Source organism: Schistocerca americana, chromosome 6 (genome assembly GCF_021461395.2).
Source record: "Schistocerca americana isolate TAMUIC-IGC-003095 chromosome 6, iqSchAmer2.1, whole genome shotgun sequence".
NCBI classification, from domain to species: Eukaryota; Metazoa; Arthropoda; class Insecta; order Orthoptera; family Acrididae; genus Schistocerca; species Schistocerca americana.
The window spans coordinates 31120223-31192311 of NC_060124.1; positions in this window are offsets into that span (position 1 = coordinate 31120223).

The following is a 72089-nucleotide window of genomic DNA, read 5'->3' on the forward strand; positions in this document are numbered from 1 at the left end:
ACTTTGACATGGCTGTTCGGAAATACATGGCCGAGATCTTCGAAAACAAGCGTACATGTCGTGGCTCACCAATACAATCGCATACTTCCTACTCAAAACTATATCAGCCGATTTTTAGTGCGCGAGGATTTTTAAAAGCTTTGGATTATTCCGCCCTGTTAGTAGTGTGGATGAAGTCCAGAAAAGCTTTGTGAACGGTTCTCATTGCATTCGGAGCATGTCTGCGGTATTTGGCATACTTGGGCCTCGATGAGGAGACTCGCCGAAACCTCACTCCACTCTAACGGCGGCCATGCCAGGAGCATCACGGGATTCTGAACCCCAAAAGAGATGCTACTGCCTTTATCATCTGGTAATAGTGATGATATAACCACTGAGGAAATGAACTGCAAACGTGCCTGAACTCCGAGGAAAATTCTGTGATTAATAATTTCAGGTACTATGCAACGGAAAACTGCAATAAAAAATGCCGTAAGAATGGGATGTTGGTGAACAGACAGATTTCATAAAGGTGTCAGATCCGTGTTTCAGAAGAACACTAGTGTTTGTCCTCAAATACACGTCTGCAGTTGCATCCTTGGAGACTCTGTTATAAGGTGTTCATATACTCACTCGCAATGCTTCGTGCTGGGGAAACCATTGGTTTCCGGACCTATGTTTATTTCCGTGTTTCATTGCCCTCTACTTGCTCCTTTCATGTATACAAAGCCCTGTATACTGAATTTGGTTGCTAAATGAGACCACCACGTTATAGACGTAATTTTTAGGCGCCGAAACCACGTCTGGCATCTAATTCATTTTCCGTAAGAGATATTTCTGGTCCACTCGCAGGCAGCGAACTTCTGTTGTGAATATATAAATCATTTTATAATTTGAGAATGAAGAACATAATGAAATTCAAATTTTGAAAATAATAATGAATGAAAAGTATAGTCAAATGGTATGGCTCTGGAGAGATTATAACTGAAAAAATTATAAAAGTTTGAGTAAAAAATTTCTTATTTTCAAAACTGATTTTTACCTGCAAGAACGTCCCAGTTTTTGGAAATCTCAGAAGGAAGGGGATGTGTAATATTTCTGACTTTACAGCCGTCATATTCAGCTAAACAAGCTCTTCTTATATCAGTTGAGAAAGCAACAATGGGGAAATGACGTAATGTGGTGTGACGTACAAATGACAGACAGTTTTTCGGTATGGGTATCTTGGCGCCTAAACTGTGGTCCTTCTTCGCTACTGACTGCTGCTCGCCAAAATGATAAATTCTGTTATTAATATTAGAAAAACTAAACAGTGAAATTGCTTGCCTTTCATACAAAAACATCTCTTAGTAGCAAGTCATCATTCCATTATTTCAAAAGTGTCTATTACCAGCAGAATAATAAACAATTGCTAAACGAAAAGCAGACGAAGCGCTGGGATCACGCCCAATTCGGATAGCGGGAGAAGTGGTTTGGCTGAAAGAATCAGGGATGGACCAGCAATCTCGGAGAACAGACATGTTATTTGCCGCAGTCGGTATCGTCTAAGAAATTAATTAGGAATCTGCTTTTATTTTCTTTCTTTCTTTATCTTTTTTTAATTTTTTCGAAATTTCATTGACCACTAGTCTGATAGTAAATACACAAACACGAAGTTCATTATTTTGTTTATTCTCTGTGAAATTATAAACAATGTAAATTATTTAAGATTCGTAAGTGGACTATAATTGTGCAGTTTCTCGTATTCTGCTAATAAAAAGCGAGTAGCATCCCGTTTAAATAAACTAGTTCAAAAGTGAATTATTTATACAAAACCAATTCCTCAGTAACAGTTTATTGCAGCCTCAACATAACGAACTCACGATCTACGTGCTGTTTTCTGCGCAGAGGACAATAACTATAGAAGACTGCAGGTTGGTGAACATAATTCAGAACTTATGCATTCCACACAGGGTGGTGGAAGCAACTAGGCAATCTTAGTACGAATAAGGATCAGTGACAGGTCATCTGTGGTAACACAGAGGAGGTATGAAGGAGGGAATATTTCGAGGCAAGGGATTTACCAGACACAAGTAAAACCTTTATCACTATCTCTATCTCTCTCTCTCTCTCTCTCTCTCTCTCTCTCTCTCTCTCACTTGCCCTACTGTACCGAACTATCAGTTTAATAAGTCACAGCTGCAAAATACTAACGCGAATTATTTACAGACGAATGGAAAAACTGGTAGAAGCCGACCTCGGGGAAGATCAGTTTGGATTCCGTAGAAATGTTAGGCAATACTCACACTACGACTTATCTTAGAAGAAAGATTAAGAAGAGGCAAACCTACGTTTCTAGCATTTGTAGTCTTAGAGAAAGCTTTTGACAATGTTTACTGCAATACTCTCTTTCAAATTCTGAAGTTTGCAGGGGTCAAACACAGGGAGCGAAAGGCTATTTACGATTTGTACAGAAACCAGATGGCAGTTGTAAGAGTCGAGGGACATGAAAGGGAAGCAGTGGTTGGGAAGGGAGTGAAACAGGGTTGTAGTCTCTCCTCGATGCTATTCAATCTGTATATTGAGCAAGCAGTAAAGGAAACAAAAGCAAAATTCGGAGTAGGTATTAAAATCCATGGAAAAGAAAAAAGCTTTGAGGTTCGCCGATGACATTGTAATTCTGTCAGAGACAGCAAAGGATTTGGAAGAGCAGTTGAACGGAATGGGCAGTGTCTTGAAAGGAGGGTATAAGATGAACATCAACAAAAGCAAAACAAGGATGATGGAATGTAGTCGAATTAAGTCGGGTGATGCTGAGGGAATTAGATGAGAAAATGAGACACTTAAAGTAGTAAAGGTGTTTTGCTATTTGGGGAGCAAAATATCTGATGATGGTCGAAGTAGAGAGGATATAAAATGTAGACTGGCAATGGCAAGGAAAGCTTTTCTGAAGAAGAGAAATTTGTTAACATCAAGTAAGTGTTAGGAAGTCGTTTCTGAAAGTATTTGTATGGAGTGTAGCCATGTATGGAAGTGAAACGTGGACTATAAATAATTTAGACAAGAAGAGAATAGAAGCTTTCGAAATGCGGTGCTACAGAAGAATGCTGAAGATTAGATGGGTAGGTCACATAAGAAATGAGGAGGTATTGGATAGAATTGGGGAGAAGAGGAGTTTGTGGCAGAACTTGACTAGAAGAAGGGATCGGTTGGTAGGACATGTTCTGAGGCATCAAGGGATCGCCAATTTATTACTGGAGGGCAGCTTGGAGCGTAAAAATCGTAGAGGGAGACCAAGATATGAATACACTAAACAGACACAGAAGGATGTAGGCTGCAATAGGTACTGGGAGATGATGAAGCTAGCACAGGTTAGAGTAGCATGGAGAGCTGCATCAAAACAGTCTCAGGACTGAAGACCACAACAACAACAACACTGTGCCGTAGACAAACATCAGTGGAGGATGGATTTTCCTACGTTGGTTTGTGAGTGTAGTTTGACCTACCAGGCTAGTCGAGAGCACTAATGCGTTGCTTTCTGGACTCGGGTAGGCGCGCCGGCCCCGGATCGAATCCGCCCGGTGGATGACCGACGTTGGCCTGTGTGCCGGTCAGCCTGGATGTGGTTTTTAGGCGGTTTTTCACATCCCATTAGGTGAATACCGGGGTGGTCGCCACGTTCTGCCTCAGTTACACGACTCGCAGACATCTGAACACGTTCGCACGATTTCATGTATTACACTAGATGCAAACAGGTGGGGTACACTAATTCCGTCCTGGGGGGTATGGGGTGGCGGCAGGAAGGGCATCCAGCTACCTCTTAAAATTAACCTTGCCAAATCCGATTCTAATCATGCCGACCCTGCGAAACCGCGGGAAAAAGCATCAGCAAAAGAAAGGTATGTGACTGTAGTTTGATCTGCGGAAAGGTGTTCTTAGTGAAAGAAATGACAGATTGTGAAAGTAAAAATAAGATGTGTTGAAAGAATGGAAAGCTGTTTTTTTTTTTCACTTTTTATTCCATCACTAATGCACTTTTAACTACTGTCACGAGACTTCACCTTCTGAATATCTGAGGATGTTGCGAGAAACCGCTACAGTTGTAGCAGGGACGGCTTGTAGCGGAGGATGGCATTTTAACGGTAAGATCGGGAGTGAGTGTCAAGGTTTCTGGCATGTATTAACAGGGCTCTACCAGCAGTGTCAGTAGCTATGACAAGCAACTCTGATTCGTGGGTCATGGAGATACAGGTGAAGAATGGTAATACAGCTCTACATGTGTGAGGAAACAGAAATCAGCCACACTCCGCCGATAAAAGGCTCCCTTTATAGTTCGTGGTGTAATTGCGAGGCCAAGTCATAAGGTAAGGGAGATTATTTTCAAAAAGAAAACTGCAGTGCAAGTAACATCATTTCTCAACAGATTCTTCTTTAGCCTTATGCACGTAACCTGTCTCTTGAACAGCTTCCTAATTTCGACCTGGAAGACGGTTTGTTGCATCGTGTACATGCAGTGTCGCACACCCTCCATAACCTTTTCATATGGATTAAAGTTAGATTCATGCAGGTGTTGCTTCATTGCATCAGAAAGTTCAAAATCATTTGGAGCTTTCTCAGGACAGTATTTCAGCAGGTAAAAACCAATATTCTGAACGCACTGGATTGTTTTTCGAGCTGTGTGAGAATGGATATTGTCCAGAATTAAAAACCGACGTTTGCAACGTTTTCTGCTCTTCGTTTTGATTTTGGGTTTGAGATCGCTGTTTCACCATTCGGAATGTATTTAATTAACAGTATCCCAAGAAACTCTTACCAACGTTCCTCAAAAAGTTTTCTGATGAGACCTCCCGAGTGATGGACCAAGGTATTTATTGATTGGCACAACTGGGGGAACGCTCTTTGTTCATTGAGCTAACAAGGGAATGATTCAATTTGACAAGTCGAAACGTGTCCAGGAATTATTCATACAGTACGAATATGCCGAAAGAAATGCACTGTCGGAATTTTAGCTACCAAAGGGCGCTGCAAGTGTGTTTAAAAAAATGATGAAGTTACTCATTTTTGCCACACAAAGAACCGCTTGTAACAACGATTTCTACAGCCATTCGTGCCGGACGTGCGAATCGGCGAATAAGCAGAGTGGTGCATACATGTGAATTTTAAGCTCTTAAACCTTGTCAAAAAGTCTAAAAACATCATTCTTTTGTATAACATAAAGTTCATACCGTTGGCTTCACTGTTTCAAATGTAATTCATACACAACTGACTAGCATAGGAAAGAAAATCAATGAGTGTATTATGTTACAGTTAAGTCGAATTCTACCAAACGGGACTTCAAAATGTTGACACACAATATTTTACAAAAATTTTTAGGGCATGGCTCCTATGATAGTTTCCGAATAACGTATGTTTTAATAACTACGAAACAGTTTCTTGGTTATTTCCAGTAGTTGCACAAAAATGCGAAGTCTGTACTGGAAAACGAAAACGAACATTTTTATTATACCAGATACACCAGAGAAAACAAAAATTAATGCATTTCGGCACGTCACAGTAATTACTAGTTTTCTTTAGAAAGAAATGAGAGAGTAAGAAATGGTGGTGGCCGTTGTTCTGCATATTCAGCTGCATACCAGGCATCCTTAATCAAATTTATAAAACCTTGTGATGAAGACTGAAGTTTAACATTACTACTCCGCTGATAAAACTAAAATGACATAGAGCTATCAGCAATTATATTGTCCGACAATTTCCTGAAAACTACTTTACAGTGTTTAAAACTTTCTGTATGAAAAGGCAGATTTTGGATTTTACGTCTAGGCCAAGAGTCTAACAAAAGCAATGAACTGTTTGCTGCAACTGGTAAGAAGATGTTTCGGGCGTAATATTGAAAATTATTCTGTTCCATTTTTACAGGTTTGCTACATCGATTACAAGATTTTTGCAGCCAAACAATCCCTTTTTTAAATTTCTTTGAGGTTTATCAAGGTGGGTGTAAAGCTTGTTAGAGGTATTGTTGTATTTGACTGCACAAGCTACTTTTTCTTTCAGTAGAAGTGATTAATTTTTGTTTACACGCAGTTCTTGAACAAACCTGACTCGTTGGTTTTATACACATTAATAACAAGAAGCTTCGTCTTTGTCAGCTAAGAACTTCTCTATATTATTGTACTTACTAATGACATCTCTTCTACACGTTTACTTGAAGTAAACTTCGTAATTTTGCGACTTCCTTTTCTGTACAAATCCCTGAATCTGTTTAACCAGGTCGACGAAACCTGTAAATCAACTATGTTAATCTCACTTGCAACTCAACGGACCCGGTCACGTGTGTGTACCTCGGTAACTGTGCACCGACTCCCGCGAGCACTTTTATGTCTTTCGCATAGGTTTTGTTTCACAATGCTGCGCGTTTCACTTTGTCATGTATTTCGTATTTCGCTTAAATCTCTGTTCCATTTATACAATTCACGTTCAGATTTTACTAAATGATGCAGGCTTTGCGCACTGCTTAACTTTCAGTGTTTTCTCCCTCTTTCGTTAACCAAAAAAATTACAGTTTTTTCTGTGACACTGAAAACTATTACCCTACATGCTTTCTTCGAGCTAAGAATGTTCTATGTTTTTGTTCTAGAAATTAACTAGCACTAGTTCAAAACACAATTCATAGACACTTCAGATATTTCCTGTTTTTTTTTTTTTTTAATGTTGCTTTCTAACGAAATGCCGACATTAAGTAATAAATAACTGGGTCTTCGGGAGAAGTAGATGATTTCCGTTGCATACCACGTTCTTCATATTTCATCTTTGCAAAGCTGAAAACATCAGTTGGATTGCATATTACTACGAACGTCTGGAACTTGTGCAAAGACAAACACTATTAGCGAGCATATACGAAGAAAAACCGAAGAAAATTAACTCTGTTTTATCTATATTGTTAACAGCAATACCGCGAAGGCAACTGCTGATTGCTTTATAAAATCGAAAGTGTTGTGCCATGTTATCTGTCTACCGTTGTATCGTCAATCAAGGCTGTACACCCGCCTATTTGCGCGTGCGCTGTCGACCGCAATTACGGCAGGGGTGTACAATCCTCCATCCACCTGGCGAGCCACGAATTTGACAGTTTTCAAAATTTTTTAAATACTTGCGGTGAGCCTTAGCAGCTAAAATTTTGACACTGTGTTTCTTTCAGTGTATTCTTCAGATGTAAAAAATTACAGTGCGGGTTTCTGCGTGTATGTTCCCTTGTGAGTTAGTAGAGTTCGAGGATGGAAGTCCACACTTGAAATAAACTCAAAATATCCTTCTGTGACTATTAAAGAACATAGTAGAATGACCTTATGAAGGCGATACGTAGCCGGTGTCTACGAGAAGGACTTCCTCATTGTCGCAGGCGAGGAACTGTGGAAGCGAGGTCTTCCGGAGCAATGGTCTCTCAACAGCTCCTGGGAGACTGGTCAACCCGCGTGATGACACTGTCGGTTGGGTTGCAGGACTGCAGGCGTCGTCGTCTGTAGTATAGTCTCACGGCGTCGCTGGCGATCCGTCTGGATGCCGCAGTGCAAATGGCCGTCGACGGGCTCGGCGACGAATTGGCTACTCGCGGGAAGGTCAGGTCGCCCGCGACTGCAGCGCACTTTACCGCGATCTGAACTATTTTTTCCTCGGACATAGTTGCATATTCCCATAACATGCCCGGCCGCTTACTCTACGGTTTGTAGTAATGGTCACGTCTCATCAATGGTTGCTAACCGCTTCACAATATCTCCTCCTTCTTTGAAACACCTGAAATTTGATTTCAACATTTCCAAACGTTGGTATTCCAGTTTGTTGATCAGTTCACTTGAGACACAGCAAGCACAAACCTCGCGATGGTTTAATTCATGCACAGCTGTGAATGAAATGCTGATACTGACTTCTGTCCACTTACGCACAATATCAGTTCTGGCACGACGGTCACCGCGAAACACTGGCTCAAGTGACTCTATGATTCTGTTCGTTTTCCATGGCATAGCCTATCCGAACGCCCTCAGTCGTAAACTTCCACCTTTAAAGCGATATTTCCATCTTTTAACTTTTACATTACTTTTACAGTACTTTAATATTGTACTAGACACTCCATCATAACCATGAGAGTCCTTAGTCTTCAGTAATTTAATTATTGACTCAATCTCCCTCTTGTCTGTATCACAGAGGAGTATTGTACAGAAAAGGAAGTCGCAAAATTACGAAGTTTACTTCAAGTAAACGTGTAGAAGAGATGTCATTAGTAAGTACAATAATATAGAGAAATGCTGAGGGAATTAGATTAAGAAATGAGACACTTAAAGTAGTAAAGGAGTTTTGCTATTTGGGGAGCAAAATAACTGATGATGGTCGAAGTAGAGAGGATATAAAATGTAGACTGGCAATGGCAAGGAAAGCGTTTCTGAAGAAAAGAAATTTGTTAACATCGAGTATAGATTTAAGTGTCAGGAAGTCGTTTCTGAAAGTATTTGTATGGAGTGTAGCCATGTATGGAAGTGAAACAAGGACGATAAATAGTTTGAACAAGAAGAGAATACAAGCTTTTGAAATGTGGTGCTACAGACGAATGCTGAAGATTAGATGGGTAGATCACATAACTAATGAGGAGGTATTGAATAGGATTGGGGAGAAGAGAAATATGTGGCACAACGTGACTAGAAGAAGGGATCGGTTGGTAGGACATGTTCTGAGGCATCAAGGGATCACCAATTTAGTACTGGAGGGCAGCGTGGAGGGTAAAAATCATAGAGGGAGACCAAGAGATGAATTCACTAAGCAGATTCAGAAGGATGTAGGTTGCAGTAGTTACTGGGAGATGAAGAAACTTGCACAGGATAGAGTAGCATGGAGAGCTGCATCAAACCAGTCTCAGGACTGAAAACCACAACAACAACATGACAGCAGTCACAATACTGCAGCGACCTTCTGTGGTTATTCGCCGCAGCTTCAGTCTCTTCAGACTACATTACTCGTATCACTCCCCTAGTTTCTTCTGTGACGGATAGTGAGGGCACTCACAATAAAATGCTCTGAAATCACTACTACTTGAACTAGTCGCTTGCACTCAAAGGCCACATTTATTTATTTGATGTCTACTGTATTCCAGTCTCTGTCTTCCTCTACGGGTTTTATCCTCTATAGTTCCCTCGTGTATGCTGTAGCTATATTGTCACATCTTAACACGTAGCATCATCCAATCCTTTCTTCTTCTTAATGTTTCCCACGTGTTCCTCTCCTCGACAGTTCTACGGAGAACCTAATTTCTTATTAGTCCAAAACCCTTCTACACTGAAGAGCCAAAGAAATTGATACACCCGTCTAATATCGTATAGGGCACACGCGAGAATGCAGAAGCGCTGCAACACGACGTGGCATGGACTCGACTAATGTCTGAAGTAGTTCTGGAGAGAATTGACACCATAAATCCTCTAAGGCTGTCCATAAATCAGTAAGAGTAGGAGGGGGGTGGATATCTCTTCTGAACAGCACGTTGCAAGACATCCCTGATGTACTCAATAATGTTCATGTCTGAGGAGTTTGGTAGCCAGAGGAAGTGTTTAAACTCAGCAGAGCGTTCCTGGAGCCACTCTGAACCAACTCTGGACGTGTGGGTTGTCGCATTGTCCTGTTGGAATTGCCCAAATCCGTCGGAATGCAAAATGGACATGCATAGATGCTGATGATCAGAAAGTATCCTTACTTACGTGTCACCTAGAATGAAATTTTCACTCTACAGCGGAGTGTGCGCTGATATGAAACTTCCTGGCAGATTAAAACTGTGTGCCAGAGCGAGACTTGAACTCGGGACCTTTGCCTTCCGCGAGCAAGTGCTCTACCAACTGAGCTATTTATTTATTTATTTATTTACATGTCAAGTTCCGTAGGACAAAATTGAGGAGCAAATCTCCAAGGTCATGGAACGTGTCCGTACATGAACTTACAACGTAAAAGTAATAACAGATAAAAATAAATGTTCATGAACATGAAAGAAAATCAGTCCATAAGCTTAAGCAAACGCTATCAGCAGTACACTGAGAATCAGCTTAATTTTTCAAGGAACTCCCCGACAGAATAGATGGAATGACCCATGAGGAAACTCTACAGTTTCGATTTGAAAGCGCGTGGCTTACTGCTAAGATTTTTGAATTCGAATGGCAGCTTATTGAAAATGGATGCAGCAGTATACTGCACACCTTTTTGCACAAGAGTTAAGGAAGTCCGATCCAAATGTAAATTTGATTTCTGCCGAGTATTAACCGAGTGAAAGCTTCTTATTGTTGGAAATAAACTAATATTGGTAACAAGAAACGACAATAAGGAATAATTGAGAGGCGAATGTCAAAATACCCAGACTCGTGAACAGAGGTCGACAAGAGGTTCGTGAACTCAAACCACTTATTGCCCTAACCGCCCGTTTCTGAACCAAAAATATCCTTCTAGAACAGGAAGAGTTACTCCAAAACATAATACCATACGACATAAGTGAATGAAAATAAGCAAAGTAGACTAATTTACGTGTCGAAGTATCACTCACTTTCGATACCGTTCGAATAGTGAAAATGGCACTATTAAGTCTTTGAAAAAGATCCAGAACATGAGCTTTCCACGACAGCTTGCTATCTATCTGAACACCTAGGAATTTGAACTGTTCAGTTTCACTAAACATATGCCCGTTCTGTGGGATTAAAAGGTCAAGTTTTGTTGAATTGTGTGTTAGAAACTGTAAAAACTGAGTCTTACTGTGATTTAACGTTAGTTTATTTTCTACAAGCCATGAACTGAGGTCATGTACTGCACTACTTGAAACCGAGTCGATGTTGCACGCAACATCCTTTACTACCAAGCTAGTGTCATCAGCAAACAGAAATATTTTAGAGTTACCCATAACACTAGAGGGCATATCATTTATATAAATAAGGAACAGGAGCGGCCCCAACACTGATCCCTGGGTCACCCCCCACTTGACAGTACCCCACTCAGATCCCACATCACATCCGTTATCAACATTGTGAATAATGACCTTTTGCTGCCTGTTGCTAAAGTAAGAGGTGAACCAATTGTGAGCTACTCCCCTTATTCCGTAATGATCCAACCTCTGGAGCAATATTGTGAGATCAACACTGTCAAATGCCTTTGTTAAATCAAAAAATACGCCAAGCGTTCGAAACTTTTTGTTTAGCCCATCCAGTACCTCACAGAGAAAAGAGAATATAGCATTTTCAGTTGTCAAACGACTTCTAAAGCCGAACCGTACATTTGATAATAAATCGTGTGATATACAATGATCAATTAACCTTACATACACAGCCTTTTCGATAACTTTTGCAGACACTGATGGCATAGAAATAGGTCTAAAATTATCTACATTATCCCTTTCTCCCTTTTTATAAAGCGGCTTTACTACTGAGTACTTTAATCGCTCAGGAAACTGACCATTCCTAAAGGAAAAATCACAAATATGGCTAAATACAGGACTAACACGTGCAGCACAGTACTTTAATATAGTACTAGACACTCCATCATAACCATGAGAGTCCTTAGTCTTCAGTGATTTAATTATTGACTCAATCTCCCTCTTGTCTGTATCACAGAGGAGTATTTCAGACGTCAATCTCGGAACGGCATTTGCTAAGAAATTTATGATTTCCTGTAGAAACTAAATTTTTATTTAATTCACCAGCAAAGCTCAGAAAATGGTTGTTAAATACTGTACATATATCTGATTTATCAGTAACAGAAATATTATTGCTGCGAACTGACTTTATATCATCAACCTTGTGCTGCTGACCAGACACTTCCTTCACAACTGACCATATTGCTTTAATTTGATCCTGTGAATTAGCTATTCTATTTGCATACCACATACTTTTTGCCTTGCTAATAACATTTTTAAGCACCTTACTATACTGTTTGTAATGGGCTACCGCTGCTTGATTGTGACTACTTCTAACATTTTGATATAATTCCCGCTTTGTTCTACATATCCTTATCCCACTAGTCAGCCAACCGGGCTGTCCATTACTGCTAGTACCCCGTTTAGAATGTTCTAATGGAAAGCAACTCTCAAACAGCATGAGAAATGTGTTATGGAAAGCATTGTATTTATCATCTATATTATTGGCACTATAAACATCTTGCCACTCTAGTTCCTTGACAAGTTTTGAAAAACTTTCTATTGCTGTTGAATTAACTTTCCTACGTAGTTTGTAATTAAATACGACGTTGGTTTGAGTACAAAAACCTTTTGATGATAAAATTTGTGCATCATGGTCTGAAAGGCCATTGACCCTTTTACTAACAGAATGCCCATCTAGTAATGAAGAATGAATAAAAATATTGTCTATGACTGAGTTACTGTTCCCCTGCACCCTAGTTGGAAAAAACACAGTTTGCATCAGAGCATATGAATTTAGGAGATCTACCAACATCCTTTTTCTTGGATAATCATGTGCAAAATTAATATTGAAGTCACCATATATAACTACTTTCTGGTACTTCCTACAAAGTGAATCAAGAACCCTCTCTAGCTTAAGTAAAAATGTTCTGAAGTCGGCGTTAGGGGACCTATAAACAACAGCAATTAGAAGTTTAATTTCACTAAATTCAACTAATGCTGCACAACTTTCAAATATCTGTTCAGTGCAGTGTCGTGATACGTCTATGAACTCAAATGAAATACTGTTTTTTACGTACAGAGCCACTCCCCCAACCCGCAAGGAACTCCTTGAGAAACAGCCAGCTAATCTGTAGCCTGGTAAAGGAACCCTTTGAATTATCAAATTATTTAAGTGGTGCTCTGATATACCAATAATTTCAGAGTTATAGTTCACTAACTTTATCTCTAATACCTCTTATATTTTGATGAAATATGCTAATTCCTTCTCTACTTGGAAACATTACATCCTCTGGAAGTGAGCCCCTAGTTAGAGGCACTTCCTTTAAGCAGGTATACCTATAAGCTGACTTCCGTCTAAAAAAGGTGCAGCTCTAACACCAACTACTACAGAAATTTTTCCATGAGTGATCCCACTACCACCACCACCACCACCACCACCACCACCACCACCACCACCCCCACCCACTACACTGTCACCTGTAAGCTTAGCCAGCCTCCCCTTCCCATACCTATTGAGGTGCAGCCCATGCCTAGTGAAACACCATCTACTGATAGACCCAACTGCCACCACTGAGATGTGATCCATGCCCTCCGCCATCAGCGCCCTCCCCAGCCCCACATTAACGCGCCTAACAGCCGTATTAAGGTGAGGCCGATCGTGACGCAGAAACAGTTGCACGAAATGCACATTAGTGCCACCAGTTTGAGTAGCTATCTTAACCAGGTCACCACTGACATCATATTCCCCGTTCCTATCGAGACTGTTCCCTGCTCCATCCACTATCACTACCTGATCCTCTTTTGTAAAATTCTTATATAACTCCCCTATGCTTTCAGTCACCTGAGCCAACCCTGCACTAGACTTCACAATGCTGGTGACCTGGTACTCACTCCCCAACACTTCCTGCAACTGCTGGCCCACACCTCTACCGTGGGAACTATCTAGCAGCAGAACCTTCTTTCTGCTAGACTTTGCAACTAACCTAGACCTCCTAATTGCTGAGGACTGCTGCAAGTTACCTACATCTACGGCTACACGAGGCTCCTCTCCACTGAACTCTGACAGTTGGTCGTATCTATTGAATGCATGCAAAGTAAAACCGTCTGAATACCTCCTCTTCCTAGCTACCTTCTTGCCAACTGCCAGTTCCCATTCCCCACCACCCTTCACCCTCTTCAACCTATCTAGTACCTCCTTTGCGCATTGTAACTGCACCTGAAGGGCACAGATCTTACGCTCCTGCTCCTCTATTAACTTGTTTCTACTACAGATTCTACATTCCCAGGAGAGGATCTCCCTAAAATGACCACTGGCTTCCCCACTGCATACCCCCCAATGAAAATACTTTGAACAAATCCGACACCGTAATCCACTACTCACAAACCTACGACAGAGCCCACACTTTTCACTCATGGTAAAAATTTTACAGTTACTGAAAAACACTATACGTCTAAGTTACCAAAGTTAGTTACACCAGTAGAACTATTTAAGAACTAACAATAATGGTCTCGAAATTCTCTGCCTACTAAAAAAGCAGCTACTTCTATTAATACTACTAGAACACAACCGATACCAATACCAGCAAAACTTCACAAAATTATTAGCCAAAAACAAAAATTAAAACGTCCACTGTAACACTAAGCGAAGTCAAGATACTAAATGAAAATTTTACTGAAATATTTCACAAGAAAGAATAATAGACGTGACTTGAAAACTAAAGCACGAAATTTACTAAACGACTTCAACACACTCAAAACTCTATAAAACACAGCGAGCGAACGATTACAAAAGTTTATTAAGTCGTTATTTCGCCACAAACGGCACGCAACACCGCTGAAATCTATTAAATTTAATAACTGTATTACAGAGCACAAATAAGTTTGTCAGTACTTAGCTTATATCCGCTACAGCTGCAGTTCACGCCGCAAAATGTAAACACACTACTGAGGCACGGGGCTTAGACGAACGACAAAAGCAGACTCACAAATAATAGACCACTCGAGTCAATAACACAGGAAGAAAGACTGAGATTAATTAAAATCCACTAATAAGTTACTTTTACGGCAAATATTAAAACAAATAAACTTTAAAATAAGTAAATGAAGTCTAAAATTTATAAAATATTAACGAGCTATTTCAACAGCCGTGCAGAACAAGTGACGTCACCCAAGCACGACTCACGCCCCGTCCTCACAGCTTTACTTCTGCCAATACCTCGCCTCCTACCTTCTAAACTTCACAGAAGCTCTCCTGCGAACCTTGCAGAACTAGCACTCCTGGAAGAAAGTATATTGCCGAGGCATAGCTTAGCCACAGCCGGGGAGCTTCTGCGAAGTTTGGAAGGTAGGAGACGAGGTAATGGCGGAATTAAAGCTGTGAGGATTGGGCGTGAGTCGTACTTGGGTAGCTCGGTCGGTAGAGCACTGGCCCGCGAAAGGAAAAGTTACCGAGTTCGAGTCTCGGTCCGGCACACAGCTTTAATCTGCCAGGAAGTTTCATATCAGAGCACACTCCGCTGCAGAGTGAAAATTTCATTCTAGAAACATCTCCCAGGCTGTGGCTAAGCCATGTCTCCGCAATATCTTTTTTTGCAGGAGTGCTAGTTCTGTAAGGTTCGCAGGAGAGCTTCTGTGAAGTTTTCGAAGGTAGGAATTAAAGCTGTGAGGACGAGGCGTAAGTCGTGCTTGGGTAGCTCAGATGGTAGAGCACTTGCCCACGAAAGGAAAAGGTCCCGAGTTCGAGTCTCGGTTCGGCACACAGTTTTAATCTACGTGTCACCTATCAGAGTCGTATCCAGACGTATCAGGGGTCCCATATCACACGAACTGCACACGCCCCACACCATTACCGAGCCTCCACCAGCTTGAACAGTCCCCTGCTGACATGCAGGGTCCATGGGTTCATGAGGTTCTCTCCATACTCGTACACGTCCGTCTGCTCGATGCAATTTGGAATGGGACTCATCCAAGCAGGCAACAGGTTTCCAGTCATCAGCAGTCCAGTGTCGGTGTTGATGGGTTCGGGCGAGGCGTAAAGCTTAGTGTCGTGCAATCATCAAGGGTACACAAGTGTGCCTACGGCTCCGAAACCCCACGTCGACGATGTTTCGTTGAATGGTTCGCACGCTAACACTTGTTTATGGCCCAGCATTGAAGTCTGCAGAAATTTGCGGAAGTTGTTGCACCTCTGTCACGTTTAACGGTTGTCTTCAGTCGTCGTCGGTGGCGTTCTTGCAGGATCTCTTCGCGGCAGCAGCGATGTTGGTGATTTGATGTTTCACCGAATTCCTGATATTCACGGTACACTCGTGAAATGATCATACATGAAAATCGCAACTTCATCGCTATCTCGGAGATGCTGTCTGTGCACATCGCTCGTGCGCCGACTATAACACCACGTTCAAACTCAGTTAAACAATTTTCTACTCTGGACTGCAGAGTGTTGTCTGTGTCAAAATAATGTCTTCATCTGAGCAGAGATGAACCTCAGGGGTAGCCAATTACCGGCTGTATTGTGGGTGATCAAACACTTCCTATCGAAAACGCTGCAGGAGCATCTTCATTGCCCCTGCAGAGTGCGGCCGAGAATTGTCGTGTAGAACGAACATCTTGACAGTTATGTTATGTGGATTGCATAGCATCAGGGGAAATCTTTCGCCAGGCCCTCATACTTGGTGGGAGACGCTAATTTCTAGCCATCTTTACGTTCTCACTGTGAGTTCAGAAATGAAAAGAGCGACATGGTGCGATCGACGTGCATACTAGACACAGTGCCCAACGCATCTGTATAAAGCTTCGTCAGATTTTCAATGTATTTTCCATTTCGCGACCGATCGTTCCTTACTTTCAGAATAACCCTCGTATCTCTGTATTTGAATAAGCATGCCTACACCAGTTTTTATACGCTTCAGTGTACAGCCGCACATCCCAAATACTTCGATTCTCTTCTGTTCCGTTTTTCCCACAGTCCATGATTTATTACAATACAATGCTCTGCTCCATACGCATATTCTCAAGGAAGTCTTCCTTAAATTATGGACAATGCTTGATAGTAGTTCATCTGTTCAGGAATGTATTCTTTTCCGGTGCTGGTCTGCTTTCTCTGCGTTCTTTGCTTCGACCGTCTTATGTACTTATGAAGTAACAGGTTACATGAAATTCTGGAAGATCTCGCGCTCACCTACAAAGACTTGTTCTCTTCTTGCTTCGGCAAAGCACATGTGGGATTGCAGATGGTTTGGGTCTACAGAACACCTTGCAGTGTGGTATAGCCTACATTGGTCACAGTGCCTGAAAGATGCGTTGAACACGAGCGCCGCACTCGCCTTTCGCAGCCCTGTAAGTCAGTCACCGACTAGCATTGGATCTTTACAGGACATTCCATGGTTTATGCTGCCATGGAAATATTGGCCCCGACGAGATCCTTCTGGTATCCAGTTATTAAGGAATCGGTGTAAATACGTTTGGTGGAAGACTATTAATCCTGATGTGGATTTCAGCTAAATAAAGCGTGGAAACCGGTGATTTCCTTAATTTATCGGGAAAGAAAACGTTTTATGACTAATCACACGCCGGCCGGAGTGGCCGTGCGGTTCTAGGCGCTACAGTCTGGAGCCGAACGACCGCTACGGTCGCAGGTTCGAATCCTGCCTCGGGCATGGATGTGTGTGATGTCATTAGGTTAGTTAGGTTTAAGTAGTTCTAAGTTCTAGGCGACTGATGACCTCAGAAGTTAAGTCGCATAGTGCTCAGAGCCATTTTGAACTAATCACACGTTTAGCGACAATTAATTTTATATATGTTGGCATCCGAAGTTTAGCTCCGCGAGATCGCATTCCGACAGAGACCGCCAATGTAATGTCACCATTACGTGCGCACCTGCACGCCATAGATGGAGCAGTTTTCTAAGAGGGTGCGAAGCTCGACAAATGTTGCTCATCTAGCGGCTACCTTAGAGCATGCGTCTCCACGCCAATTTCTTAGTATAAGCTGACTGAACGGTTGTCAGCTGAAATATCGTGGCAAGAATTCGACATAATCCGGCTGCAGTCTCCAAACTTCATGGAATACTCTTTACGCCGGTAAAATTTCGAGAATCGCAGATCTGATTCACTTCGTCTGCTCCGTGGTCACCCTAGAGAGCATTATTGACTCACCCTCGTACTTCGTGTAGCGAAGTAATGTGCGTCTCATGGCGTCTAAATCACGTGAAATACAACGGATAAAGTGTGTGTGTGTGTGTGTGTGTGTGTGTGTGTGTGTGTGTGAGAGAGAGAGAGAGAGGGGGGGGGAGGGAGGGAGGGGGGACAGAAACATTACATGTCACTGTCTCTGTATCTGTCCGGACCCTTGAGCCTGATTCCATTCATTGGACGAGTCCTCCAGAGAGCGAACCACAGAAGCACCCAGAGAGGTTGTGTCGGCAAGGTGGCGGCGGCGCTGACGCGGCGGCAGCAGCGGAGCCACGTGGCGCGGCCCCTGCAGCTGACAGCCGCATTGACGGCCTGTCATTGGGACAGACGGAACAGCCGTGGCCGCTTGATCCGTTCACACTGCGACCCGCTGTCATCCCACTGCCTCTCCTCTCTACGCTGTTGTCGCAATTACGCTCTAGGAATACGAATTCCTTCACTCCGAACTGAAACCGTCACTAAGTAAGTCCGATACTAGACCTGTGTTTACTAGCTAGCTCATGAAAAAGTTTTAGATTGCCCCTCTTCAAAGTGCCAAGGCGTTCCACGACTATTTTTTGCAGTGTATTTTTCTGTGGCTACACTATACAACATACGGCTTCCGTCCGTGTGTCTTTGTTTGCTATGAAATTACGTAAAAATGTCTGTAGTTAGCACATGAGGTTGAACAAGTAGCTGAAAAGCGATATTATTCAGTAACGCGTACTTGGAGCAACAAGTACAAGAATCCATGAAGAAATCTGAAAAAGGGGATTTAAAGTTCAACAAGAAGAAATAAAAACTTTGACATTTTCAAATGATTTGAGAATGACATTGTAATTGTGTCAGAGACCAGAGACGGCACAGGACACGGAAGAGCACTTGAACAAAATGAGTAGTCTCGCAGAAGAGGAAGGTTAATCGAGTGTAGTCGAAACGCAGCTGCCCACCACGTTTTACTCAGTTTGATAAAACGTTACTCGGTGTCCATCTGACTCTACTTCCTATCAGTAGTAAATGTTTCTTTTACTTCTTTCTGTTGTGCCTGGTGCGTACAATTGACACAGAAAAATAGATATCCTTTTCTGGAATAAAATTTTCCCTCTACAGCGGAGTGTACGCTGATATGAAACTTTCTGGCAGATAAAAACTGTGTGCCGGACGAGAGTCGAACTGGGGACCTTTGCCTTTCGCGGGCAAGTGCTCTACCAACTGAGCTACCCAAGCACGACTCACGACCCGTCCTCACAGCTTCTGTGAACTTTGGAAGGTAGGAGACGAGGTACTGGCGGAATTAAAGCTGTGAGGACGGGGCGTGAGTCGTGCTTGGGTAGCTCAGTTGGTAGAGGATTTGCCCGCGAAAGGCAAAGGTCCCGAGTTCGAGTCTCGGCCCGGCACACAATTTTAATCGGCCGGGAAGTTTCATATCAGCGTACACTCCGCTGTAGAGTGAAAATTCTAGAAACATCCCCCAGACTGTGGCTAAACCATGTCTTCGCAATATCCTTTCTTCCAGGAGTGCTAGTTCTGCAAGGTTCGCAGGAGAGCTTCTGTGAAGTTTGGAAGGTAGGAGACGAGGTACTGGCGGAATCAAAGCTGTGAGGACGGGGCGTGGCTCGTGCTTGGGTAGCTCAGTCGGTAGAGCACTTGCCCGCGAAAGACAAAGGTCCCGAGTTCGAGTCTCGGTCCGGCACACAGTTTTAATCTGCCAGGAAGTTTCAGATATCCTTTTCTTTTACTTCTCTGATGGTAATGATGACCAGTGATGTTAACGTTTCCTCAGGAAGAGTTCCCACATCTCCATAACATTTCGATCAACATATGTGCGTGAAAGGCTTTTTTTCGATTATGAAACTAAATAATCACGATTAGGCAGCCACGTGAGTGTCGGGAACCTGCGAAACTGTCGTTTGTCCGTATGCCGATCGTTTGTGACAGATATAAATTTTATCGTGTCAACAGCGAGCCAAGAATAATTAAATGTACTATAAGTTTGCTGTTAAGAAATATGAAACAAACCAGCATGCCATATGCGGCGGTTTCGCAGTAACCCCCTCCCCCCCCCCCCCCCCACCCCCAGCCACCGCCACAAACCCCTCTGCAAACACACCTGTGTCCTCTACAATAACGTATCTGTATGGAGATTCGGAGTAAGTCGTTCAAGAGACCTATTAAATTATTTTTCATTGCTCACCTCATTAGCTGTGTTTGAATGACGAGTGAGTCAACCTCAATCTTTGCTTTACAGAACATGACGACTATGTAACGAGTCGCCTTCTTCGAGATAATATCACTCGCTGCGAGTTCTTTCAAGGTGTCTCTTTCTGCTTTCTCGCCGAAATAGTATAGGATAATATGTCCTGCAAACAACAGCTGCGCTCCTCTTAATACACTGTGTACTTAACGCCCGTGGTATTGTACAATACTTATCCTCTGTCCAGTATGCGATAACTGTCGCAGTTGAGTCAGATATTTGACGCCGAGAATAATAGTTCAGAAAGACTGTACATACACACTCATTACACTCACTTACACGACGCAGTTACGCGTACTTTGTGAAAAAAACAGTCTGAGTCGCCTAATATATTACTTTATTCAGGCGGTCGTTTTGTCTACTGCCATCATCAGATCCATAATGAAGATTAAATGAACGTAAGAATGAGAGATGTCTACTGTAAATTTATTATCAATTTATAAAATGTCTACCTTTTCCAAAGAAGCAAGTCTGCTACTGCCAAACATTGTATCTTCACAGAACATTCAATGGAGTGTGATAAAATTGTAATTTTGGCCACAGGAACGTCGTTTCGTGACTCCATTATTAAAGAATCTGTGGGAATGCTCAAGGCGGAAAATCTAATGAAGCGTGACAGCAGGTATCAGCTGGATAAAGCGTGGAATCCGATCATCTCCACGACGAGCGGCAACGCTGAGTACCGTAGGTCCACCAGAGAAGGCGCTGCCACTGTGTGGTGTGGTGCGTGTGTCATCACGATTCTGGCGCACGATCTTGACGCACATCCTGAATACTCACAACGAACTACACAGCGTGATTTGGCTGCCCCTACTGATAGCTTTTATGCAACCCCCAATGCCTTCAAAAGCCACGTACCAGGGTTTCATATATGACCGCTCGCTACGCGAAGACTAGTAAAAATGTGAACAGGACCTTTTTGTAGGAAATTTAGTGTAGTTAAGGTATTTACTGGGATATGTTTCCGCTGAAGGTCATGATATAATTACTCAAGAAAAACGAGTCAGAGGTCACTTTTTATGTTTTTCTTGGATAATTGAAAAACTACAGCCTCTAGCGAAAACGTATCACAGTACAAAATTTATATTATATTGTATTAACTTTCCTAGAGAAAGATCGGGTTCATAATTTCTGGAGGAATAACAGTTTGCACGTAGCGAGCGATAGAATATGAAAATCTTGTGCATGGTATCTGAAGGCATTGCAGATTGCATAAAACCCTTGGGTTGGGGCAGCTGAGTCACGCTGTATATTGCTGAGCAGATGACGTCTTCGTCAGTCTTCGATGGCTTACCTGATGATTACAGGCAGTAGTATCGCGCAGTGTAGTTCACGACGATCGGCTGCAAGTCTGACATTTCTTCAAACACTCAGTTCTCCGGGAAAATCATAAAATTCACTGCAGCTTGTTGCATTATCCAAATACCGCACGATTACCTGTGGTACAACGTAGCTCGATGGCCATAATGGACTCACAATGACTTTTAATTACTTTGCTAAGTGCTGTTACTTCGGACCGCAATGCATTTAGAAAACTGGCAGGGAGAATATCGATTTGTCTTATAGAATAACAACTGTAAGTTCTTCAGCTTCTGTGTGGAAGCTTCACCCCTCTCATTTAAAGCGGTATAGTCATAAGTGCCCTAACGGCAATAAAACAATGTTTTAACAATTGCTGCATCCCGGTCTCGCGAAAATTCATTACGACGTTATACATCCTAGTTACTTTTTGTCTCTCTTACTACTTGTACTTGAAGATAAGAATGCAAGGTTATTTTGTTTCTTTTTCACTCCGTATATTCTTACGCAATTTCTCTTCTAGGGTACTGCAGTTGTATGAAACTTTTATTCATGAGGAGTGAACAATAGAGAAATAGCTAGCTGCATGTCTTTCAGCGTCTCCTTCGGGGATCTGGGAAGGTTTACACTCACTTCTCAATGGATTTACTAGTTTACGTAATGTTTGACTACACTAAAATTTTCTTTGAATGAACAAAAGTTTCAATAACCGAATTTAAATTCTCAAAAATGATTCTCACGTTGTTTCTGCTTCATTGTCTGGAAGTGAGAGCTGTGTTGTAGACAAGGCTATATATTTATAGTATGAAAGTAGACGTAGAACAAATCTGACAGATCATTGCTAGTTATTTTGTAAACGGTATAAACTGAAATTACATATACAGTACACTGTGCCGCAGAATATAAAAACTAAATAATTAATACAATTAATTTCACACCTCCTCCAGTAAAAAAATGTTTCGGAAGATCGTAATTATATTAACAATTAGTAAGGTACGCCACAGTCATGGAGAGTTCTGTGTTACTGTGTAAAAAGAATTTAAAGAACTAATGAACGTCTTTACGATATTAAACAAGAAGTTTGCTCACCAATCAAACATAAAGACGTTTTGACCATTGTTTCTTTAGTTTTAACTTGTGTAGTTTCGATGTAAATTGCAGGCACAGCCATGAGATTTGAAAAGTAGCTACAAGTGGTTATCTTTTTTGACTTTTAACTGAGTGCACGGCTCATGTCGAATAACAAATAAATTTCAAAATGTGTATTATAATTGAATATTTCTACGGTTTAGCCATTTTTCTGAATGTTTCTACAGGAAGCTGACAGTCAGTTTTGTGACCTACTGGAATAAACGTCTTGACAGTTTCAGAGCTTTATTTAGGTAATCACTCATTTCGTCGACTGTCTAGTTTTTCTTTGACTGTTCTAATTGTGCTAAAAACGTGATGACAAATAACATTGTTGACCAAATAGACTTTATTATCATTGGAGAATTTCGCTGCATTTTGATACTATGAAAAATATTGTGATTGTAAAATATGAAGTGATATTGTTAACCAGGCCATATAAGAAATAAGTTGTGTCTTATCATTATGAGAATTATCGTGCTTGGAAAACCTGAAGCGCTGCAACAGTGAAAAAAATAAAAGCTAAGTATTATGAAGGAGAAAAGAGAATCTAGGCGTATCGAATTCATGGAATAAATAATGAGGCAGTCAGGAATTAATTCATGGAACACAGTGCAGCAATTAATGGAGAAAATGAACGTGCATCGAAATGTTGACAACCAATCAGCGGCTGAAGGACACAAGAATATTTTATTGCGCTAGCTGATGAGTTGACTCGTTCTCGTCTTCCAGATTCTGCGCTTGTCATCTATATTTCGGTTGCTTAAAGGCCACTAACATGTACTGCTTTCCATACCAGAAGAAAGTAAAAAAAAATCTATCGCGTGACTGAAGAAGCCAATAAAAATTATAATTTCAGTTAATTAAGGAAAAAAGAAACATGGTTTTCTAAATTAAAATCATTGTAACCGGATTATGACCACAAAATACGAAATATCACAATTGTTTATTAGTTGTTTATTAGAAATGTTCAATAATTTTGTCTTGCACTGGTTAACACTGGAAAAAAAAATGGAAATGTCGTGTGACTAGGGCCTCCCCGTCGCGTAGACCGTTCGCCTGGTGCAGGTCTTTCGATTTGACGCCACTTCGGCGACCTGCGCGTCGATGGGCATAAAACCTAATGAAGTGTTTTTACCGGCGTGTTACTGTAACGTAATGAACTCCAAATGAGTTTCCTCTGTAGGCTGGCCGATCCCAAGACCGCTTCTGAAGTGGGTTCAGATATGAGATTTTATTGTTGTATTCTACAGAAACTGTAAGAATCTTTTTACGTTACGGAAACTTCAGTGATTGTCGCGTGCCACATTTTCTCTGCATAATGATGATGTGTTCATTGAAAATCATATTGACTGTAATGAAAATGTAAGACAGATTGTGTTGTGTGTTTGGTTATATTAGTCGTAGACTTTTTTTCAATTTAACTGCTTTCTTTTTCAATCACATCATACCATTTTCAACATATCCATTTACGCAAAAAATTTAAAGACGGCTGTTACATTTAATAAATTCCCTTTTTAAATTTCGAATGAAAAAAAAATCGACATGAAATGTCAGCAGAATAAGTATGTAAATGAAATTAATGTACAACGTCTAGTTCATTAACTCCATCACTGATTTGAGTGCACTGATTTAGGTGCAAACGTCTTATCTGTAGGCGAGTATATTTCAATAGTGTTGGCAAGAAAATTTATGGACGTCACTGCAAAAATCAATACATCGATTAATGTACACTGAAGAGCCAAAGAAAATGGCACACCTGTCTAGCGTCTAATATCGTGTAGGGCCCCCGCGAGAACGCAGAAGTGCTACAACATGACATGGCGTGGACTCGACTAATGTCTGAAGTAGCGATGGGGGGGGGGGGGGGGGGGAGGGGGGGGAGACTGACGCCATGAATTCCGAAGGGCTGTCAATAAATCCGTAAGAGTACCAGGGGGTGGAGATCTCTTCTAAACAGCACGTTGCAAGGCATCCTAGATATGCTCAATAATGTTCATGTTTCGGAGGTCTGGTGGCCAGCGGAAGTGTTTAAACTTAAAAGAGTGTTCCTGGAGCCACTCTAAAGCAATTCTGGACGTGTGGGGTGTCGCATTGTCCTGCTGGAATTGCCCAAGTCCGGCGGAATGCACAATGCACATGAACGGACGCAGGTGATCAGACAGGACGCTTACATACGTGCCATCTGTCAGAGTCGTATCTAGACGTACCAGGGGTTCCATATCACTCCAGCTTCACAAGCTCCACGCCATTGATTGCAGAGTCTCAACCAGCTTGAACAGACCCCTGCTGACATGTAGGGTCCATGGATTCCTGAGGTTGACTCCATTACCGTACACTTCCATCCGCTCGATACAATTTGAAACGAGACTCGTCCGACCAGGCAACATGTTTCCAGTCATCAACAGTCCAATATTGGTGTTGACGTGCCCATACGAAGCGTACAGCTTTGTGTCGTGCGTTCGTCAAGGGTAGACGAGAGGGCCTTCGCCTCCGAAAGCCCATATCGATGATGTTTCGTTGAATGGTTCGCACGCTGATCCTTGTTGATGGCACAGCATTGAAATCTGCAGCAATTTGCGGAGGGGTTACACTTATGTCACGCTGAACGATTCTCTTCAGTCGTCGTTGGTCTCGTTCTTGCAGGATCTTTTTCCGGATGCAGCGAAGTCGGAGATTTGATGTTTTACCGGATTTCTGATATTCACGGTACACTCGTGAAATGGTCGTATGGGACAATCCCCACTTCATCGCTACCTCGGAGATGCTGTGTCCCATCGCTCGTGCGCCGACTGTAACACCACGTTCCAACTCACTTAAATCTTGAGAATCTACCATCGTAGCAGCAGTAACCGATCTAACAACTGCGCCAGACACCTGTTGTCTTATATTGGTGTTGCCGAACACAGCTTAATATTCTGCCTGTTTACATATCTCTGTTTTCGAATACGCATGCCTATACCACTTTCTTTAGCGGCTGAGTATATGTCGTGTTTATCGCTTGCAATTGCCTTAATCACTTGTGGTGTTATTCGTCCTACTTACTTCATACTACTTTGATTTTTGGATTATTTATTTGCTATTACTTACTGAAATTTAGTGTAAAACTGAGACTTTCTCCTCTTTCATTCCTAATGTCGAGCCCATATTCTTCCGTAACTCTGTTATCTGTTCCTTACCCTACTACTGTATTTCAATTACCCATGATTACTAGATTTTCAAATATCTTTACATAGTAAATTACACGTTCAATATCTGCATCTATTTTTATTTGCCTCTTTATTTTCTGCTAGTGACTTTGACATGTATACTTGTTGAAGCTAGAGCTGGTTTGCTGTCAAAACTGATAGAATAATCCTATCACGGAACTGTTCAGAGTACCTCACCCTCTGTCCCACATTGCTATTCACGATGAGTCCTGCTTCCATTACATTTCTTGCTTCTGTTGATGTTATGCTATATTCATCTAACCAAAAATCGTCTTCCATTTCATTTCAACTAACCCTGATATATCTAAATTGAACCTTTGTATTTTCCTTTTCAAGTTTTCTTACGTCCCAATCACATTCAGACTTCCGTTATTCCACGCTCCTTTCGTAGAATGTTGCTTTTTCGTTGGTTATTCAATCTTTTTCTCGTGATCACCTTCTCCTTGGCATTACATTCCCTAAGATCTGAATGAGCCATGTGGCGTATGAATATACTTTGAGTCTCTAGTGCAGTGTTTTCCATGGCCTTGTGCATCCTCATGCCATTGATCACTTCTGATTCTCCCGCCTTATATAGGCAGTTTCCAGCCGTAAATACAGCAGCGGTATCTTTGACAAAGCTGTTCGCTGAACGAGGGTGACGCTTTACATCGGAGATCTTTGGGCGCCGTTGCTGATCATTGTTATTCAGTCTATAAGCAGTGACTGGGATCACACTAGCTTTGATTACTACTCAAAGACGCTACTCCTCTAAATCAATAAACGAAATAAACGTAGGTTTGCCTTTCTACAGTTTATCTTATAGGATCAGCCGTAAGGTAAATCAGTATTGAATCGCGTGTTCCTACATTGATTCAGATCCCAGACTGATCTTCTGCGTATCGTCTTCTACCAGTGTTTCCATGCTTTCCTAACTTATTCGTGTCACGAACTTGCAACTTTATGTTATTAAACTGATGGTTCTTTATTTTTCCCTGTCATCACCTCCCTTATTTGGAATTACATCCATTATATATTTCTGAGGGTTTTTCGCTTATCTAAGATATCTTGCATGGCAAGTGAAATAGTTTTATCATCAAATGTTTATCCAAAGATCTTAATAATTCTGAAAGAGTATCGTCTATATCGGGTGCGGTGTTGACGCCTAGGTCTCCTAATGCTCTGCCAAATTCTCATCGTATCATATCCCCATTTTATCTTCATTTACTTCTACCCTTTCCGGAATATACTGCTTCCGAGTTCGTTTCTTTTGTGTAGCCTTTCTATACATTGCTTCCATCCTTCACTCTCTCCTTTTTGGTTTAGCACTGGTCTACCGTTGGAGTCATCCTATTCACACAGCAACTTCTTTTTTCACCAAAAGTTTAGTTCTCCTATAGCGACGTCTTTCCCACAGAAACGCTTACAGATGCAGCTTACCATTTTTACTCTAGTCATTTTACAATTTCTATCAGTCTCATTTTTAGGCCTTTGTATTGCCGCTTCCCTGTTTCATTTGCTGCATTTTTGCATTTTCTTCTTTCGTCAATGAAATTCAGTTTCTCGTTCGCTATCCAACGTTTCCCAGTAGTCCGTTTTACCTACATAATCTTCAGTTCCCTTCAGCTATCTCATCTCGCAAGGCTACTCGTTTGTCGGCTATTGTTGTCTTACTGAAACACGTATGTAACGCAGCAGCGATGGCGAGGCATTGTAGCATCTGTGACCAGAGAGTATGCGCTTGACCGCGCGAGTGTTGCGAGCGGTTCTCAGTCAGTAGTAGTCTTTGCGAGTTAGTTGTCGCTATGCAGAGTAGCAGTCAGTCAGTCGTTGCGAGTCTGTAGCTCTGTCTAGTTGAGAGCAGTACTCAGTCTGTAGTCGTCATGCAGAGCGGTCGGTCAGTAGTAGCAGCCCAGTGCGGTTGTGTGATGTAGGCGGTCGGCAACAATGGTCAAGATGAGGAATAAGGTATACTGTTAATTAATATAATCATTAGATAATGAGAAATTTTATTTATTGTAATTATTCTCCAACAAGTCTCCCAATAATAATTTTTTTTTATTATTTCAAAAGCATTTTCTCAAAAATTTAATTTTTTATTGAACTCAAGATTTCGTTGCACTTCCCATTTCATTCCACTTCTTTTGAAGAAAAACTCCACTAAAATCACAAAAAAAGAGAATATTATTATTTGCAATGCAGTTCCTCCAAGCGGTGCGCAACAACAAGAGCAGATATGTGACATCCATTTATTCTGAGGTAAGACTTTAATTCTGATTGTTTTACACAGGGCCAAAGACCGATATTTCGGTTTAATTAAATTTTCTTATCACTGAATGGACTTTAATTTTTCATCAGGAATTTATATTTGAGTCAGATTGCGAATTTCACATTTTTGTTGCCATTGTCAGTACATTTCATTGTGGGCAGGTTACGCATAGAGCAATGTCCATCAGCATTTCTAATTAGTATCGTCCTTTCTTTTAAAATTTTTGTGGGGAGGTTACACTTGGTTCCCATTTCTGTTAAGTATTGTCTTTGTCTTTTCTTTCTTTAAAATTTCGGTGGGGAGGTTACACTTGGCGACCCTGCCAGGATCGTATTTCGTTGAGAGTCTTTTGAGCGACAGTCAGATATCTGCTCTTATTTGCTTAGATATAATTAGGATTTGGCGCTACGCTTTTAATAATATTGTGACTTTCTCTCTACAGGTCAACGGCAATTTGTTGCTTTGTTGTATTTGTGTGTTATTTTTGCATTGTGCTTATTTATTTTCTGAAAAATTGTGACTATTGTAAAAATGCCGCGAAAGACTGTGAATAGTGTATCGCGAGGTATTTTGAATGAAATTACCGACTCAAACAGCGTGACCGATAGTAATTATGACACGCAGTGTGATGATGACAATCCTGCGTTCACTAACAATCAGTGCAATACAACCACTAATGATGACTTTTGTCTTAATGATGAACAAACGAACTCGGTTATGTCCTCTGTTGATATGACGACAATCGATGACGCGGGACGCTCTATTGTAATGAGCGCTGCCCAGCCTAACACACCCGATTTAGAAAATCTAAGTAATGTACAGACAAATTTTTCGAATGAAAATGGTCAGCGTAGTGAGAGTATGACGGATCCATTTAATTCCGGAACAGTGTCTGATAGTGCACATCCGACTGATGAACCTTTTTGTAAATTACAGAATGACCAAATGGTCACACAAAACGCGACAATTATAGATACACCATCAAACAGTACTGAGAATAGAGTAGGTAATGTCACCTTGGAGCAACTTATGGCAATATTGATAGAACAGAACAAACAGCAAAGTGAGAAAACTAACAACAATCTCAAACAACTTAATGAACAAGTCAAACAACAGAGTGTAGATAACAAACAATTTAAAGAGAATTTCAAACAGCTTAGTGAACAAATTAGAGACGTTGCCGCGCAGTGCCATGACACTAAGGAACAGTTGCGCGTGGAAATTGAGGCTTGTTCTCAAAAAAATAGCGAAGAAATTAAGTCTGTTGCGCAAGAATTAAGGGAAATGCAAACAGCCGCAACAGAAACACTCAGAGACGAAATTAGCGGAGTCGCTAAACAATGCTCTGAAAAAGCTACACAATTACGGGACGAGTTTAAAGCAATGACGGTAGAACTTTCGCGCACAATGGACGCAAAGATAGACGCGAAATTCGAACAGCAGAACACTCAGATTAACGAGCGCTTTAATCAGCACATACAGAACAGTGATACGCGTTTCCGCAAATTTATTCAAGATCAAAACAAAGTAAAACGACAAGTCATGGAAACAATCACTGCACAAAGACAAGAGGACAAACGTAAAATATTCGCGAAAGCAAAGACGTATGTAGACAATAATATTACTACAGTGTCCGACAAAATTAATACCATAGAACAATTGAACGCGGAATTACGGGATGAAATTTCTGATCTTAAAGCAAAAACAGATACACACACAGTAAATATTCAAACAGTGACAGATAGATTCGAACAACTAGATCTAACACAAGATTGCGATGTCATCAAAGCTGATGTTAAAAAACTGAGCGAAACTACGCGCAAGTTGCAAAAACAGATTAATGCGTCTGATTCTAAAACCGATGATCAGGTTAAAATACTGACTGAAAAATGTGATGAATTGGCCAGTCGTATTGATGTTATCGAAAATACTAATGACAATAAATCAGACGATACTGCACCGGTTTCATTTATCCAAACGCCTGAATTTCAAAATTTACAGCAGACAGTTAATGAGATCGATTCATCTAACAACACGTTACGTCGGAAGTTATCAAATTTACAACAAGAAGTAACAGAGATGAAAAACATTTCAGTTAATAACATACCACAACAGACGCCACTTTATGAACATTTGTCAGACTCACGCAGCGTGTATAATGTGAGCAATTTACAGCAACTACGCGACTTAAAATCCGAAAAGCCACGCGAATTAAAATCTGAAAAGCTACGCAACTTGAAAACCGAAATGACAGAGACGAACAGATTCACACACAAACCCGAACGTGTTCTCAAATTCAGTGACGAGAACGTTGATAATAAGCAGTTTGCATTTGTAAGAAAATGTAAGGAATTTAATAATGGCAGAACACAGATACACGATTTGCACTGTATACGACAGTTTATTTTTGTACTTTCACCGCTATTATCTGTAATGGAGAAACTAGCTTTGAACCTGAAGCGACAAATTGCTATTGTATTTTCATCAGCATTGCCTGTAATGAGGAAACTAGAATTAACATGGATACAACTATTTGCTTTTGAATTTTTACCGCTATTGCGTGCAACGCAAAAGCTAAAATTTATTTGCAGTGCGTAATAGACCTCAGGGGATTCATTACGCTTTAATGAATATGTGCCGTAGCGAGCATAGGGCCCCGAGCTGTAGTAGTGCTGTTTCATCTTTACTTTTCTGCACTGCTGCCTTTTCTTCTACTATCCTTTATATCTATCCAAACTGCTCTTTAACTATTGCTCTACCTAGTATTAAGAAACGTATGTAATGAAAACCGGATACGACAAATCTTTTACCGAATGTGACAATTTTCAGTAGGCACTCCAGTACCGCCGTAATTTTAATTACAGATAAAATCGTAATCATCAGTATGTGTAAAAGTAAAATTAACAGCAAACGCATTTTTGTAACAATAGATGTTTTTCACCACAATAGCATGAAAGTCAGCCGCTTAGCATACCTAACCAACAATGCAGTCTACAAGGTCAACCAAACTTTAATGTTTCGCCGCGTGCATGTATAGTCCCTGGTCCAACAAATAGTAACGCATGGAAGCAAAGAAATAACTACGTACAGACAACACTCTATTTCAATTCCTATCGCAATACACCGTATAGGAATGATTATTAGGACAGACGTAAAAAGAATGATGAGCACAATTTTCAGCGTACATTTAATAACAGTCGATCTTATGAGCAGCAACAACATCAGCAACAACAAATAATCATGAATGGAACAGACAATAGGTGTCATCCATAGCGTAACACGTCAGTAAGAAATAACAGAACAGTTCATATAGTGGATATGCCACAGCATCCTCCCGTAAATAACAGGACGAACGATAGAATTTAACCAGATACAGCACAGATTGCATACTACAGTAACGCAAACATTACTTTTGACACGCAGAATTTTGTTCACGAGAATGTTATTTGAAACATGCTTTATTGAATGCTCTACTTTTATCGCACCCAGATCTCACCAGAAATTTTTCCATTGCCACTGACAGCTCTAACACCGCTTTAGGTGTACATATTTTTCAGGAAATTGAAGAAGATGGCTCTACAGTAATTAAAAACATCGCATTTGCAAGTCGCATTTTGTCACCCGCTGAGCGAAATTATTCTGTTACAGAACTTGAAACATTATGTGTTGTATGGGCTTTCACGAGATTTAGGCATTTTCTTTATGGCAGACACACCACCGTTTACACTGACCATAGAGCCATACAATTTTTGCTTTCAGCCAAATTCACTCACGATAGATTAAGTAGATGGAAGCTGTATTTACAGGAATTTAATTTTACGATTGTTCACATTCCCGGCACACAAAATGTTATAGCAGACGCACTATCGCGTTCTCTCGGCAACAATCAGCAAGACGTAGCAACCAACTTCTGCAAAACAAATTTCAGTGTCATGTACATTCAGCAAGTTGCATTTGAAAACTTTATTTCATCGTCATTACAGGACATAGCACAAGAGCAAAATAAAGACAATGTGTGGAAAGAAATTAAACAGCTTTGGCAAGATAGGAAAAATGTTACGATTAGGAACCACTACACTGTACGCAATGACATTCTGTTTCGCCGCTCTCATCCTGACAGCAACAATTGGTTATTATGCATTCCTGACGAACTGGTTAACAAACTAATTTGGTACACTCATTTAAGTTACGCACATTACGGAGCACGAAAATGTTTTCTTATACTGAGACAGAACTGTTATTTTACCAACATGGAAAAACGTATACGACGAGTTTTAGCGTCTTGTAAAATTTGCCAGAAAGCTAAATCAGACACCACTTCACATATTCCTCCTTTATATCCCATTATACCTGTGAAATTAAGACACATGGCCGCAGTAGATATTTTTGGTCCGATTCCGAGAACTAACAGAGGTTTTTGCTACATTTTTGTCGCTGTTGAGCTCACTTCAAAATTTGTTACTTTCACTCCGTTACGCAAAGCTACTGCTAAAACTGTTTCGAAAGCATTTGTAAAACATTTTCTATCTCATGTAGGGCATGTAATGAAAGTAATTTCTGACAATGGTTCTCAATTTCGTGGTAGTGTATGGACACGCATGTTACGAGCTAGAAACATTTCTCCGATCTATATATCCAAGTACCACGCTTCTTCGAACCCTTGTGAAAGATTAATGAAGGAAATTGGTAAGCTGTGCAGAATATACTGCCACAAAAGACATATTGATTGGGATACACACATACTCTCATTCCAAGATGTAATTAATTCCATTCCAAATGAATCCACTATGCTATCTCCGACTGTTATACTGAAAAACGTTGAACCACCGAACAAAATTAAAGAATTAATAGAATTCCCCAAAAATCGTCGCCTACGACACCACGAAATAATTGACATTGCGCTGAACAACATCAAACGTGCCGCAGAGCGCCGGAGAAGACAGCAAAAACAGGTTTGTACACGCCGCGACTTTCACGTTGGACAGAAGATATTAGTACGTACACACTATTTATCCAGCAAATTAAAAGGTAAGTGCAGTAAATTTGAACTTCTATACGCAGGTCCGTATCGGATTCGCAGTATCCCTCACCCCAATGTTGTACACGTCGAAACTTTGAGAACCAGAAAATCGAAAGGCAATCACCATATCTCAAACATTAAACCGTTTATTGAGTGAAACCACTGTATGATTCAACACACTATGATGCCATTTACTAATGCAATTAATTCACCTGACTAATTATTGATGATTATCGTATTTTTTTTCTTGGCAAGTGCCCGGCAAGGTAAGGTTAGCAGGTCGCTTTTCTTGTCGTCACACATCAGACCGTGCATATTTTTCCAGATGAATTTACACATTTACGACTATTTCTGCAATTATATTTATGTGACTACTTATTGATGATTATCGTATTTTTTCTTGGCAAGTGCCCGGCAAGGTAAGGTTAGCAGGTCGCTTTTCTTGTCGTTACACATCAGACCGTGCACATTTTCCATTTTTTTGTGTATATGACTGTACTCCAGTTTTGTTTGTATGCACTATGAAATAGTTAAGATATAACACACACCAGTCGACTTTGACATTTTTTTTTTTTGCCTTATGACATCTCAACATCGTGACTGTTTCACATTTTTTTTTGCTACTGCATTGTATTATTCTGTGTACATTTTTTCGCATCCGAACACTGTCAATGTGTTGGACATATTACGTTTTCTGTCATGTTATGCTGTATGGTTAATTGTGTCACCATAAACCAGTCATTATTTAGTGGGTATAGGATTTAAATGCAAGACATTAATCTTTGTTCATCAATTTCAGAAAGGAATGATGATTCTAAGAAATAAATTTAACATAAATGGGAATTTCACCTACGGAATAAACGAAAGGAGATGCAATAACTTTATGAGGAAGAGTAAAGGGATCAGGATTAACAAACATTAACAAGACTATACTATACTCATCGAAGAATAGCAGTCTTAACTAATTTTTTCTTTCAGAATACAAGGTGATTGATGCAGGCTGTCAGAGAGAACTACACATCTTAGTTTTAGTGATGAAATATGCTAGAGATAAGGAATAGTTAGGTAATGAGTAATGAAGTGATTTTTTGCAGATGATAGTGAATACTGATGAATAATGATGAAGGAAATGGTATTATGAATAATGAAGTTTTTCTTTGCAGGTGATGATAATGGTGAAGTTATGATGATATGGATAATGAAGTTTTTTTTTCTTTATGCCACGTAGTTATTTAAGTATTTGTTGCGGTTTGCTTTGACAGCAGGTGTTACATTGCATAGTAGGATGACGGAAAGTTTTGGAAAGAACAGCTATGGAACACATTTTATACACATTTCACTACTTGTTAATTCGAAGTTCACTACTTTTCAGCATAGTGTGCGTTTCTTCTTTCAGGTCAATAATCCGTTTTTGTATTTTTTCCAGGAGAAGTTTTTCATGACACTTACTAAACCTGTTACTTATTATACCTGTTCTAGTACTTGCATTTTTATATTTTTTTACCCATTTGTGTTTATCATTTATAAATGTGATCACATGTACTGCCTTGTTACATAATCTTGCTACAGCTGACTCATGACGAATGACGTTACCTATCCTCATTTGCAGCAATAGGTCAAAGGCAAAAAGTATTATGCCTCAGCAATTAATTATCGATCCCAACGCAATGCATTGCTACCAAAAAAATGTATTACCAGTCCCACATAATGTCACTAGTTTATGATAATTCTGAATAATACTGATCAACTCTGAATAGCATGTCACTCGAGTAATGACCTCTTAATGAGACTATATTCAAAATAATGCTTTGTCACTAGCTAATAACTGCCACTGTTTATTGTAATGCCTGTGATTACTAATGATTTGACTGTAATTAACTGATTTTTAATAATGACTTTGTAATGATCTGAATAATACTGAATGATGAACTATGTTTTATTCTATTCAATACTTGATGGCCACTGAGTGCCAATAATTAATGTCACTCCACGAATTGTTATTAATTATGCCATTAATTAACTCTTGTTTTCAATGTTCATACTTTGTAATTGGAAATAAATATGACTATTTCATAATGCTTTGTAATTAGGAAAAGACTAATGATTCTTAATAGATTGGAATGACACATAATTAATTAACTATGGTACTGTTTAATAATGCTTTGTAATTAATTAAGGCTACAAATGATTAATTAATTAACTGTAATTAGACAAATGATTAATTAACGACAAATGATTAATTAACTGTAATTATACAAATGATTAATTAACTGTGATTAGACAAATGATTAATTAAAGACAAATGATTAATTAACTGTAATTAGGAGAAGGTTAATGATTCTTGATTATACTCTGTAACTGAAAAGAATGCGATTATTTCATAATATTTTGTAACCAGGAAAAGAAGGCTACTGATTCTATGTAAAACAATTAATGAACATTTTTCTGTAATACTACATACTTGGTACAGAAATGTTCAATAACTGGGCTATGAATGCCACGAACTATCAATGAAGACTGTAATTGTCAATATTATGTGACTTGATGTCCTTCACCTCATAAGCTGACTACCCTGAATTACTGCAATGTCCATTTGTCCTGTTTATCCCAGTGATCATGGAGCACTATCTTTGGTTTTGCACTAATTCTACGTTGGTGTGCCTTGTAAGAGTGTGGTGTTGACACGACATGCTGTCCACCACCATGAGCGATGAAGACATTATTATGGTCCCACTGTTTGGTGTACCTAATGTACTGTCAAAATGAAAACATGGAACATTACTACGACAGTTCAGTGTCTTGGCTACACTGATAAATTCTGATGGGAAAAGAACTTCAAGTTGTGTCACTTGGTGTTGTACTACTGTGGAAAGATATGGACTTTCAGAGCAGCTGTGTGCAATCTAAAGTGCTACAACCATGATGCAATCCTTCCCTTTCCTATCCTGATTCTTGTCACATAAAGAAAAAATTTTTTTTGGTAACATCATTTATGTTCATAGGTTATACATTTTTCGATTCGCTAAACTCCAGTGTGAGTACACTTATGTCACTGGTCGACATGATGTTTGCCATTATGTTTATTTGTTGTGAAAATACTAAAGACATTTTTCAGTGCATGTGCACTTTGGACATGAATTTTTTTTTGCCATTATGTTTATTTGTTGTGAAAATACTAAAGACATTTTTCAGTGCATGTACACTTGTCAACATAATATTTTTTGCCAGTCTGTTTATTTGTTCTGAATATGCTAAAGAATTTTTTCAGTGCCTGTGCACTTTGTTATCTGTCAAATAATTTGTATATACTTTTCTGATTTGCTACTATGTTTTGTACTCACATTTTGTCTTTGTCTGATATATTTTGTACTTAGTGTGTGTGCACAACATTTACTTTATGTACTACATCTAATTATTCTTGCCAGTCTGTTTATTTGTTCTGAATATGCTAAAGAATTTTTTCAGTGCCTGTGCACTTTGTTATCTGTCAAAAAGTTTGTATATACTTTTCTGATTTGCTACTATGTTTTGTACTCACATTTTGTCTTTGTCTGATATATTTTGTACTTAGTGCGTGTGCACAACATTTACTTTATGTACTACATCTAATTATTCTTGCCAGTCTGTTTATTTGTTCTGCATATGCTAAAGAATTTTTTTCAGTGCCTGTGCACTTTATCTGTCAAAAAGTTTGTATATACTTTTTTCTGATTTGCTACTATGTTTAGTATTCACATTTTGTCCTTGTCTGATATATTTTGTACTTAGTGCGTGTGCACAACATTTAAATATTCTGTAATTTGTAGGATTTTGTTAATTAAAGAAAAATTTTGCCGCGCTTGGCAAGTCCAAATGACTCACCATCGCTGCCAAATTTTTGCCCCCCGAGTGGAGGGTTATGAAACACGTATGTAACGCAGCAGCGATGGCGAGGCATTGTAGCATCTGTGACCAGAGAGTATGCGCTTGACCGCGCGAGTGTTGCGAGCGGTTCTCAGTCAGTAGTAGTCTTTGCGAGTTAGTTGTCGCTATGCAGAGTAGCAGTCAGTCAGTCGTTGCGAGTCTGTAGCTCTGTCTAGTTGAGAGCAGTACTCAGTCTGTAGTCGTCATGCAGAGCGGTCGGTCAGTAGTAGCAGCCCAGTGCGGTTGTGTGATGTAGGCGGTCGGCAACAATGGTCAAGATGAGGAATAAGGTATACTGTTAATTAATATAATCATTAGATAATGAGAAATTTTATTTATTGTAATTATTCTCCAACAAGTCTCCCAATAATAATTTTTTTTTATTATTTCAAAAGCATTTTCTCAAAAATTTAATTTTTTATTGAACTCAAGATTTCGTTGCACTTCCCATTTCATTCCACTTCTTTTGAAGAAAAACTCCACTAAAATCACAAAAAAAGAGAATATTATTATTTGCAATGCAGTTCCTCCAAGCGGTGCGCAACAACAAGAGCAGATATGTGACATCCATTTATTCTGAGGTAAGACTTTAATTCTGATTGTTTTACACAGGGCCAAAGACCGATATTTCGGTTTAATTAAATTTTCTTATCACTGAATGGACTTTAATTTTTCATCAGGAATTTATATTTGAGTCAGATTGCGAATTTCACATTTTTGTTGCCATTGTCAGTACATTTCATTGTGGGCAGGTTACGCATAGAGCAATGTCCATCAGCATTTCTAATTAGTATCGTCCTTTCTTTTAAAATTTTTGTGGGGAGGTTACACTTGGTTCCCATTTCTGTTGAGTATTGTCTTTGTCTTTTCTTTCTTTAAAATTTCGGTGGGGAGGTTACACGTTATACTCTCAATTCTAGGGGACGTGCACTGGAACAATACTGTCTATTGAAATGTGGAAATCTGCCATGATGACCCTCGAATTTCTTCGTAAAAAAATAGATACTCATCTGTAGCTGCATACGAACTGCTACCTGACAAGTAGTGTTCCATGCTCCTATCACTAGTCTGACCCCTCCACTCTCTTTAGAACCATAAAAAGTACCAAAACTTAGTAAAAACGTTGAAACTTCCTGGCAGATTAAAACTGTGTGCCGATCCGAGACTGCCAGGAAGTTTTATATCAGCGCACACTCCGCTGCAGGGTGAAAATCTCATTCTGTAATCAAAATGTTGTTAATTAACAGAGTTTTACGCACTTACTGCGTGTGTATTGGTGATTATAAGACTTCAGATACTAAAAGCTTGAAGTAGGGAGCGACAGAATCTTTAAAAAGTATTTTGCATCACTTTATTTCTCGTGTTTGTTGTACTTTCTTTTGAAACAATCATCGTAGGTTCACGATTCCTTCATACTGAAGCTACAAAGAGTGTTAGGGTGCTGTTCATCCATACGAAAAATCATTAATAACGTGAAACAGGTATATATTTTCCTCTGAAAAATTATTTTATTCCACGTTTTCAGTTTTCACAAAGTAACACGCTAGTTGGAATGAACTTCCAACCTTTACATTTCACAACAAGAACTGCGTTTACAACTACATCACAACCGACTCCTGCCAAAACGGACCACACACTACAAGTGAACAAGGACATATATTTCATGAAAGCGAAAAGAAATACATTCCTCTACTGATTTTATCATTTTGAACAATTACGGAAAACAACACTCTAACACAAAAAGCGACGCACGACGAAGGAATTATCCGAATGGGATGGAAATCTGTAGATGTATTTTCCATGTACAGAATAACGAATGACTACAATTTCAGAAAAATCGGATGATTTATTCAAGAGAGAGAGAGAGAGAGAACTCCACAAATGAAGTAAGTCAACCATGCATTGGTCCAGTTCTAGCTTTTATTCAAGTATTATTCGGATTGGTACTGATTGATAGAGGTGCTGGATGTCCAACTGAGGGATATCGTGCCAAATTCTGTCCTATTGGCTCGTTAGATTGCAGAAATCACGAACTGGTTGTAGGTCCCTGCCCATAATGCACCAAACATTCTCAATTGTGGAGTGATCCGGCGACCTTGATGGCCAGCGTAGGGTTTGTCAAGCTGGAAGACAAACAGCAGAAACTCTCGCCGTGTGCGGACAGGCGTTATCTTGCTGAAATGTAAGCCCAGGATGGTGTTTTATGAAGGGCAGCGAATCGGGGTGTACAATATCGCCGACGTACCGCTGTATTGTAAGGGTCCCGCGATGAAACCAAAGGGTTCCTGCTATGAAAAGCTATGGCACACAGAACCATTACTCGCGGTTGAGGGGACGTGTGACAGGCGAAAAACAGGTTGGCACCCCACCGCTGCCGGGGCGTTTCCACACACGTCTTCACCACAAAATCTTATTGACTGGAGTGGAACTGTCTTCATTGATGAGCCCCGATGAGCAGCGAAGATGCGTCTAGAGACGCCGAGGACAGCAGTAAGATACTGTCTTGACTGTCACCTGTCATACGAGCCGACAACCAGGAATGATGGTGTGGAAAACCAGTCCTTTTCATAGTAGGACTGACTTGCAGTTCAGTGCTGCTCGCCCCATTTTGTAGCCCTTGACGGCAAGCCATCTCGAGCTTACATTTCAGCAAGATAATGTCTCTACCGGTTGTCTTCGTGCTTGCCAAATCTTGTCTTGACCAGCTAAGTCACCTAATATCCCCGGAACTGAGAACGTTCGGATCATTATCCCAGGGACCTCCAACCAGATCGGGATTTTGACGATCTAATGCACCAGTTGTACAGAATTTGAGACGATATTCCTCAAGAGAAGATCCAAAAACTCTTATCTATCAATGCCAAGCCGAATAACTGTTTGGATAACTACAAGAGGTGGACCAACGTGTTGCTGGCATGTTCAATTTGCGTAGCTCTGTCTCCTGAATAAATCATCCGTTTTTTTTTTTTTAATTGTAATCATTTGTTTATCTGTACATGCGCATTACATCTGTCCCTTCGAATAATTCGTTCGTGGTGCATCGTTTTTTTATGCATCTATGATTAATAATGTTTCTAAACGTTCTCGACTTCACAAGTAAACAGAACTATGAAGTACCAGGTGATCGGAAAGTCGGTATAAATTTGAAAACTGAATTAATCACGGAATAATGTAGATAGAGAGGTATAAATTGACACACATGCTTGGAATGACTTGGGGTTTCATTAGAACCAAAAAAATACAATAGTTAAAAAAAGTATATTCCTTGACGCGTGAAGGATCTCTTGCCACGTTGTTTGGTGATGGTCGTGTGCTCAGCCGCCACTTTCGTCATGCTTGGCCTCCCAGGTCCCCAGACCTCAGTCCGTGCGATTATTGGCTTTGGGGTTACACGAAGTCGCAAGTGTATCGTGATCGACCGACATCTCTAGGAACGCTGAAAGACAACATCCGACGCCAGTGCCTCACCATAACTCCGGACATACTTTACAGTGCTGTACACAAAATTATTCCTCGACTACAGTTACTGATGAGGAATGATGGTGGACATATTGAGCATTTCCTGTAAAGAACATCATCTTTGTTTTGTCTTACTTTGTTATGCTAATCATTGCTATTCAGGATCAGATGAAGCGCCATCTGTCGGACATTTTGTATTCTTTTGGTTCTAATAAAACCCCATGTCACTCCAAGCATGTGTGTCAATTTGTACCTCTCTATCTACATTATTCCGTGATTTATTCAATTTTCAAATTTATGCTGACTTTTTGATCACCCGGTACATTAGAAATACAAAATTAATTCTATTTCTCATTAGATAGGTAATTTTATATCCGTTTTGTGCTTCGTCATGTACATTTACATCAAGATTATACTGTTCTGTACATAGTTCCGCGTAGTCAGCGCGTACACAACTTTCCCAATAGAGCGCGCCCTGCTAAGCACAACAGCGCACGTCCGTCTCCGCTCTACGAGATGGCGCTGTCTTAGAGACGGACCAAATTCTGCTTCCGCCGATCCGCGTATTAACATGTCACGCAGCCAATGAGATTGCTGCAAACGTAGAACCTTTTCTCCTCGCGGATCACACTCGTGCAGTGATACCTGAACGCTCGAGGTATTATAACGAGTGTACAGACCTCCGATTAATCAGTCTGCATTAGTCTATTGTCAGGTTTGAAATGGTTCAAATGGCTCTGAGCACTATGGGACTCAACTGCTGAGGTCATTAGTCCCCTAGAACGTAGAACTAGTTAAACCTAACTAACCTAAGGACATCACAAACATCCATGCCCGAGGCAGGATTCGAACCTGCGACCGTAGCGGTCTTGCGGTTCCAGACTGCAGCGCCTTTAACCGCACGGCCACTTCGGCCGGCGTCAGGTTTGAGTCTGTGCCTAATAAGATTACCATATTCCTGTACATAGCCATGAAGAGAAATGAATAGACACTTTGTCAAGCATCAGAGATATGTGAGAATAAGATTAACGTACCAAGACCAAAGGAACTTCAGATTGTTAATTGTAAACAGCATCCAGAATCAAGTTACGTAATGTCTATGATTTTTGTTATTTTAATAAATGTGTGTGAAAATTAATCAAGTTCTGTTTAAAGTTACTCACCGTCAATCTGCTTCTCTAAGCGTGCAAGTGGCATTTCTATCGTCTGACCTAACGGCAGAAGATAAACACGCCACGATAAGACCACGAGACATATTGCTGACACTCGCCTACTTCGTTAGAGTGACAAGTCAAATAATCTGATGGTGTGTGTACCGAAGGTCTTACAGTACGCACACCACATATACAAAACACACAGTTTTCAATTTCCATCTCTTTGGATTTCGTTGCGAATTGTAATGAATCGGGCTCTCCGATTCTTGACGAAGAAAGAAGTGTATCGAACAGTTCCAACGCACTAGGAAATTGTACCCGGAATTTTTTTTGTAATAAACCCACCTCGCTCAGTGCGCCAAGTACGTTCCTGCGAAAGCTGTTTAACGGTGAAAGCTGAAGTAGTACGGAGGGGCGGGGTGGGTGGGATGGGATTGTTGGTGGTTATTATTGTAAGGGCAGGTGGCGGCGGTAGGTGACAATGACAGGGGGACAAGCAATTAGGGGCGCGTGACAGCGGCCGTCAGCGGGCAGGCGCGCAGATCTATGTGCGGGCCAGGGAGCGGCGGCGCCGGCCTGGCCACGGTAAACATTAATCTGGCTGCGGCACGGCGGCCAGCTGCGCTGCGCTGCGGCCGCGGTCATTACGCTAGCCGGCGCCGCCGCCGCCGCCGCCGCCTCCGGGGACGCGGAATTAAACCGGTACGCCGACACGCGAGTGGCACCACGCGTCTCTACTCTGCAGCAGTGCAACGCGGTTGCCCGGTGAAGATATTGTAATCGCTAGCATTATTGTGATCTCTCTTTCTAATAACAGGTAAATGGAGCAAGGGATAAGTTTCAAAGTTGTACACTACAAGATATACCATCTGACAAAAAGTGACCGGTCACTGTGCCGAGGATGGTAGAATTTTGTTTTGGTAACTAGGTTCACACCACTCTGGTCCATTGAGGCGCTGGCAAGGGATCACTACAGTCTCCACCGCGCCGATTTGATTCGTACTGACAAGACTGGGATTGAATCATACACTACTGGCCATTAAAATTGCTACACCACGAAGATGACGTGCCACAGACCGACAGGAAGAAGATGCAGTCATATGCAAATGATTAGCTTTTCAGAATATTCACACAAGGTTGGCGCCGGTGGCGACACCTACAGCGTGCTGACATGAGGAAAGTTTCCAACCGACCTCTCATACACAAACAGCAGTTGACCGGTGTTGCCTGCTGAAACGTTGTTGTGATGCCTCGTCTAAGGAGGAGAAATGCGTACCATCACGTTTCCGACTTTGATAAAGGTCGGATTGTAGCCTGTCGCGATTGCGGTTTATCGTATCGCGACACTGCTGCTCGCATTGGTCGAGATCCAATGACTGTTAGCAGAATATGGAATCGGTGGGTTCAGGACGGTAATAAGTAACACCGTGCTGGGTCCCAACGGCCTCGTATCACTAGCAGTCGAGATGACAGGCATCTTATCCGTATGGCTGTAACGGATCGTGCAGCCACGTCTCGATCCCTGAGTCAACAGATGGGGACGTTTGCAAGACAACAACCATCTGCACGAACAGTTCGACGACGTTTGCAGCAGCATGGACTATCAGCTCGGAGGCCATGGTTGCAGTTACCATTGACGCTGCATCACAGACAGGAGCGCCCACGATGGTGTACTCAACAACAAACCTGGGTGCACGAATGGCAAAACGTCATTTGTTCAGATAAATCCGGGTTCTGTTTACAGCATCATGATGGTCGCATCCGTGATTGGCGACATCGTGGTGAACGCCCATTGGAAGCGTGTATTCGTCATCGCCATACTGGTGTATCACCCTGCGTGATGGCATGGGGTGCCATTGGTTACACGTCTCGGTCACCTCTTGTTCGCATTGACGGCCCTTTGAACAGTGGACGTTACATTTCAGATGTGTTTGGACCTGTGGCTCTACCCTTCATTCGATCCCTGCGTAACCCTACATTTTAGCAGGATAATGTTGCAGGTCCTGTACGGGCCTTTCTGGATACAGAAAATGTTCGACTGCTGCCCTGGCTAGCACATTCTCCAGACCTCTCACCAATTGAAAACGTCTGGTCAATGGTGGCCGAGCAACTGGCTGGTCACAATACGCCAGTCACTACTGTTGATGAACTGTGGTATCGTGTTGAAGCTGCATGGGCAGCTGTACCTGTACACGCCATCCAAGCTCTGTTTGGCTCAATGCCCAGGGGTATCAAGGCCGTTATTACGGCCAGAGGTGGTTGTTCTGGGTACTGATTTCTCAGGATCTATGCACCCAAATTGCGTGAAAATGCGTAGCAATTTTAACGGCCAGTAGTGTATGTAAACATGAACTTTCAACAGTTGTGCAGAAAATCGAGTTTGAAAATTTCTGGAGCCCTCACATACCTTGTGCCAACGGTCGTGCCGCAGTAGTATCGCAGATTCACCTAAGATCACCTAAATTAAGCGCTGTCGGCTTGGCTAGCCCCCGAATAGGTCACCGTCCGGGCTGCCGAGTGTGCATTCAGCCCCTGTGAGATCAATTCAGTAGTTACTTTACTGAGAAGTGCCGGCTCCGGTCATAAAAACTGACAACGGCCGGAAAGCGGCGTGCTGACCACATGCCCCTGCATATCCGCAACCAGTGATTGCCTATTGTCTGAGGATGACACGGTGGTCAGTCGGTACCGTAGGGCCTTCCGCGGCCTTTTCAGACGGAGCTATGTTCTTCGTATGGTCACTATTAATCAAACAGTCTGCCGTCGGAGTAAGCGCTTCGTTTCATAAGAGCGAGGTCTAAATCGAATATGGCTGCCGACAGTTCTGATTTATACAGGGTGAGCAACAATATCACCGTCTAGGAGAAACCCATGCATTCTGTAACTGTGGCTGCATGGTACAGAACCTATTAGACCGCAGTCTTTGCAAAAAAAATTATGAGTGAATAAATGGTGCCCAGCATGGAAAGCATACATTTCCGGACATAAGTTCATCTGACCTTTCTTGTTTCGTATTCTCTCATCGATCAATCCCTTTCGTAATATTTATCCTGAAAAAGGAGAAAAACAATTTCTTGGTTAGTAAACTGTAAATAAAAAGACGATACACAAGAACTTCCAATCAAATCACTACGGTCATTTTGTTTATGAAATTGTACCTCCATCTGTGATGAGTAATCTACAGAGCGCTGGACGAATCCGGACGATACTGGTCGTAGAAAAATGTAAAACAACATTTACTGCGGCGTACAGTACACGGAATCGATGTCTAATTCTTGCACCCGCATGATTTTCTTTTTCATTCGTCTATTCCAAAACAAACTTGGTTTATTTTTATAAACGGTTCTCGCTCGTCACACCGTTTCGTGATGGACGACACGCATCTGTTCCTAAATTCACGTGGGGGTGAAGAAAAATGAGGTAGCGGTAATAAGATTCGACCCATAGACCTCGCGCTTAAGAAGCTTTCAGAGTTGTGTATTGCTATTTACACATTAAACCGCTGCAAGAAAAGTGACCGAAGTCGGAAAACGGCAATTTTTCCTTTTTGTCACTGAAAAATACGCCTGAAGTGCTCCAAAGTGCACGAAAACATCATCTCTCTCTATCTCGCAAATTTTCCACCAGGGCAGTTGTGTCAGTTTTGTTGTAGAGTACTTTATGATTCGCCAAGGCACGAACAGTGTCACATCAGTGTTGCTGCTGGCAGGTGTGCATAATAGGTCATTCACGAGAGCGGGACATTCTGAGTTATGAAACTGTTCATGTGTAAGGTAAGTCGAATTTAATTTTTGATATCATTGATTATTACAATGTCCGTGTTTGTGCAGTGTCTGTGTCTTACATTGGTCAATATCCGTCAGACATTGGTGCATATCTGAAGGGACAGACACTGCTTCGACGATTACAGCTGTTGTAAATATTGCGTAATTGCGTGTGTTGCAGCGTAAAAGAAAAAAAATGGAAATTTATGTTGTAAAGAACGTTCGTATTGAATCCCTTTTCTCGGCGGAAAATTCTCCTACATTATATAAGCCCAGTTATGAGTCTGTTTTCGTAAATTGTGTTCCTTAAGTTGAACCTATTGATGTTTCTGATTAAATTATATTAATTTCCATATATTATGATTTTTCGTTTTGCACTTTCCTTGTGCAACAATTTAAATTTCTTTTTCATTTTTTTTAAATTTTAACTGAAGATTTATTTTCCCTGATGGAGATTTGAATGTCGTATTATGTTATAAAAAAACAATTGGGGTGGAAAAGTGGGAAAAGTATAAAAAGAAAAACAAAAAAGTTTTTAGAAAATCAAGAAAGTGACGTTGTAATTGGGACTGTTGGAAGTGGCTGAGAATTCCGATATTTTGGACATTCAGTTGTGTGACGAGAAAGTATCTGGGTTTTCATGAGCTGTGACAGATTGATTTTCTTCCAGATACTGTAAGCTGGAGTTTGCTAATACTGCCCTCACCTACCTGTTGTGACCAAACTGTTGTCGGTAATATAGATCAAACAAATTTCGGTTTTTCTGCCAGTCGTCACTATATTTCAACTGAGCGCCTGCCAGTCGTCCTGAAACGAGCCATCCAAGACTGAAGACATTAAAATTCACATGGGTACTGGACTTAATCTATCTGGTTACATTCTGCAGAGAAAATACGTTTTGTAGGACGTTGAGGGTGCTACGATTTTACATCAGTTCCCAGTGGCCAGGGTTGGTTGGTTTTACTTAGTACGTGTTATTATACCACATCTTTGTAAGAGGTTTCTATTCTATTTTAGTTATTTGGCGTCACAATATGGGGGTATTTAGAATTGGTGTTGCTAACATGTTGTTGTTTCCTGTGTCTATCACTGAACTACTGCTGGGAGAGCTTTGTGGAAGGCTACTTTGATATGTGATATGGATGATTGATTGTTGAGCCAAAATTATGAAGCATGTGTCCAGAAACCAAGTGGATGTTTAAAACCAGCTTGAGAAGGATCAGCTAGGATCCAAATCCAGAATTACTGAACCTCATTAAAGAAGGCTACCTGTGTTTTCTGTTCTTATAATTGTTGTCATGTTCTGTTTATGTATTGATTTTATGACCATTAAGCTATATTTTAAAAGGCTCTGGCTTATATACAGTGCTCCTTTCGTACTGTCGAGATGTTTGGGTAGTGTTTTAAGGTATTATTACTTTCGTAAAATGAAGAACAAGGAAAGTAAAACAGTCGTGGACGAAACACTGAAAAACAATGGATAAAATTAAGTACTATTAGTGATGATATTACGTGTTTTCAAGTTGTCATTTGAATAAATGTCCGAGACCTGTAATAGGTAACTCAATTCACTCAATCCGTCATAGGCGTCTACCGTTGTGTCCAGTTGGTTGGTTTGTTAATATAGGGGAGGGGACCAAACAGCGAGTGCATCGGTCCCATTGGATTGGGGGAAGGATGGGGAAGGAAGTCGGCCGTACCCTTTGAAGGGAACCATCCCGGCATTTGCCAGAAGCAATTTAGCGAAATCACTAAAACCTAAATCATACGGGTCTGAATCGCCGTCCTGCCGAATGCGAGTCCAGTGTGCTAACCACGGAGCCACCTCGCTTGGTCTTGTGTCCAGTTCCGCCACAGCACCTTTTACCTGGACATTCATCATCTTTCCCATGGGTCTTCGTCCCACTAAAATGTGGAGTCAGCCTTGTTACGATGGATTTGGTGATGTTAGTGTCAGAGTGTGGCCAGATGCCCATCCAGTCGCCAACCCCGTATCTGCCGGGACGGAATTGGTGTACGCCAGCTGTCTGCGTCTAATGTCAGCCATGAAATAGTGCGAAAGGTTTCAAATGTCTGCGAGTCGTGTAACTGAGGCAGGATGAGGGGATCGGCCCGGTATTCACCTAGTGGGATATGGAAAACCACCTAAAAACCACATACAGGCTGGCCAGCACACCGGACCTCGTCGTTAATCCGCCGGGCGGACACCTTAGGCATTGTTGTATGACTCATTTGTCATTTGTAGTCGATCACTATTAAATTATGATGCATACAGCACCATTTTGTAACTATTTATTTTTCCTCTGCCATGAGTTTTCCCCCTTCTCGATAATATTCCGTTGCAATTTGACGTCATTCTGACCAGTGGTGTTATTTCTAAAGCGGTTTGAAAGTTTAACTTCAATTATAATCACCTTGTATTTTACTAAGCATCGAAGCTGCAGTTAACAAAATAAAAACAGTTACAATAAAACAATATATATATATATATATATATATATATATATACCGGTATATATATTCCTATAATTCGAAAGATCTTTAAATAGGGCAAGATAAACCAATTGCACAATTATATGAGGGTTGCCTAAAAAGTAATGCCTCCACCTTCGTAACTCTTCAACTGTTGGCAGCATTGGTATGCGGCAGGTACTGGTTGTTCTGTAGCCTCTTCTCTACCGCTCCAGTTGTCGGGAAGCCTTAGCATTGAACGGTTGTGTTGTTACAGCTTAAAGTATGGAACCCTGCGCAGACGGTCGGTGAACGCGATTTAAGCTTTGTGCATTTATTGAATTCTTGAGAGCAGAAGGTGTCAACCCGAAGGAGAATCATCAGAGAATGAAAGCAGTTGATGGTGATTGTGTTTATGTGCGTACTGTGCGTCGTTGGGCGAGTAAGTTTAAAGATGTTGAAGTGGGAACATCTGACCTGCGTGATAAAAAAGAGTTGGACGTGCTGTGGTAGCAACCACCGAGATTCACAAGCAAAATGTTGACCGATTGATTCAAGACGATCGTCGTATCACTTAGAGAGAAACTGCAAGCACAATCAGCATTTTACAAGAACGTGTGGGTCACACAATTGCTTTGCTTGGCTATCGGAAGATATGTGTACGCCAGCCGGAGTGGCCGAGCGTTTCTAGGCGCTTCAGTCTGGAACCGCGCGACCGCTACGGTCGCAGGTTCGACTCCTGCCTCGGGCATGGATGTGTGTCATATCCTTAGGTTAGTTAGATTTAAGTAGGTCTAAGTTCTAGGGGACTGATGACCTCAGCAGTTAAGTCCCATAGTGCTCAGGGCCATTTGAACCATTTCATATGTGCACGACGTGTATCCCGGATTCTGACTCCTGAAATGAAAGCGCACACACCTGAAATTTGCCAGGAACTCCTCTCGCATTACGAGAATGAAGGTGACGCCTTCCTCCACTCAATTGTGACAGGAGACGAAACGTGGGTACACCATTACGACCCGAGAACGTCAGTCTATGGAATATCGACATAAAGGCTCGCCCCAAAAAAAGAATTTCAAGACACAGCCATCAGCTGGAAAAATCATGGCCGCAGTGTTCTGGGACGCAGATGGTGTTATCCATGTTGATTTTCTTGATCGTGGAACAACAATAAATTCGGAGCGTTACACCACAAAGCTGCAAACTCTGAAACGACGGCTAACAAGGGCTCGGAAGGAAAAGGATAATGTTTTCCTGCAGCATGACAATGCGAAACCATACACTTCACTCGCCACCACAGCAGATCTTCAGAGACTGAATCACACCACCGTAAGGCATCCTCCATACAGTCCAGATTTAGCACCGTCTGACTTCCATCTGTTCCCGATAATGAAAGACGAACTGAGGGTACATCATTATGCTTGTGATGAAATCGTTGAGAGAACTGTGAGACTGTGGTTGCGGAAACAGTGTGCCGACTTTTTCCGTGATGACTTCAGAAAACTTGTTCAAAAAATGGCTCCGAGCACTATGGGACTTAACATCTATGGTCATCAGTCCCCTAGAACTTAGAACTACTTAAACCTAAGTAACCTAAGGACAGCACACAACACCCAGCCATCACGGGGCAGAGAAAATCCCTGACCCCGCCTGGAATCGAACCCGTGAACCCGGGCGTGGGAAGCGAGAACGCTACCGCACGACCACGAGATGCGGGCGAAAAAAACTTGTTCATCGTTGACAGAAATGTATCCCATTGGCTGGTGATTATGTGATAAAGTGAATATTGGTAATTAAAGACCACATTCTAAGGATTATTTCTGCGTTTGATTTATTAAAATATTCGCATACAAACCCAATTAACGAAGGTGGAGGCATTACTTTTCATTCAACCCTCGCACTTCTTACAATAAAAGACTTAATTCAAATCCAGAACAAATTCAGTTTTGTCCTTTGGAGACAACGGGGAAACAACGCAAAAATTTATAATGCCTGGGACTTTGCCATGACCATAAACAATAGCTATAAACCTTACAATGCGAAAGAATACTTTACCTTATCTAGAATCAGCTGATACAACCGTTAACTACATGTTGATACACTATTCCTACCGTCAACAGACAACAGTCAATGACATACACCCAGTGTGATAATTTAATTATGCCTGATTTGTCTCACACCACTCACCATCGCATGCCCCACGTGCAGGAAATGGCTATACTCAGTGCTCGCTCCGCACATAACAGGGTGCACCGCACCATCATAGCGCCACCATAATGCCACCATTAGCTGTGAAATTACTCTGTTATTGCTTCTTGAAGGGATTCTACTACAGCCAGTTGTGTGTGCAATCTGCCAGTATGATATTCCCATGCCTTCTATGCCCATGATTCGATCTTTATCAAAGTGTGAATGATGGCAATAAGCAACACGTGCATGTCTTCTAGGTAGGAAGTGTTGCAATTTCCATCAGACAACTTCCAGTAACGTCAGACACACCCAATAGCCGTTATGTACTGACATTATTCTTTATCTAGGGGAACGGATTTTTTTCTGTACAAAAAGTAAGTTCATATAATATTTTTGTCAATACACCCCCAAAGGCACGGAAATACTGGAGTGTCAGTTTCGTAGCGTTAAGTGAAAGTATTCATGGTGTAAAACTTTCCATTTCCGTCATAGTAGTTAAGTCAGTACAAACAACACACTGAAACTGCAACTTTTGTCTTTCCTCCAGTAAACTTTCGAAGTGTGTTAGTAAGTTTCTACCATCATACAAAGAGTTTCAGCATATTCTCATCGCGGGACGATGACTGTGGCGTAAGGTGCTAAGTCAGTTGGTTCTCGTTAGGAACTGTAGCGTTAGCTGCAGTCCAGGAAAGGCTTACAATGGGCCAAGCAAATTAAATACTGGTGTTGTAGGGTCCGTGTTACATGGTGGGTGTTGGACCACCTCCCAACAAAATTGCACTAGTGTAACCTAAATAGAATCAGTGTGATTCACGCCGCGTGGGAATAGCCGAGCGGTCTAAGGCGCTGCAGTCGTGGACTGTGCGGCTGGTCTCGGAGGAGGTTCGAGTCCTCCCTCGGGCATGGGTGTGTGTGTTTGTCCTTAGGATAATTTAGGTTAAGTAGTGTGTAAGGCTAGGGACTGATGACCATAGCAGTTAAGTCCCATAGGATTACACACACACACACACACACACACACACACACACGCACACACACACACAGTGTGATTCATGTGGTGTCACCGCCAGACACCACACTTGCTAGGTGGTAGCCTTTAAATCGGCCGTGGTCCGGTAGTATACGTCGGACCCGCGTGTCGCCACTATCAGTGATTGCAGACCGAGCGCCACCACACGGCAGGTCCGACTTTGCTAGCGATGGTTCACTGACAAAATACGCTCTCATTTGCCGAGACGATAGTTAGCATAGCCTTCAGTTACGTCATTTGCTACGACCTAGCAAGGCGCCATTATCATTTGCTATTTATCTTGTGATGCATGTACCGTCAGACCGATGTTCACCAATTATGGATTAAAGTTAAGTATTCCAGCAGCTACGTACTTTTCTTGTTAGTATAAATCCTTTAACTGTTCCAGACCTCACGCCAGCCTGCGTGAGCTTAACGCGTGCCTTTCGGCTACCTCCTAGTGGCTTGGCTGTCTTGCTAAGTCACAACAATTCACACATTTTTAATGCAATAAATTTTGTCTAGAATGCACGAAGAAACATTGCTAATTTGCTATGATAGCATGTACATTTCAAAATGGTCACTTACGTAGCAAGGTACAGCCCACTGTCTCGAAACACTGTCACTGGTGGCCGGCCGCGGTGGTCTAGCGGTTCTAGGCGCTCAGTCCGGAACCGCGCTACTGCTACGGTCGCAGGTTCGAATCCTGCCTCGGGCATGGATGTGTGTGATGTCCTTAGGTTAGTTAGGTTTAAGTAGTTCTAAGTTCTAGGGGACTGATGACCGCAGATGTTAAGTCCCATAGTGCTCAGAACCATTTGAACCATTTTGAACTGTCACTGGTACTTCATATCTTCGAATTATTTTTTGCTGAAAAATAATATGTTTTTATATTCTCACTACTGATCGACAGTTTTTTCTTTTTTGGTGGGCGGGTGGTGGGGGGGATTCATCAATCTGTGGCTAGTTTTATGCACCCATCCACCAATTCCTCTCCTGTGGCAGTTGCACCTGACGTTGCACCCAACGTCCTCAATTATTAATCGGATGTATTGTCTCATGTATTGATACTACCCTACCAGCGCCGTAAAGCTGGCGACGTAATTCCGTGAGACGCCGATAGCAGTCGCGCGGGATCTGGCAGAAACTGAGCTATGTCTCCAGTGGCTCAGTACCACAGCTCCCTCTGCCGCCGCGATATAGGACGATCGGTGGCAGCCACATAGCCCACTCACACTCGGAGCAACTTCACTGTGTGACGCTGCGCAGACGCCTCCTAGTCATGGCTCCATCGTTTATGCTTTAGTTCAGAGAGCCTCATCCTTGTTGCTATTGTATTAGCTGGACTCTGTCCCTTGCTGCATTGTGTCTAACGAGTCTTAGTACAGTTTGGGAAAGCTGCCAATTAACTAAAGTTTTTGTTTACTATATTTGTTTGTTCGATCATCATTTTTGTTCCTGTCCAGCCTTTCTACGACAATAGCTACTGCACCAATCTGTAGCCCACTTCTCCTTACTGCAGTGTACGAAGTCATACACAAGATACTCGCTTATCGCTGTCCATCCACACAGGTTTTACCCCATACAGTTCCATCTAGTACCATGGAAGTTATCGCATGATGTCTTCCACATGCCCTATAATCCTGTCTCTTTTTCGTCAAATCATTTCTTATTTTATCAGTCCATCTGATTTTCAGCATGCTTCAAATGGTTCGATTCTCTTCTTTCCAGATTTCCATGCAGCCCGTATTCAGTTCTGTACGATACTGTGCTCCAAACGTATATCCTCAGAAATTTCTTTCTCATATTAATGACGATGTTTGATACTACTACGCTTCTAGTAGGAGTCCATCGTGTGTTTTTACTTCCAAGTTCACATAATTCCTTCACTTAGTGGTCCATAATTGTGATGGTAATTTTCTCTATAATCTCATTTCTGCTACTATTCATTACTCTCGTCTTTCTTCGATCACTAGCCTTACCATTTAATGTGTACCTGCAGGTTGCACCGGCGGTGGTAAAGCGTTTTCTATCCTTCATCCCTTCCCTTTGTTGAATATTGCTGAAATGGTAGGAAAAGGCTGTAGCCGCTAGGTAATGTGCCTCTGAACTACTGTATATCCCTCCCCTTTCCGCATAAGAGCTTAAAAGCCGTGTACAGTGGACCCATGGCAGGTCATAATTCATTCATGGGCGCTTCACGCAGCAAGCTGACAGGCGGCGTGTGCGGGAAGAGACCTGTCACTGACTGTCCTTCAGCACCTCCTCCACGTCGCGAAATGTCTTCTTTGGATGTACCTTGGCTGTAGAGTGAAGCACTGAAGCTCATCTAGAGCATGGGGCAAAATCGAAAATACAGTACTAATATATGATCTGGATACGCATTTTATCGCAGAACACAATGAACAGTTGAAGTTTTCACTCTGGAAATACAGTTAATGCTCTCCATTATATTTCAATAACACGATTATAAATACACTTCTGGAAATGGAAAAAAGAACACATTGACATCGGTGTGTCAGACCCACCATACTTGCTCCGGACACTGCGAGAGGGCTGTACAAGCAATGATCACACACGCGGCACAGCGGACACACCAGGAACCGCGGTGTTGGCCGTCGAATGGCGCTAGCTGCGCAGCATTTGTGCACCGCCGCCGTCAGTGTCAGCCAGTTTGCCGTGGCATACGGAGCTCCATCGCAGTCTTTAACACTGGTAGCATGCCGCGACAGCGTGGACGTGAACCGTATGTGCAGTTGACGGACTTTGAGCGAGGGCGTATAGTGGGCATGCGGGAGGCCGGGTTGACGTACCGCCGAATTGCTCAACACGTGGGGCGTGAGGTCTCCACAGTACATCGATGTTGTCGCCAGTGGTCGGCGGAAGGTGCACGTGCCCGTCGACCTGGGACCGGACCGCAGCGACGCACGGATGCACGCCAAGACCGTAGGATCCTACGCAGTGCCGTAGGGGACCGCACCGCCACTTCCCAGCAAATTAGGGACACTGTTGCTCCTGGGGTATCGGCGAGGACCATTCGCAACCGTCTCCATGAAGCTGGGCTACGGTCCCGCACACCGTTAGGCCGTCTTCCGCTCACGCCCCAACATCGTGCAGCCCGCCTCCAGTGGTGTCGCGACAGGCGTGAATAGAGGGACGAATGGAGACGTGTCGTCTTCAGCGATGAGAGTCGCTTCTGCCTTGGTGCCAATGATGGTCGTGTGCGTGTTTGGCGCCGTGCAGGTGAGCGCCACAATCAGGACTGCATACGACCGAGGCACACAGGGCCAACAACCGGCATCATGGTGTGGGGAGCGATCTCCTACACTGGCCGTACACCACTGGTGATCGTCGAGGGGACACTGAATAGTGCACGGTACATCCAAACCGTCATCGAACCCATCGTTCTACCATTCCTAGACCGGCAAGGGAACTTGCTGTTCCAACAGGACAATGCACGTCCGCATGTATCCCGTGCCACCCAACGTGCTCTAGACGGTGTACGTCAACTACCCTGGCCAGCAAGATCTCCGGATCTGTCCCCCATTGAGCATGTTTGGGACTGGATGAAGCGTCGTCTCACGCGGTCTGCGCGTCCAGCACGAAAGCTGGTCCAACTGAGGCGCCAGGTGGAAATGGCATGGCAAGCCGTTCCACAGGACTACATCCAGCATCTCTACGATCGTCTCCATGGGAGAATAGCAGCCTGCATTGCTGCGAAAGGTGGATATACACTAGTGCCGACATTGTGCATGCTCTGTTGCCTGTGTCTATGTGCCTGTGGTTCTGTCAGTGTGATCATGTGATGTATCTGACCCCAGGAATGTGTCAATAAAGTTTCCCCTTCCTGGGACAATGAATTCACGGTGTTCTTATTTCAATTTCCAAGAGTGTAGGTTGCAGAACACCGTAACGTAGATGCCACCAGTTCTGAATATTGGACGGAGCCGTGGTTTCCGAACTTTTAAAAAAATGGTTCGAATGGTTCAAATGGCTCTGAGCACTATGGGTCATCAGTCGCCTAGAATTTAGAACTAGTTAAACCTAACTAACCTAAGAACATCACACACATCCATGCCCGAGGCAGGACTCTAACCTTCGGCCGTAGCGGTCGCGCGGTCCAAACTTTTCTCCCCGTTAATACACAAGGCTTTTTCCATGGTGGCTTAACTCACGACATTGTCTACCTAAAGCAGCCTCAGTGTGCAGCTCGTGTGGTGAATAAATTTTTCACTATATCATATTAAAGGAACCACAAGTTTTATAATTTATGTATGCAGACTGAAGCGACAAATGGAAATTTGTACCATCGCTGGTATTCGAACCCAGGCCTCCTGCTCACCTCAGCTTCGAATGAAACAGGTGATCTTGCAGACGCTCTATCAATGAAATGAATATAGTGCGGGACAATAAATTGGGAATGTGGGTCTCACGGGACGCGTGCCAGAGATAAGTCCCTGCAGTCGCACTATCCTCTGTGTCCTTGTTGGGCTCAGATGGATAGAGCGTCTGCCATGCAAGCAGGAGATCCCGGGTTCGAGTCCCGGTCGGGACACACATTTCCAACTGTCCCCGTTGACTTATATCAAAGCCTGTATGCAGCTAGGGGTATTCATTTCATTGTAATTTCATTCTAACGAGCTGCATGGTCACCGATGGTATCTGTTCTTTCGGACGTGTTCATATATATAATGAGGTTGTTGCCCACCACTGGCGTTCTACGGGGGCAGTTCAATAAGTAATGCAACACCTTTTTTTTCTCGGCCAATTTTGGTTGAAAAAACCGGAAATTTCTTGTGGAATATTTTCAAACATTCCTGCTTCGTCTCGTATAGTTTCATTGACTTCCGACAGGTGGCAGCGCTGTACGGAGCTGTTAAAATGGCGTCTGTAACGGATGTGCGTTGCAAACAACGGGCAGTGATCGAGTTTCTTTTGGCGGAAAACCAGGGCATCTCAGATATTCATAGGCGCTTGCAGAATGTCTACGGTGACCTGGCAGTGGACAAAAGCACGGTGAGTCGTTGGGCAAAGCGTGTGTCATCATCGCCGCAAGGTCAAGCAAGACTGTCTGATCTCCCGCGTGCGGGCCGGCCGTGCACAGCTGTGACTCCTGCAATGGCGGAGCGTGCGAACACACTCGTTCGAGATGATCGACGGATCACCATCAAACAACTCAGTGCTCAACTTGACATCTCAGTTGGTACTGCTGTCACAATTGTTCACCAGTTGGGATATTCAAATGTTTGTTCCCGCTGGGTCCCTCGTTGTCTAACCGAACACCATAAAGAGCAAAGGAGAACCATCTGTGCGGAATTGCTTGCTCGTCATGTGGCTGAGGGTGACAATTTCTTGTCAAAGATTGTTACAGGCGATGAAACATGGGTTCATCACTTCGAACCTGAAACAAAACGGCAATCAATGGAGTGGCGCCACACCCACTCCCCTACCAAGAAAAAGTTTAAAGCCATACCCTCAGCCGGTAAAGTCATGGTTACAGTCTTCTGGGACGCTGAAGGGGTCATTCTGTTCGATGTCCTTCCCCATGGTCAAACGATCAACTCTGAAGTGTATTGTGCTACTCTTCAGAAATTGAAGAAACGACTTCAGCGTGTTCGTAGGCACAAAAATCTGAACGAACTTCTCCTTCTTCATGACAACGCAAGACCTCACACAAGTCTTCGCACCCGAGAGGAGCTCACAAAACTTCAGTGGACTGTTATTCCTCATGCACCTTACAGCCCCGATCTCGCACCGTCGGATTTCCATATGTTTGGCCCAATGAAGGACGCAATCCGTGGGAGGCACTACGCGGATGATGAAGAAGTTATTGATGCAGTACGACGTTGGCTCCGACATCGACCAGTGGAATGGTACCGTGCACGCATACAGGCCCTCATTTCAAGGTGGCGTAAGGCCGTAGCATTGAATGAAGATTACGGTGAAAAATAGTGTTGTGTAGCTAAAAGATTGGGGAATAACCTGGTGTATTTCAATGCTGAATAAAACAACCCCTGTTTCAGAAAAAAAATGTGTTGCATTACTTATTGAACTGCCCTCGTACAATTGGTAACGGGATTACAAGTTTCCTTTAGATGCCGACTGTGGTCCCGCAGGATCTGGTGGACCCAATGGTGAACGCACACTGAGTCGCGCCCCTGGTGACTCTGGACTAGAAGGGCCCTCTGCTGCCACGGCATAGGACGGCCGGCGGCAGACATTAGGCCCACTTGCACTTGGAGCCTCATCGTCACGACGCCATCGTCTGTGTACAGCGAGCCCCATTTTAGCGGATGTTGTGATAAGTGCATTCTGTTTGTTGCTGCATTGTTTATAATGATTCTTCGTACACTAGGAGAAATACAAGTTAAGTAAATATTCTGTTTTGTTAACTTGTTCGCTAATCATTCTGCTCCTGTGAAGCTGCGACGACAGTCGTCACACCAGTCTGTTGCCCACCTCTCCTTACAGTTGTTTAAAAAGTCGTACACAACACATACAACTTCTCAAATCCTCCATTCATATTAATTTTCTCACAATGTTTACTCTTTATTACAGCAGTGGCCGAAAAATCAGCTTTGGACATACTAACAGTTTCAAATTCAACTCATGTTCATACAGCTTTTACACTGAGTAACGGCTTAACGATGCAACTCGTCATGTTTCTCCTTTAAAAAATATTACTGGAGACGAAGAAAACGATAAGAGATAAACATCCGAAGAATATAGAAAACTCAAAACTACAAAGCTCTTCAAATAAGGGCTCCTATAGCATCTTCAATAATTACAAACAAAAAGAATTTTTTTTCAACTTTTTATCTTTGGAAGGCAACTTTGCTGAAATGCCAAAGTGGTGTCAATCATGTATCTTCTGTCTTTTCTTCCACAGTCTGATGATCATATTCCTGAGTATCCAATCCCTAATTTATCATTCACTAGCGATATGTTCCCCCTATAAGATCTCTACCGCAACTGACGACTACGCAAAGAGCTTCAAACAACAATCTTCAGTCCCGTGTTATTAACTGTGTAGCGTAGTCTGCTACGAATCGGAGATGCTATCGAATCTCAAAATTCTATACTATTAAATTTAATCTTCAATGTACTCCTATCAGACAACACAATACGATTTACTTTTTTTTTTTTTTTTCAGGAAATTCGGATGGAGCTTTGGCTTTAAAATTTTTTTCAGTTTATACGAATTTATCGATATTATCGTCTAGAAACCCGCCTCCATAGCGGTGTTAGCTATCAAACACCAATGCGATGGCGCTGTACTCGGTAGCAGTTTTCCAAATCAACAGTGCCGTACGAAATTTAATTTTCAATCTACCAAAAATAGTTTTCGGAAACTTTCATAAGCTGTAGTGGATGATCTTCTAAAACACATCCTATATTCCAAGAAGAATTCAGTTAATTAGAAGTTATAGGCTGGTGCCATAGAGGAAAACAAAAATCAGTACCATCTTCATTATTTGTCTCTTCTTCCAAAAGTCAGTGGACATTTCTTCGCTCTCTCTGTAACCATTACTGCTGCAGCAGGTTCGAAATTTTTCACGACGCCCTATGACACAGCCGCCTAGTCCTTCTTTGGGAATCACTGGGATAGAGCATCAATCATGGTGCAAAATACATTCTGCAGCAGGCTAGCATGACAAAGCGTAAGGTTCGTAATTGTTATTAAAGGATGCTTGTCGAATAACCTTCTTGATATACAGTTGGATTTTGTTTCTTATTGCATCGACAACTCATAGTTTTCAAAAGTTGAAATATAATTCGGAAGCGAAAGTAAGTTGTGGTACACAGTTGCCGCGAACTATTTGTGTGGATCTCTCTTTCCAGTAACACACTACCACCAACCAGCCGAGCAGTCTACGAGAAGACCCTATTGTATTATCTGCTAATACCGAGGAAACGTTTAACGCCGTTAACGTATTATACGTGTATTATTCTATGTGTTGTGCAATTTTATCTATGAATCATTGCTACAGGAAAGAGCAAATCTCTATCTACATTTCAGTGGCGTGCGTCTACATCTACATCCATATTCCGAAACCCATGTTTCTGTGTGTGGCGGAGCGTTCATCTGTTACTGCTATAATTTCCCCCCTTTTTGTTCTGCTCGTGAATGGTACAGGGGAAGAAGGTTGCCAGTCAGCCTGTGTATGAGTTTTAGTTTCTCCAGCTTTTCCGTCTTGGTCATTCCACGATATGTATGTGAGAGGAAATAATATTTGTCGACTTATTCTTCTTGGTGCGGACAGTCTCGGAATTTTAAGGGCACACCTCTTCGTGATGTACCACAGCCCCTGCAGTTTGACAAGTATCTACGAGGGCGTCCAAAAAACCTACATCCTTACTCATCATGTCCACACATCTATTTCTGAACATAGTCAACGTGGCGACGGGCACACGTCTCCCAATGAGAGACCAATGCGCTGATAGCGTCACTGTAGGATGCTTGGCTCTATTGCGGAACCATAACCTCACCGCTGCTCGCACCATTCAGTGCTATCAAATTGTGTCCTCAAACCCTAAAAACATATGAAAATCGGATGGGGCAAAGTGAGGACTGAATACAGGATGATCGATGAACCAAAGGCATCGGATTGTTGCAGGTGACGAAGCTATCGTGTCAGGCCCGGCACTGTCGTGCTGAAGGAGATGGTGCTCCAAGTGTGGACAGAATCTTCAAATTCCTTCTGAGGGTGTCGCATTACCTTGCAGATGTTATAATTGCGCTTTATGCATGAAGTCCGAATGCACCACATGTTGAACATCCCAGAAAGCTGTAAGAATGACTTTGGCTGCTGATGGCAGGTACTTTTTTGGCGTCGCTGTCTTTGATTGTCAGTCTCGCATGTTGACGTTAGCACCGCCGTTCTCGTCACTAAGAGTTCGAACAACCCAGCGTCGCTTAACACTAATGTCTACACAATCATCATAGTACTTAGCGTCCGCCCCTATGGATGAGTGGTAAATCTGACGGATTGCCGTCCTATGGGCCCGGGTTCGATTCCCGGCTGGGTCGGGGATTTCTCCGCTCAGGAACTGGGTGTTATGCTGCCTTCATCATCATTTCATCCCCAATCGGCGCACAGGTCGCCCAATGTAGCTTCGAATGTAATAAGACCTGCACCAAGGTGGCAGGACCTGCCCTGTAAGGGGCCTCCCGGCCAGTGACGCCAAACACTCGTTTGATTTCATCGTACACAGCTTTCATTCTTCTATGCACTTCAATCGGAGGCACGTTTTCTACGGTTATAAACCTGACTGGGAGCACACTGTTTCTCACCCACCGACAGAGTTACGCAGCGTCAACAGAGCTACACAGCATCAACAGAGTTATGCAACGTCAACTCGCACGCTACAATTCGGCGCAGGCAGAGGGTTGCAGTTTGCATCAGCGAATCGGGAAAGTCGGCTGAGTAATATGCACGTCTTGTAATACGTCAACCGATATGAGAACAGAATAAAAAAATTTGGAGACATTACTTTTCAGCACGCGAGCGTACGTAATATGCCACGCACACGGGCGACGAATCGCAGCGATCCGTCGCTAGCAATATCGCTGCAATCGGTCGCTCGACTCGACCCACTATACATACATACTTGCAAACAGTTTCAACTAGTATTACGAAAGCTAATGCGTCGTGAAGTTCTGCCATGAAACATGAACTGCTATATTTAGCAGCAGTGGCTGTTGATTTTCGTGTCAATATGAACACTTGCAGAAAAGAAACTTAAAGGAACGGGAATTACAATTTATTACATTAATTTTCAAACGGTTTTCTTCGGAGCTGTACTTTACTGAATATATTACATTTGTCACTGGCATTAAGTGAGTTGTGCACATCATTTCAACGTGCTTATTGCAAAGCCTTTTTCATTTATTAGTTCTCGCTTAATTTTACGTTCATTAGTCGATAGTTTTACTGCCGATATTTACATAATTTGTTTTTGAAACTCGATGTTTCTATAGAAATGTTATCAAAAGCAATATAGCTGATTACCATAACTTTTGTTATAAATTATATGGGAGGGCGTGAGAGTTGAGTATGGCTATAAAATTGGTTTGCCGTGAACATTTAAATGAAAATTCCCGCTTAATACTATGGTGTTTGTTTGGAAGTTTAAAACTTTAAGAATGCCTGTAATTGATTCCGAAATACGTTCACCAGCGAGTGTATCATGACCATTAGCCAGCTATAAATTTTCCACCAATTCTACATCTACAGCACAAGCTACAGAACTGTGACTACTGTAAAGACTTACTACTTACTACAAAAGGCATTTCCGGCCTCATCTTCGTTTCCCACAGTGGTTCTATCTCTCTGAATACGTGTACAGTGACGTGACAAAAGTCGTGCGGTATCTCCTGATACCATGGCGTGTCTCCTTTTGCTCGGCGTAATGCAGCAACTCCACGTGGAGTGGATTCAACAAGTCTTTGGAAATCCGCAGCAGAAATATTGAGCCATGCTGTGTGTATAGCCGTCCATAACTGCGAAAGTGTTGCCGGTGTAGAATTTTGTACCCGAACCTAGGTCCCTATTGTGTCCCACAATATTCGATGGAGTTCAAGTCGGGCGATCTGGCTGGCCAAATCATTCGCTCCAACTGTCCAGAATGTTAATCAAACAAATCGTGAACAATTGCGGTCCGGTGACACGGCGCATTGTCATCCATAAAAATTCCCTCGTTGTTTGAGAACGTTAAGGGGCTCCGGAAAGGCTCAAAATCATGAAAAGTTCAATTTTTATTTTTTGCGTTTTCTGAATCTGCAGACTATTACCTTTTAACAGATATATAATTTATTCAATTCCGAAGACTACAACTATTTTTAATTTTTTTTTGAAATGTGTTCTACATGGGCGTGACCCACTGTGGCGCTGTTAAACTGCTGTCAAAAGGTGTTATTATTAACGTCCGTGTTCATCAGGTACATTTTAGTGATGTGAGATAAAGTATGTGTTGTGGCTAACCTGTGATGGTTCAATATATATCGCTGGTGTGATTGTCGATTGTTTCATGTTTATTTACTCTGTCGTTATCTCGAAAATATTCGTAATTAATTCTGTTTCTTGAGTCTCTGTTTTGTTGTAGTGTAATAATGAGTAAAAGTAAAGTTATTAGAAATCCTCTGAAGGCTTTTAAGAAGAGGAGAAATGTTGGAAAGCCAATGGTATGTGTTATTACTGTAAACAATAAGGACGATAACCAAGTGAGTGAACCTAACCTCTCAAGTACACCTGCCCATAGCAGTCAAAGTGGGAAAGAAAATACTTCACAGAAGAAGCTTGGTTCAATGAGTGAAAACTATGAATGTTTTATGGGCGAATCGGATGTGAATGAAATATTTGATATGTCGGTTCTCAAAGGAATTTTTTCAAACTGTGTAAGATGTATTCATTGTAGTGAAGTTGGTCTGGAACTCTCCATAATAAAGCACGTAGGACTTGCTAGTGAAATACAACTGAAATGTGATAAGTGTTCATACATGACCACCTTTTGGAACAGTGTTGCAGTAACTGCAACTGAAGAAAATGGTAGCAAAATCTACGAACACAACAACGAGCGATGCTTGCTTTAGACAAGGAACGCCTTCGGGCTGCAGACAGGGCTGCAAAGAGTCTAGAAATACAAGCAAGAGTAAACAGGAGGAGGAACAAGAGGAAGCTGGAGGAGGAGTTTGCAGAGGATGAAGATAATCCATCCTATGGACCTGGAATGCACTAAAAAGTTAATCCAATCTTTGTCGCTCGATTCCCAAAACTTTTATTTTCTCATACCAATTACATGTTTTCTAAGGATCTTCCAAACATATTTGTTTCAAACTTTCAGTAAATGTTACACAGTACCTTCTGCATAATTTAACACAGCCTTTTTCCAAAAAACTGTATATTTTTGAATATATAAATAAAAAATTGCAAAAAAATGTTGTTAATATTCATTACAATTGAAAAAAAATCATCTTTAATAACTGAACTAAAATTTTGTAAAATCCCTGTGTTAAGTTGTAGCCCATATTCCAATAAATAATCTGTAAAAAGTTCAACTTCCTACCTCAAATACTTTGTGTGGAAAGATGTAATTTATAAGCGCTATTTTAACATTGCAAGTATAGGGCGTTCCGGAGCCCCTTAAGTCCATGAAAACTCAAATTGTCTGTAAGTGGTCGAGCGTAACCATTTCCAGCAACTGATTGGTTCAAATGGACCAGAGGTCCCAGTCCATTCTACGTAAATACGTCCCGCATCACTATGGAGCCACCACTATCTTGCACAGTGCCTTGTTGAGAATTTAGGTCCGTAGCTTCGTGGGATCTGCGTCATATTCGAATCCTACCATCAGCTCTTACTAACTGAAATCGGGACTCATCGGACAAGACCACAGTTTTCCAGTGGTCTAGCGTCCAACCGATATCGTCACGAGTCCAGAAGAGGCGCTACAGGCGATGTCGTGCTGTAAGCAAAGGCACTCACGTCGACCGTCTGCTGCCATAGCCCACTAACGACAAATTTCGCCGCATTCCTAACGGATACTTTCGTTGTACGTCCTGTATTGATTTCTGCGGTTATTTCACGCAATGTTGCTTGTCTGTTAGCACTGACAACTCTACACGGACGCCGCTGCTCACGGTCGTTATGTGAACGCCGTCGGCCACTGCGACGACGCTTATTCCTGAAATTTGATATTTTAGGCATACTCTTCGCACTGTTGATCCCAGAATATTTAACTCCCTGATGATTCCCAGTTTGGGTTCTCCCATGAGCCTAGCTCCAACTAACATTCCCCGTTGCTGGTCCCGGCGGAGGTTCGAGTCCTCCCTCGGGCATGGGTGTGTGTGTTTGTCCTTAGGATAATTTAGGTTAAGTAGTGTGTAAGCTTAGGGACTGATGACCTTAGCATTTAAGTCCCATAAGATTTCACACACATTTTTGAACATTCCCAGTAGCAAGTCTATATTTTACCGTCGCGCGGCCAATGCCCCGTTGGACGACTTTTCACATGAATCACCTGCTTACAAATGACAGCACTGCATAGCATCCTCAAAAGGAATCTCAGTCATGCATCAGTATTTCCTAAAACTTGTTTTACGTGCTCATTCCACTTTACTCAGCACCAACGCTTTCTGCAAGATATTTTACGGTTACACAACCTTCACTAGCAACTCCCAACCTATTCGTTTTACTCTTGAAATTTAAATAGTTGTTCTTCATCACACACAACTTTTTTTACTGTAGGTCATCTCACACGATGAAAGCTGTCATTACTTGTAACACAACTGAATTCAACTGTTTTCTCTGTTTACACAATTTAGTGGCAAAGGTTACATACGCAGAAGTTTGTTAGCGATTGTGTTTAAACCTTGAACAATGCTGAATGTGTTTCGCGTGTTTCGAAAAAAAGCAGCAGAGTGAAACAGCTGCCTTAGTGGCAGCTGAAAACTCTGTACCCCGTCGTGGTTAAAATGGGACACATTTTAAATAATAACGAGCTGCCTATCCGCTGCCCGTGGGATACAAACACGGCCTTGTTGTTTTAGCAAACACATACAAAGTGAATACGTGCCCAGCGGCAAGTAGCGCCAGGAGGGTTATATCGGAGTGGGAATGCCTACTGAAACCCTCTTGCTTCTGGTCACGGGTGTGCACACGTAAATTAGAAGTTCCATAAAAAGTTATTATTCAATACCTGTTCGATTGGATGTGCATATTTAGATAACAGTGCTGATGAAAGTGGTTGTACTTGTGGCAACTTATAGTGTCTACAAAATTGGGGGTAAAGCAACCATGGTTCTTGATGTTAGCCACGCCCTGATATAACTCTTCTTGGTGTCGTAAATTTAACCAAACAGGGCCAATAATGATGCCATGATCGATAGCCCAATTCACATTCAATCCGAGACTAATTTCCATGCTCCCAAGCTCTCCTTGCCTCAATTTATACATCCAAATTAACCACTGCCGCTGACCACTCAGTATCACAGGCAGGACTCGAATTCCACTCGCCACAAGGGAATCAATCTCCTTGCGCGCAAAGTCCACCTTTTCCAGTCCCGCCAAACTACTTTCGTAGCCGCGGGGCGTCACTGTAAGTTTTGCATTCAGCTTCCCTACTTAAGTACCAGTAAAGTATACAGAGCTTTTAGAAATTATTACATTCACAGAGTATTACATATAAAGCCAGAGACATAGTTACAATATAATTTCTTAAAACGCCAAAGTAATTAACGTAAGTATTACATATTTCAGAAACCAAACATCATGACTATGCAGATACATTAGTGTACACTGTCACCAGAGAACTTAAACGGAATATACATTATTCTCTTGTGATTCATGAAGAGCGTATTCGCTATTCATCACCATCATCATCGTCATCAGTTATCTGCTGTATCAGCAGGTCCTTTGCTCGTCCATTTTCTTCGATCTATTTCTTCCTTCTTAAGGCTGCTGTCCCCCCATGAACCATGGACCTTGCCGTTGGTGGTGAGGCTTGCGTGCCTCAGCGGTACAGATGGACGTACAGTAGGTGCAACCACAACGGAGAGGTATCTGTTGAGAGGCCAGACAAACGTATGGTTCCTGAAGAGTTTTCAGTAGTTGCAGGGGCAACAGTCTGGATGATTTACTGATCTGGCCTTGTAACACTAACCAAAACGGCCTTGCTGTGCTGGTACTGCGAACGGCTGAAAGCAAGGAGAAACTGCAGCCGTAATTTTTCCCGAGGGCATGCAGCTTCACTGTATGGTTAAATGATGATGGCGTCCTCTTGGGTAAAATATTCCGGAGATAAAATAGTCCCCCATTCGGAACTCCGGGCGGGGACTACTCAAGAGGACGTCGTTATCAGGAGAAAGAAAACTGGCGTTCTACGAATCGGAGCGTGGAATGTCAGATCCCTTAATCGGGCAGGTAGGTTAGAAAATTTAAAAAGGGAAATGGATAGGTTAAAGTTAGATATAGTGGGAATTAGTGAAGTTCGGTGGCAGGAGGAACAAGACGTTTGTTCAGGTGAATACAGGGTTATAAATACAAAATCAAGTAGGGGTAAAGCAGGAGTAGGTTTAATAATGAAAAAAAATAGGAGTGCGGGTAAGCTACTACAAACAGCATAGTGAACGCATTATTGTGGCCAAGATAGACACGAAGCCCACACGTACTACAATAGTACAAGTTTATATACCAACTAGCTCTGCAGATGACGAAGAAATTGATGAAATGTATGATGAGATAAAAGAAATAATTCATGTAGTGAAGGGAGACGAAAATTTAATAGTCATGGGTGACTGGAATTCGAGAGTAGGAAAATGGAGAGAAGGAAACATGGTAGGTGAATATGGATTGGGGGAAAGAAATGAAAGAGGAAGCCACCTGGTAGAATTTTGCACAGAGCATAACTTAATCATAGCTAACACTTGGTTAAAGAATCATGGAAGAAGGTTGTACACATGGAAGAATCCTGGAAATACTAGAAGGTATCAGATAGATTATATAATGGTAAGACAGAGATTTAGGAACCAGATTTTAAATTGTAAGACATTTCCAGGGGCAGATGTGGACTCTGACCACAGTCTATTGGTTATGAGCTGTAGATTAAAACTGAAGAAACTGCAGTAGAAGAAGAATGGGTAGCTCTGAGGGATGAAGTATTGAAGGCAGCAGAGGATCAAGTAGATAAAAAGACGAGGGCTAGTAGAAATCCTTGGGTAACAGAAGAAATATTAAATTTAATTGATGAAAGGAGGAAATATAAAAACGCAGTAAATGAAGCAGGCAAAAAGGAATACAAACGCCTCAAAAATGAAATCGACAGGAACTGCAAAATGGCTAAGCAGGGATGGCTAGAGGACAAATGTAAGGATGTAGAGGCTTATCTCACTAGGGGTAAGATAGATACTGCCTACAGGAAAATTAGAGAGACCTTTGGAGAAAAGAGAACCACTTGTATGAATATCAAGAGCTCAGATGGAAACCCTGTTCTAAGCAAATAAGGGAAAGCAGAAAGCTGAAAGGAGTATATAGAGTGTCTATACAAGGACGACGTACTTGAGGACAATATTCTGGAAATGGCAGAGAATGTAGATGAAGACGAAATGGGAGATACAATACTGTGTGAAGATTTTGACAGAGCACTGAAAGACCTGAGTCGAAACAAGGCCCCAGGAGTAGACAACATTCTTTTAGAACTACTGAAGGCCTTGGGAGAACCATTCCTGACAAAACTCTACCATCTGGTAAGCAAGATGTATGACACAGGAGAAATACCCTCAGACTTCAAGAAGAATATAATAATTCCAATCCCAAAGCAAGCAGGTGTTGACAGATGTGAAAATTACCGAACTATCAGTTTAATAAGCCACAGCTGCAAAATACTAATGCGAATTCTTTACAGGCGAATGGAAAAACTAGTTGAAGCCAACCTTGGGGAAGATCAGTTTGGATTCTGTAGAAATATGGAACACGTGAGGCAATACTGACCCAACGACTTATCTTAGAAGAACAATTAGGGAAAGGTAAACCTACGTTTCTAGCATTTGTAGACTTAGAGAAAGCTTTTGACAATGTTGACTGGAATACTCCGTTTCAAATTATAAAGGTGGCAGGGGTAAAATACGGGGAGCGAAAGGCTATTTACAATTTGTACAGAAACCAGATGACAGTTATAAGAGTCGAGGGACATGATAGGGAAGCAGCGGTTGGGGAGGAAGTGAAACAGGGTTGTAGCCTCTCCACGATGTTATTCAATCTGTATATTGAGCAAGCAGTAAAGGAAACAAAAGAAAAATTCGGAGTAGGTATTAAAATCCATGGAGAAGAAATAAAACTTTGAGTTTCGCCGATGACATTGTCATTCTGTCAGCGACAGCAAAGGACTTGGAAGAGCAGTTGAAGGGAATGGACAGTGTCTTGAAAGGAGGATATAAGATGAACATCAACAAAAGCAAAACGAGGATAATGGAACGTAGTCGAATTACGTCGGGTGATGCTGAGGGAATTAGATTAGGAAATGAGACAAAGTAGTAAAGGAGTTTTGCCATTTGGGGGACAAAATAACTGATGGTGGTCGAGGTAGAGAGGATATAAAATGTAGACTGGCAATGGCAAGGAAAGCGTTTCTGAAGAAGAGAAATTTGTTAACGTCGAGTATAGATTTAAGTGTCAGGAAGTCGTTTCTGAAAGTATTTGTATGGAGTGTAGCCATGTATGGCAGTGAAACATGGACGATAAATAGTTTGGACAAGAAGAGAATAGAAGCTTTCGAAATGTGGTGCTACAGAAGAATGCTGAAGATTAGATGGGTAGATCACATAACTAATCAGGAGGTATTGATTAGAATTAGGGAGAAGAGGAGTTTGTGGCATAACTTGACAAGAAGAAGGGACCGGTTGGTAGGACATGTTCTGAGGCATCAAGGGATCACAAAATTAGCATTGGAGGGCAGCGTGGGGGGTAAAAATCATTGTGGGAGACCAAGAGATGAATACACTTTACAGATTCAGAAGGATGTAGGCTTCAGTAGGTACTGGGAGATGAAGAAGCTTGCACAGGATAGAGTAGCGTGGACAGCTGCATCAAACCAGCCTCAGGACTGAAGACCACAACAACAACAACAAGGCTGCTGTATGTTGTACCGTCCATCATGTTATCCAGTATCTGGAATCTCTTCCTCCCTCGCTTCCTTTTCCCTTCTACATAACTTTCTAAAACTGTTTTTATCAGTCTGTCATTCTCTCTAAATATATGCCCAATCCAATTTCTTTTTCTTCTCTTTATTACATCTAGTAACTCCCATTTCTCTCCCACTCTTCGCAATACTTCTTCATTTGTTACTCTGTCCATCCAACTTATTCTTTCCATCCTCCGCCGTGTCGAGATCCCAAAAGCCTCGCTATTACCATTCGCTATTAAACATTTAGATGGATGAGAAACTAGCGTTTGCTTAAAACGGAGAGCAAATTACTCATACTATATCCTTACACTATTTGATAATAAGAGCAATTGGTGACGTCTAACAAACTTTAAGCATAATTCCAAACTCCTCAAAACTTTCACTCTTATATGCTTTAACTCAAATACTTAACACATTAACTCACTTGTAAAGTAATGTGACGTTTGAAGCTGTTTTATTCATGGGGTTTACTGGTAAGTTAAGAAATGAAGAATTACTTAGCAGCTTCGGTGAGGAGATAAAAAGTGGAAAACATTGACAAAAAGAAGGGACGGAATTACATAACATGCGTTAAGGCATCAGGGAATGATTTCCATGTCAGTAGAGAGAGCTATAGATGGTAAAAACTATAGCGAAAGGCAAGAAGTTGGGTATATCCAACAAGTAACTGAGTACATTGGGTGCAACTACTTTCTGGTACAAGAGAGATATTCGTGGCGGACCGGATCAAAGCATATCAGTGAAAGTAGTGCCCCACCCCCTCCCTCCCCTGAAAAAAAAGAAATAAATGTTCAACCGATTACCGGTGTGGGTCCTTCGATATTTCCACGGGCGCTACGTCCCGCCTTCCTCCGTCAACAGAACTGGTGCTCTGGCGACGCCGAAGCGCAGTTCAGCTGTAACGTTGCCGCTAGACCGACTGCACTTCCCTCGATTGAGCTGCTTACTTCCAGGAGCTGGCCCACGCTGCGTCTCGATCCGGAACTCGTCGTAACGGACGCATGACGCCGCGCAGTGCGCTGGCCACACTCCAGATTGCAACCATCGTATCGACTCGGAGAATTAACATGCGGCTCCCGTAGCGCGCGCGGGTTCAGCCGTGCGCCGTCGCCACGGGCCAAGTGCCTAATACTGGCAGGGCTGCCAACACGAACAAACCCTACGTGGCTAGAAGCCTCTGTTCCACGTGTACTCCAGAGCAAGTGGGGGATGAGGAGTGGGAGGGAGCCAAATATATTTCGGGGGGCTAGAAATGTAGGAATGATGTGACATTACCATACCTGCACATCCATGTTGTTCCATCAGTTTCCAATGCTTTATTTACAAACATGTATTATTTCTTCAAAATGAAAAACTTCTTACTAAATACTACACGATATACGAGGGTACGGCTATTTTAGCGAAACTGCTATAAACAGAATGTAATTAAAAAAACTGCCATAAAACAATCTTTAGCATATTTTTAATTTTTTTATTTTAAATGTTCAAATGTGTTCGAATTTCTAAGGGACCAAACTACTTAGGTCATCGGTCCCTAGACTTACACAATACTTAATCAACCTATCCTAAGAACAACACACACACCCATGCCCGAGGGAGGACTCGAACCTCCGGCGGGAGGGGCCGCACAATCCGTGACATGACGCCTCAAACCTCGCGGCCACTCCACGCGGCTTATTTCAACACTACCACGAGTTTAGATGGCTATGCCGTTATCTTTGGATGGATTATGGAACTTTTTTGATTTTGTGTGTTACATACTGTACATATGCGTTGTCCATTTGGCGGACAGAGCTGCCGCAGCAACAAATGTCAAATAAGATAACATTTGTGTATAGGACACATAAATTCAACAATGTAAAAGTACCATAATCCAACTGAGGATGATGGTATAACTATCGAAATACATAGTGCTGTTAAATTAAAATAAAATTGACTGAGGCAGTGTAACAACAATTCTTAGTGTCTAATCACTCGTAGTTCTTAATAAGCAATCCATTACAGACGACTTATTTGTTAACTGTTATAAAAGTTTTTAACTAATGACAAATTTCGTTTGATATGTGTATACGACGAATGTGGTGCACGGTTCATGACCTACATGTCATTTCTATCTTCTCTGTCTGACTATTCGGTTTTGCTTAGTTATTTGATAATTCATTTTTGTAGGAATTTGAAGGTATGAGTGGACGATTTCTTGCAGGTTTAGTTATTTTGCAATGTTGTATAGGGATCTCTTAGAAAAGTTTTCTGAAATTTCATTAAAGATTTATGCAACTAGTTTTGGAATTCAGAGATTATCAACAATTATCCCAGGGAACTCTACAACCAAGTATCCGATAGTAAGTCCCGTTTTTTTTTTCACTTTATTTAACTTATGATCAGCCTCAGATACCCAGTCACGCCCTTTGGGATCCTATGTACGTACCATGTTTATATGAAATTATTCAAGGCGTTACAGAATTATAATCACTTTTATGTAAAAGTTTTTTTTTTAAATTACTGCTAAAAAAACCTTTAAATATTTCTTCACGGTCGAAAAACAGTCAAAATGGCTTCAAATATTTAATTTTACATTTCACTCTTTTCAAATCTACCCTCAGCCCCTAGTGTAATAAGGGTGACTCGACCAACTCCTCCCTCCATTTCTTTCCTACTGATTGAAATTTCTGCAGTCGCTGCACAGTTCCCACCGTCTAACCACACTCATATGCTGATTGCTTGTGGAGGACCCAGGTTAGATTCCTGGTAATTCCAGGAATTCTTCCTTGGCGAGAGGACTGGAACGTGGTGCATTCAGCCTTGTGAGGCCAATTGACAAGGTACTTGACCGATTAGTAGCGGCTCCAGGTCACGAAACGGACAACGGCCGAGTGTACTGTCCCCAAGCCTCTCAGTACCTCATTCAATGACGCTCCTGGTGGAGGATGACACAGACTTTCTCAATACCGCTGCCCCCCTCCCTCCCCCCCCCTCCCCCCCCCCCCGCCCTAAGGGCTTGTGAATGATGTTTACGTTTACATTACGCGCATTCACCAGAGCGATGTGACGTCTTACACACTGAGTATTATTTTCGAGATAGTATGTATAACAAGATGGTTGAGAGTCTGCAAAGCGTGACTTATGTCGGAACATATTCATAATTTTGTTTTATGTGTACAGATTACCTCGTTATCGAAATCCGTTAACGCGACGCTCAGATCAGAACGACGTCAGTACTTCTTGCACTACATGAAGTAAAAAAGATGCATTGTACCATCGGTTGCTGTCGTCACGTGGTAATAACAGGTTTCTCGCAATACGATGTCTTGCTTCGAGCTCCGATGAATGTTCGTGCGAGAAGATGACGCTATAGTCTGGAAGTACACTGGCGACAAGAAATAGCTCAGTTGGCAACAGTTGATACATTGTTTGACACTGGAAATGTAAGTCAATGTAACACCAGTGTCATTGACACTGGTTTGATGTGCCACTCTTGAACAAATTCTGTGTTCCAATACGATACATTTTCTTGGGTCAGCAAAGCTTCTGTTCACAACTCAGAATG